At 39.0% G+C, this 72,089-nt stretch overlaps 3 protein-coding genes across 3 annotated transcripts; 2 read left to right on the top strand and 1 right to left on the bottom strand.

Annotated features, from left to right (window-relative positions):
• Positions 1 to 38,908: 38,908 nt before the first annotated feature.
• Positions 38,909 to 44,207, top strand: LOC149818147 (inactive leucine-rich repeat receptor-like serine/threonine-protein kinase At1g60630). Its single transcript, XM_089984042.1, has 3 exons — positions 38,909 to 39,016; positions 39,922 to 42,059; positions 43,325 to 44,207. The coding sequence occupies exons 2-3, from the start codon at positions 40,715 to 40,717 to the stop codon at positions 43,999 to 44,001; spliced, it is 2,022 nt and encodes a 673-aa protein (XP_089840168.1). The 5' UTR covers positions 38,909 to 39,016; positions 39,922 to 40,714; the 3' UTR covers positions 44,002 to 44,207.
• Positions 44,208 to 44,743: 536 nt separating this feature from the next.
• Positions 44,744 to 50,248, bottom strand: LOC149818146 (uncharacterized). The gene is made up of 5 exons (XM_089986158.1): positions 49,835 to 50,248; positions 46,868 to 46,990; positions 46,514 to 46,592; positions 46,199 to 46,320; positions 44,744 to 44,950 (listed from the first exon to the last, which is right to left on the bottom strand). The coding sequence occupies exons 1-5, from the start codon at positions 50,246 to 50,248 to the stop codon at positions 44,744 to 44,746; spliced, it is 945 nt and encodes a 314-aa protein (XP_089842284.1).
• A 6,129-nt stretch (positions 50,249 to 56,377) lies between these two features.
• On the top strand, positions 56,378 to 60,162 carry LOC149818145 (Pentatricopeptide repeat (PPR) superfamily protein). The gene is made up of 6 exons (XM_089985432.1): positions 56,378 to 58,253; positions 58,866 to 59,095; positions 59,187 to 59,329; positions 59,443 to 59,478; positions 59,606 to 59,957; positions 59,994 to 60,162. Exons 1-2 carry the CDS (start codon positions 56,461 to 56,463, stop codon positions 58,990 to 58,992), a joined length of 1,920 nt encoding a protein of 639 aa, XP_089841558.1. The 5' UTR covers positions 56,378 to 56,460; the 3' UTR covers positions 58,993 to 59,095; positions 59,187 to 59,329; positions 59,443 to 59,478; positions 59,606 to 59,957; positions 59,994 to 60,162.
• Positions 60,163 to 72,089: the final 11,927 nt, after the last annotated feature.

The following is a 72,089-nucleotide window of genomic DNA, read 5'->3' as shown; positions in this document are numbered from 1 at the left end:
TTGACGTTGCCCTGCCAAAAAAAAGATAATATATAACTAGCTACTCTTGATGTTTTGTATACATTGTCTTATGCATACTGGGTTCCTCATATACATCTTTCTTAATGCTATGCTCTCATATGTATTTCTGCACAGAAGTTATGCTTTTCTGCAAAACTCATGGCTATAGTATATCCAAATATTGGACAGAGGTCAAACCAGATTTTTGTCACCAGTGGCTGGTCACCAATGACAGTTTCTCATTGACATTAATGCATCATCCACTATATGCCTACTGCACCGCATCTCATCAGTGATCATTATTCATTGCATTTGCCTACAGTGTTCTGTCAGATATATCCCTTTGTCCATATTAGCATCTATGTATTCATCATACATATCTCCATTTGCTGACACCACTGTCCTGGCACCTATACATTCTGTACTGGCAGCAACACATAGGTATTTGGCATACCTTAGATTTCAGTAAGAGTTTGCAGAAACTGATCCATAGTCGTCAAAAAGTCATTCCCCAACTTGGTATGTTATGATCAATTCATTGGTTCATCATTGCCAAAATAACCCATTGATGCTGTCTTTTACAAACCACTATATGAATGCCATTTGCTAGGTTTGGTAGTTGATATGAAAGTAGTCTGTTGTTACTGTATATGTGTTGCTTGACATACACAATAGGATCGGCCTGTTACTTTGCAGTTGTCTTCAGTTTCACCATCTCACTACTATAGCTCCTTAGGCACTTACTATCCCCTGCACTATTCACTCAGCATTGCATAATATCCCCTGCACCATTCACTACCCACAACTACGTTGTGCACAACACCTCACCATCAGCATTTGTGCTCCTGTATCTTTCCACCATACCATGCTACCTTCTTCATAGACATCCTTCATCTGCATAAAACATAATGCCTTAGGCAAGTACATATAGATTTGCATTCAGCCCAAGGCATAGCTTGTGCCTCCATTACATATGCATTATCTCATTAATACATGTATTATGCTTAGGTGCACATATACATGCAATTTCCATATTAGTATAAGGGTAGTAATTTGCATATATATGTCTCTTATTAATGTAGATATTTCATCTAGCCATAAAAACATAACATTTTCTCACTATTCTACATTTTTGTTTATGCTAACCTTGTTTTGCAGGAAATATTCACAAATTGTTGAATTTCTTTAGATTTAGGATTTTATCATTTCTTTTTTATTCGGAACTTGTAATAGCTAGATATAATGAGAATATTTACATTTTCAGTACTAGATTAGAATGTATGAGCATGTGCATCCTCTAGAATTGCTTTTTTCATAATATTTTCCTTTTTTTCCAAAATGTCACAAATGGGAACACGAATGGCACGTGCACCATTTTATAAAAGGTAAATAAATCCTAAGTTGATGATTTGCATCAATAGCCATAGTTAGGGTGTGAACAAAACTTAGGATTTTCAACTTTTATGGAATAACATTGGATCCACACTGGGTCGCTTTTCAAAAATCATCACATTTTCAAATATTTTCTTCCTTTATTAGAGTTTAACTTAAAATTAACTCAAAATATATATCAATGGCCATAGTCAGGATATATTGAGAGTTAATTTCATTTTAAACTCTATAAAGGCACCAAAATGTTTTTTATTCTCCATTTGAATTTAAATACGATTACTATATAATACATTCAATGACCATAGTTAGGGATGTATTATATCTTCAATCTTATCTCAATTCATTTAAAGAATGAAATATGCTTTTCAAAATCCAATTTCAAATTCTTCAATTCATTTCATCATTTAGGATAGAATTACATCATATTTTTGAAAATTCTTTTGATTTCAAAATCCAAGTGATTTTTGAGATAATTCTTCAAGTATCTTCTTCACTTCTCAAATTAATCTTCAATTTCTATTTCAATTCATCTTTCTATCTCACTTCAAAATTCAAAATTCAATTTCAAAGTCCAATTTGACTTTGAAATTTCGAAATTCTCTTCTAGTATTCAAAATTCAATTTTCAATTCAAGATTTCAAATTTCAATTCAACTTTAGAATTCCAAATTCATCTTCAGGATTCAAATTCAAAATTCAATTTAACATTTCAAATCAAAAATTCAAAATTCAATTTAGCTTTAAAATTCTTGATTAATCTTCTGATTTCAAAAACTCAAGCTTTAAATCAAGTTTCCCCCTTAATTTCATTGAGCCTTGATTCTCAAAATTCAAAAATCAAAGTTTTGAGATTGATTCTGAATCTCGAAATTCGATTTTTCTTAAGTTGTAAATTCAAATCTGGATTTCCAAAATCCAGATTCATCCTCAAAATCCCATTTTGGATCTTCAAAAATCCAAATTCCATCTCGGGTTCTAAATTTAGAACCCAATTCCACTTTGGATTCAGATTTTCAAAACCAATCTCATCTAGGATTCCGGATCCAACTCCATTTTTGGATTCCAGACTTCGAATCCAACTCCATTTTTGGATTCCAGACTTCGGATCCAACTCCATTTTTGGATTCCAGACTTCTGATCCAATTCTATTTAGGATTCCAGATTTCGGACCCAACTCCATTTTTCAGATCCAATTCCATTTAGGATTCCAGATTTCGGATCCAACTTCATTTTGGATTCCAAACTTCGGATCCAATTCCATTTAGGATTTCATATTTCGGATCCAACTCCATTTTAAATTTCAGACTTCAAATCCAATTCTATTTAGGATTCCAGATTTCAAGTTCAACTTCATCTTGGATTCCAGACTTCGGATCCAATCCCATTTAGGATTCCAGATTTCGAATTCAACTCTATCTTGGATCCCAGACTTCGGATCCAATTCCATTTAGGATTCAGATTTCGGATTCAAATTCCATCTTGGATTTCAGATTTCAAATCCAATTCTATTCTCAATCCCAGATTTCAAAACCAAATCCATTTTCAGATCCCATCTAGACTTCTTAAATCCAATTTCCAAATTTCATTTGGATTTCTTAAATCCAAAACTCCATCCTGACTTCAAACTTTAAAATCTGGAATTTAATTCCATTTCAAAATTCCATCTCTACTTCGAAATCCATATTCAAAATTCGAATTCAAAGTCCATTTTTTTTTTGAAACTTCATTTTTTTCTATCTCAGCTTCAAATTCTCCTTTCTCTTCATTCTTTTCAAATCTAGACTTATTTTCCCAACTCTGATTATTTCAAGACTTAGAACTTCAAATATCCTTCCAGATCTATCTCAAGTTCTAAGTTAGATTCAACTTTCAAAAACCATCTTTTCACTCGATTATCAAGTTCATCTTAGAAACACTTGGAAATTTCCAAATCATTTTTTTTTCTCAAAAAAAGCATACATCCTTGCATTGCACAAGCATGATTTTTTGTGCATTTTAGACTTAGGATAAATTTTTAGATGATATTTTAGCAAAGAAAAAGGGCATAAATTCGATCCTTGGTTCGATTACCTCTGGTAAAAGCGACAGAAACGGTCGAATCTCGTACCGACGAGTGAATTCCGTCTCTTCATTTTTCCGCAAATTTTCAAAATAGAGGCGAGTAATTTTAAAACATTTTCAAATTTTTGGTCAGATGAGACCTTGTAAAAGAGTTCATCTTTTTTTCTTTCTTTTTTATTCTCTTTTCTTTTCTGTCTTTTATTTTTCCCTCAAAAAAGAGAAATAAAGGTTAGAAAGGAAAAGAGAAGGAAGAGAGAGAAACCAATAAGAAAAAATTTGCATGATCACAGGGGGGTGACCTTCGTCGGGGGTCGCCGATTCACTGACAGCCTAGCGTTTTGACGGAGAGAGGGAGGGGGCGGTAGGTGGAGAGAGGGAGAGGGCAGTCAATAGAGAGCGGCGCGGGTGTGTGTGTGTGTGAGAGAGAGAGAGAGAGCGGCGCGGGTGAGAGCAAAAAAAAAATGAATTCGTGCCCTAGGGCGTTTTATATCGACATTTAGCGATGAATTGTTTCTTTCGCTAACTAGCGACGAAAAACAATCTGTCGCTATATCCGTCGCTAAGTGCGTCGGGTTTTGCGACATAAAACTTCGGTCGCGAATTTGTTGTCACTTAGCGACGGATTTGGCGACAAAATATTTTTTGTCGCTAATTTCATAAATGTTTATGCAATTAGTGACAGATGGTTTGCTCTCGCTAATCCGTCGGAACGTTGCGATGGAAAAAATTCGTCGCAAAGTTCCGTCGCTAATTAGCATTTTTGTTGTAGTGGGAGCCATTCAACCATAATTCTCTCTCTCTCTCTCTCTCTCTCTCTCTCTCTCTCTCTCTCTCTCTCTCTCTCTCTCTCTAGCTAGGGCTGGTGGACGAGCTGAGCAAACCGAATGGCTGATTTTGGGGCTCGGCTTGTTTACATTCAGTTAGTTTTTTGGTTCGGCTTGTCTGGCTCTTGCAAGCCAAACCAAGCTCAGCTCGTGTGGGCCTAAACCAATTGAGCCCAGCATGGGCTGGCTCATTCAAGTGGAAAAAAAAAGTTTAATGGAACCCCCAAGTTGGTGGTTGCAACTTGCAAGTATGTCCGTCCAATCAGTTGAGTTATCATGCTTCTTTTAAGATGTGTGATGCAGAAATACTATATAAGCTATCTAAACAAGGCTATACAAGCTGAGCCAAGGCAAGGGTCCCCTGTTCGTGCTCGAGTCGGCTTAAGCTTGCACTCATCTCACTGTCTAAATAAACCGAACATAAACGAGCATGGACAAGCAGCTTGTCTTGGACCGAGCCTTCGGAATGGGTTTGGTTCATTTTTATTAATCTCCATATACAACTCTTAGATTTTGTTCTTGCTTCAAGGTCAGAGGAAGAGAGCTATTCAACATAAACTTTTGTAATGCACGTGCACACACACACACACACACACGGAATTAGGGGTGTCAACTGGTCGAGTTTACCTGGACCCGACTCAGACCAAACCTTATAGGGTTCGAGTATGGTGACAAATAAGAAGACCCGATTAAGACCCGGGTCCAAACCCAAAAGTCTGATTAATACATGGACCCGGGTATAGTTTGTGAATTTTATACTAGACCCGAGTTTCAATTAAGACCTTCAAATTTTCAATGTAAAAATGATAAAAAATATTATTTTATCGGGTATAGTCCGGGTCTAGTTCATGTAGTTCTTATCGGGTCCAGATATGATTTCTCTTATAGTAGACCCGATTAGACTCAGGTTAGGACCCAATACCATACCCAAAAATCTGGTCGAAGTCTGGGTCCGAACCAAGCCCGACCCGTTGACACCCCTACACAGAATAAAGGACCACAAAGATTGCATTGATATATTTGTTCCCGTTGTTTTCAAACCATAGCCTTTTGAATCATGGGTGCTCTGAGGGAGAATGGAGGTCATTTTCAAGCCATAAAGACAAACGGGTTACAGAGGAATTTTGACTCTAGGGAGGACCATCACCAAAAGCCTGCCTGACTTTCGGCTTTTGGCATGTCAATCCAGAGTGAAAGTTTTTTTTTTCTTTTGTTTCTAGTTAATTGGCATAAAATTTTTTGCAATGGAATGTTTGATCGTAAGGGGGTGGTGATATGTCACAATCATTACTAAAATTAATTTTCTCCCTTTTGTTTCTTTTATAGATCTTTAAAAGGTGGCATATTGTGGCTCTTTATATATGATTTTATTAATACTTTAAACAAGGTGGATCAAATGCCACTCTAACCATGCATGCTTGGTTTTATAAGAACCTGCTCTTGAATCATCCGATTTTGATGCACAAATGAGATATTTTAAGGCTTTAAAATCAATGGCTCATAATCTTCATAAATATTCAAGCATTAAAAAATGACATTTTTTTCATTGAAATTACATAATCCAATGGTTGATTCCTAACAAATTCACCATGCCGAGCACATCCAGATGGTTATTTGCAAAAAAAGTGCTGAAAATGTCCATATTTATGGTTCTCATATTCTAGTGACTATATATAGAAACCTCAGGATCATAAACCTAGTCACTGTGGCTCGGCCGCTGTCCTGGCAGTGTAAAACTCCAAGGGCTTGCCCCTCTCCCCCAAGGAGTCACCACACTTGGGCTTGCTTGCTCAAGGGGTGATGCTCATGAATCTAAATTAAATATTTGCTTTGGAACTTTTTTGTTTTTTTAAGGCTAAGGGGAAAACCCCTCATGTCAGACCGCACATTAGCAGGTCTCCTCTTGGTAAAACCCTTGAGGTCTCCCCACCCACCTAAGAGTATACTCAGCTTAGTCTTTTCGGCATGGGATGCCTCCTGTTGGTTTGAACCTTACATGGTTATTGCATGTGGTGACAAACTACAGTTGCCCCTAGCCACGAAGGCGGAACCCTGCTTGTCCAACAATATTTACAGTGGAACTCATGCATTTGGATTGAATCAGACTTCTATACCTGATGGATTCATAATTGCTAAAAAGAGATTTGGATTCCTTGACATTTGGATCTGGATTGGTAAAATAGTAGCATCGTGCATTTTGTGGGCAGTGTCACTTTGTATGTCGAATATATAGCTCATGTCTTGTAGTCTAGAGCCTGATCGAGTTGGACTCATATGGATCCAGGTGCAAAATCATCCTTGACCTGGATCTGTCTCACTCTAGTAAGGATGCCTAGAGGTTGGATTTGGGTTGATAATAAGTGGAAAATCTACCAATGGGGGCTTTGCTTGTCTGGCAGGAGCAGTTAGTGCAGGTCACCTTGTGTTGGGACGTTGCAAGTTGGAATCCCAATGGTATGGTTGTATAACTGGTAGGGGTCTGCCTAACCCCAGCTTTCTCTGTTGAAAAAAATGGAAAATCTTTTACAAAACCTAGACAATTAGATCCTTAGCATTGCCAGATGCTTTACACAGTTGGGTTTCAGTGGGTGATCAGATTTGGAGGTGAAAAGCCAAAACCAGATCAGAGCCATTTAGCTAATCAAATTTGGAATGCCTCTCTAATCCTAATTCATGAAACAAATCTCTATGAACTTTATTTGTGGTTGTATATTCACAGCAGAATCATATTATGGGGCTGATAGAGTTTGTTTTCAGTACTCTTATGTTCACATGATGACATTACAATTCAGCAATTAATTCTTGGTGCACTTAAAACTCGTCTACTGTCTTTCTTCTAATATGGTTGAGAATAAATTCTGATGTTAATCTTTCTATGATTTATAGGCAACAGTATTAGTGGGATTTACAAATTCTCTAGAGTAATTTACAGGAAGCCACCTGAATTATAATCTATTTAAAAAAGCGAACTTAACCTTTTGATAATTGCAAATACCTTCCTATTTTATATTTTTTGTTCCAAATACATGCTTTGTCTTTTTTTTTTTACAATGATGAACCCTCGCCAAGAACTGGGTTACTTAATAGGTCAGACCTCTTGCCACGTAAACCCCACATAGGTTCACCGACACCCAAGCCCTTATGGAGCCTGCCAGTGAAAGGCACCTACACTCAGTGAGAGTCAAACCTGAGACAAAGGGATCAGCACCTTTGTCTTAAAATGATTCATTTGAACTTTATTCAGTCAAACAGATTGAATAAACACCTCATATTTTGATTTGTTTAACAAAAGACGGGAAGATAACATACGATGGTTGTTCTACAAAAACAGGACAAAAATGTCATTTTATATCTCAGGTAGGTATTTGAAATGAATTAAGATAAAGTAGGTGCTTGAATGTAATAGCCAAAACGTCGGGTGGCTTTTGTAAATTACTCCTCCCTTGATCTTTTTGCTTGTTTTGTTGTAAAACCACATCACTTTTCCATCTTCTTTTAGTTTTACTCCTAGAAACCGCCTCATGCGCATAGACTAAGCCGCGCTGGCTCAGCCTGCCATACTTACGGTCTCTATCTATGTCAGAGTAAAACTCAAAACTCCGACGCTTACCCCTCTGCCCCAGGGAGTCTCCAAGCTTCGGCTTAGGCAGGGGGTGATACCCATGGGATTTGAACCTAGACCACCCATCAAACCGTCTAGGCCCATCCCACTGGGCCAAACCCCTTGGGTCCTCACTTGTCCATCTTTTGCCGACCATACAACAACAACAACTACGCCTTCATCCCAAAACAATTGGGGTCGACGATATGAACCAAAAGAGAAAAACTTTTGCCGACCATGATCATGAAGCAGTTATTTTCTTGTTGTTATTCAAACCTTCATCTACTTAGCCACCTAGACCATATCTCATCTAACTTACATTTATCTAAGAGAAGTCATTCTTATACAAGATAATTTGAAAAAAGAAGACAATTCATGGACTTCATCAGCTTTTTTTTTAAAGGCAAGCTGGGGTTAGGCAGACCCCTACCTTTTATACAATGATACCATTGGGATTCGAACTTGCAACATCCCAACACAAGGTGTGACGTGCACAAGCTGCTCTGTTGTTATGGACTTCATTAGCTTGATGCATGACATTTCTTGACAAATTTCAAATTAAAGGTAAGCTAAGCTTGTGATATTTTTTTTAGATTTGTAGTCTTTGTTGCTTTTGGGCCTATATATATATATATATATATATATATATATATATATATATATATATATATATATATATATATATATATATATATATATAAGAACTGAACATATTAGGCTTCATTTCTCATTTTGTCCCATAGTTTTAAAGTATTTTTAGCAAGCTCAATTTAGTGAGAATTCACTCTTGGATCATGTTTTTCTGACAAAAAAACATATTTTTATGAGCTGAGAAAAATTAGTACCTACCTTCATAGCCATTGATTTTGGATCACCGAAAAACCTGTATATAGGTCAAATTCCCATGATCCAAAAGCCGGTTCCTACTAAACAAAACATATAGATCACATTTATGGTGTTAAATGTGAGAAAAATACAAAAAATGTGATATTGAGGGAGTCGAACGAGAAAGTGAGCAGAACCAGCACATTACTCTCTCTCCCTCTACCGTCATTGATTCAGTGTGTAGTTCTTGGAGGTGTGTGGCTCTCCCTTCCGCTCCACCCGTTCTTCGACAGTCCCCCCTCTGTCGCCTTTGGGTGTTGAGGTTGAAGAGGCAGCCCGAATGCTTGATATCTCTCCCTCCTCGCCGCAGCTGTTTCATATATCTGTCAATATGGTATCTACCATTTCAGTAGTCTCTACTATCCTAGGTGGCTCCTTAGGTCCTTCACTTGATGTTGTCTTTGGTCTAAGAGGTGATATTCCGGTTCTTCGAGGGTTATTGAGCGTACGGGGGTTGTTTGGAACCGGCACGTTAGCAATGTTAGTTGAAGAAAGAGGAACAACCCACTCAATGTTAAGACTTTCGATGGCAGGTCTCCACGAAGGTCGGCGAGGCCACACACTCCTGAAATTTTTCCAGATTGTGTGTCATGAAGTCTCTTTGTTGAAATATTAGGGGCTTGAATTGCCCCTCTAAGCATAGGTTTCTGGCTAATTGTGTTAGACAGGAGAAGCCTGACCTGATTGCTATTTGTAAAACTAAGATGTATGAAGTTTCTCGTTCTGTTGTCTCTAGTATATGGAGGGGTGTTGACTATTTTTTTAAGCATGCGGTCAGCCATGCCGGTGGTATCCTTATTTTGGGGAAGAAATCTTTAAATATTTCTCAACTGGACATGGGTCTGTTTTCATTGTCTTTTGCCTTCACTTTGCAAGACAGTGACACGAGGGTTGTGGTCACTGTTGTGTATGATCCTAATCACGTTGTCATGAGGCCTGCTTTCTGAAACGACTTAAATAGGATCGTTGTCTCAAACGGGGAGTACCATTTTCTTATGGTTGACTTTAATTGCCTTTTCTCTATTTAGAATTCTAATAACCTCATTCTTCCCAATCCATCTATGCGAGGTTTTCAAGATTGTGTTCATCAGCATCACCTTTACCCAATTCTTTTTATTGGGGAGTGTTACTCTTGGTTGAATAGGCGAATTTGCCCATGTTGCAGAGTTCTTGAGAGGGTTTTTGTCACTCCAAATTTGTTGGATCTCATTCCCAATGTCAAGTGTGTCTTGTTGGCTCCTTCTATCTCGGATCATGGTGAGTTAATCACTATTTGGGGGGATGGTTTTAAATACGCCAGAAGTTTTGTGTTTGAACAATGGTGGCTCCAGGAGCCAGACTTTCACTATATTATTTCAGACTCTTGAAACAAGCCCTTCAATGAGCAGTGGGCAGCTATCCGATGTCATGAGAAGTTGTCTTGTCTCACTAAGGATATCAAAGCTTGGCTCCATAATCGAGATGTGGTTAAATTTCAGCAAATGGCTACTTGGGAGAAAGAGATTTCAGCATTGTATCAAACTATGTCTTCCCCGAAGTCTCTATCTAATTCACATCTGCAGAGTTTGCAGGCCAGATCTATTGAGTTATCAACGCTTTTGAAGAACTGGAGGGTCAAAGAGGAAATTAGATGGAAGCAACGGGCAATTGTGAAATGGCTTGCGGCCGGAGACGGTAATACTAAATTTTTTCACTCACATGCTTCTCATCATCATAGGAGGAATGTCGTCCCATCAATCACCATTGAGAGTGTGTCGTACCTTAATCAACACGTTATTTCAGTTGTCACTCAGTATTTTAAATGTTTATATTTTGTTTCACTTACTGCGAAGGGTGTCATTGGTTTTGTTTCTGTTGATTCGATTCAGCAAGATCAAGCCAGAATTATGCAATTATGAAGTTTTCTGAAGATGAGATTTTTAGGGCCATCAAAGGTTTGTCGGGGTGGAAAGCTCCAGGTTCTGATGGGTTTCATGTAGATTTCTTCAAAATTTTTTGGTCTTGTGTGAAGCTTGATGTTATTAACATGTTTGATGAGTTCTATCGCAACTCCAGATTGCCTATTCAAACCCACTTGGCAATTATTTCTTTAATTCCGAAAGATGATGTTGCCACTGATATCTCTAGGTTTCGCCTGATTTCTGTTACGAGTGCCTTTTATCAGAAAATTGTCAAGGTATTGGCTAATAGGTTGAAGGTCGTGGCTCACCATTTTTTTTCGAACTCTCAGTTCGCCTTTATCCACAATAAGAGGATTCACCATTCATTCATCTTGGCCTCTAAAGTCATTCACTCCTTACATCTTAGTAGCCAACCCTATTTTTCTCTTAAATTAGATTTTCATAAAGCCTTTGATTTTGTGCATTGGCTCTTCTTATTTCAAATGTTATCCAATTTTGGCATTAGTCATCGTTTTTCTGGGCGGGTGAGGGAATTAGTCTCTAATGCTCATGCCATGATTAAAATTAACAGCACTAGAGGTGGCCAGATCAAGTTGGGGCATGGATTAAGGCAAGGCTGCCCTCTCTCACCTTTGTTGTTTAATGTCATTGCTGAGGGTCTCGTGGTGTTGCTCAAGCGGGCTGCGGAGAAGTGCCTGATAGATCTTCTAGATGTTTCAGATGTTTCAGATTTTTCAGACCATATTCTTATTTATGCTAATGATATGATTATTTTTGGGCGAGCAAACGTGCAACAAATGCTTAGATTCAAGCTTATTCTCTAGTTCTTTCTTTCTTTTTCTTGGTTTTCTCTAAATGATAGCAAATGCTCTCTTACTATGTCAACATATTTTTAATTATGCAATCTCTGAGTTGTCGATTATGTATTTGGGTCTGCCGTTATAAGTAAAGTGCCTCTCTTCCACTGCTTGGGCTCCAACTATTCAAAAAGTGAAAACAAGCTTTTTCGTGGCAGGCGTCTTATCTCTCCATTGCTGGCCGTTTGACTTTAATCAGACATGTTCTTTCTTCTATCCTTGAATTCTTCATGTCAATGTTCGTGATGCCTGTGGGCATGGAGAAGCAGATTTGTCATTTAATGATGAATTTTCTTTGGTCTATGTGTCAACTTAAGAGTAAGCGCCATTTGGTTGGTTGGCAAACGGTGGTGTTACCTAGGCGTATAGCTGACTTAGGTGTTTTTGCTTCAAAACAGAGGAGTATTGCTCTTGTGGCCAAGCAATGTTAGATGGCCCATCAACCAGGTTTTCCATGTGCTCGTTTGCTTCATGCTAAATATGGTGCTCCTGATTTATCTCATTTTCGTCATGGAACCTGGGGGTTGGCAATCTCGCACTTGAGAAGCATGTGGCTGAGAGCCTTATTGTCCTTCAGAGATCAAAATAGGGATGCAAGAAATTATAATCAGTGGTTGCAATGGAAGATTGCACCAAATGGTGCGTTCTACACCCACAAAGTGTATAGATCGTTGCTCTTCCCAGGGGCAGATTGGTTCCTTGAGTATACGTTATGGGGTAAGGGCCCTTCCTCAAGATCTCGAGTCTTGGCTTGGTTAATTTTGCATGATAGGGTTCAGACTCACAATTATTTAAAGAAGTTGGGCTTTCAGTTTTCAAGTTCGTGTGTGTTGTGTCAAGCTGCTGAAGAAACTATTTTTCATTTATTCTGGTCCTGCCCAATCTTTGCAGCCATATTTAATAGGACGTGGAGATTTCCAAACGTAATTGTCAAAGAGGAGTCTTTTGCGCTTGATCTGCTCCAGGGCCCTATTGAAATTAGACGATGCAAGCGATGGAGACTGATATGGAAGACATGGTTGCTTACTACTTGGTGGTTTGTTTGGATGGCACACGATGATGCTACTTTCTGTCAAATTTCGGTCATCCTTAATAATCTTGTCCATAAAATCCTGGTTGATGTATATGGGATTCTACGTATGCATCTTAGAGACCTCTCTTTCCATCTGAACAATGTTCACTCATCGGTGGTTTCTTCTAATCCAGCGGGTCCTGGTTAAGCTTGGCTTTGTTGTTTGCTGCTAGTTGTTAGTTTCTTTTTCTTTAGCTTTTGTTTTTCTATATTTTAGTTTTGTTTTCTATTTTGTTCGGTTCATGGGTTCAACATTTTGTTGATCTTCATGAGTGATAATGTTGATCTTTTTTCGTCTCTCTCTCTCTCTCTCTCTCTCTCTCTCTCTCTCTCTATATATATATATATATATATATATATATATATATATATATATATATATATATATATATATATATATATATATATGTCACAACCTAATACAACTAAACTGCTCCAAATATATTTCATGATATTCTTGTTACTAAGCTCTCATATATTCAGACCCAAGGGGTTTGGCATAGTGGGATGAGGCCTAGGATGTTTCACAGGCAGCCTAAGTTCAAATCTCTTGGGTATCACCCCCTGCGTAAGCTGAAGCTTGGCTACTCTAGGGTGGTTTCTCCTTGTAAAAATAAATAAAAAGTTTCCATATGTTCACTCTGGACACAAAAGTTCATTTTTTTCCTAACCCCCTTTCACAATGTCAATGTATATGTCTAGCCCACTCAGGATGTGGGTCCAATCTAGGATGCTTCCACTTATTTGAGCTAATTTAGAATTTGGCTCCTCTCATATTAGGGATGTAAATGGTTCAGATTTGGGTTGGATCTAAGCATTACCAGGAAGGTCTGACTAAATTGGGTGCGGAGTCGAATTCAGATTTGGATAGAAAAAAAACTGGATCCGACTAAATTAAAACCCGGTATTTACAATTAATCGGGTTGGGTTTTAGTCAGATTTTTGTTCGGGTTTGAATGCAAAACATAATACCAAACCAGATCTGATTATTAATTGGATCCATATTTGTTAAACAAACCCGCTTAATGTACTTGGATTCGGGTCTGGTATCGCCTTGCACATGTACCATTTACATCCCTATCTCAAATCCAATTCAACTCTAAATGCACAAGTTATCAACTGAATTTAATATGTGAAATAAAGCATAATCCAGCCCAAATCTTGATTTTTCACTAACTAAATTTCACAGAATCTTGATTTTTTAGAACAAACTCAAAATATGTTTCTTAGAATCCAATGTTGAGTCCCCAAATTTTAAGGGTAATGGAGTTCTAGAGTCTTGATTCTACATATTTGGTTTGATCTCAGCGTTCTCTAGCTGTAAAATTGTTTATGTGAAAGTGATTTATGTGATTCACATTCTCAAGCATTAACTTTCTATTGTTTTCTTTGAGGCTGTGAATTTGAGTTGTGTGAAAATCTATCATTTAAGAATGTGTCATGTCACTATAACACATTCATAGCTAATTAGCATTAACGCTTGTGAAAGTTTTATACACATTCAGACTTGTGTAAAACTTTCACAAGTTTTGAAGCTTTAACATTCACAGATGGGAATCACATTCACGGGTTGCATTTTTTTGCATGTTTGCAATGCCCTGTGAAAGTTCTAAAATATGATTTAGAATCTCAAGAAACCTGTGAAAGTTACAAAATTACAGGGGTTACAAACATGTAAATGCATGGGCGGTGAATTGTTTATCATATGTATGTAAATTTTGGATTTTTTAAGAACTTTTTGAAATTAATATGATCATCAACTCAACAAATCTTATTTAATGGGCCATGGTCAACTGATCTAGGATTAGTCCAAACATTGTGGTTTATGTCGTTTCAAGCCTAACAAGCCTTCTGCATGCCAAAGTAAAGCAGGTGTAATTTTTTTTTTTAAGGCATGATGGGGTTGGGCAGTGCACTACCTGCTCCTTGGGATGGCAGTAGATCATGGAAAACGGATTCATGCTCTGCCTTGCTCCGTTTGGACCGGGGATGGAGGACATGAAACAGGGATGAGGTTAAAATCAAAACCATTGCGGGATGGAGGTAGGGATGGACTTACGCTTTCCCCGTTAGTAAAATGCCAAAATACTCTTTAGGGATAAACCCTAATGCCCGCAAGAAAACCAAGGAAAACCCAGTAGTAACGTAAGCGGGTCTTTGTTTCACCACATAACCTGGGAAAGAGGCCCTCTTTCATATGAAAAAGGGTCTGTTTCCATGAGCGTGAACATCCATGCCTTGAAAAAATGCTAGTGGGGCGCACGTGCATCCACTAAAAAATAGGGCTTTCTTACAAAAGACATGTCATACCTCCCTCAGGAAGCACTTTCCCTCAAGGGGTTGCTTTCATGTGAAACCTGCATCCCAGGGGGGATATGGGTCTAAAAACCTTGCCCTAATGCCCTGTGGTTCTTGGATTTTCTCAGTTTTTGTGAGTCTGTGACACTGTAAATCACAATCACCACACTTTCTCAGGGGTAGTGAAACTTGAGAAAAGTACAAGTTATGATTGTGATTGTCAGCTGTGATTTTTTTCCTTGAATCTTGTGAAAATTGGTACTAGATAGGCCTTAGTATCAATAATCACATCTACTTTCTCAGCAGTGATTGTTCATCCCTACCTGTGACCAAAGCAAACATGAAAACTCCATTTGAGAACATTCCTAAAAATTGTTGCCAGATTTTTCAGTAGGATCTACAATTAAGAACTCAAGCAGGCGAGGGAACTTTTGAGTTCGACACTTTTGTTTGGGTGAAGTGAGAGAAAATTCCACTAAAATCAACTTCATTAGTTTTCCGAAAATTTAAGATGACCATAACCCATTTTTTAGGGAACACTGACTACTAGGGGTGTCAACGGGTTGGGTTTACCCGGACGCAACCCCTACCAAACCCTATTCGGTACAGGTATGGTGATAAATAAGAAGACCCGATTGAGACCTGGGTCTGGACCCGAAAATCCAATTAATACATGGACCGGGGTACAGTTTGTGAAAATTCATAACAAACCCGGACCCAACCTGAGTTTCGATTAAGACCTGCAATTTTTCAATGGAAAAATAATAAAAATAGTATTTAACCCGGTATGGCTTAGGTCTTGTTCCTGTAGTTCTTATCGGGTCTGGGTATCATTTTCTTATGGTGGGTCCTATTAGACACTAGTCTGGACCCGATACCATACCCAAAGATCGGGGCCAGGTCTGGCTCCACCTGGGTCCAAACCAAACCCAATCGGTTGATACCCTACTCACTATCATTGCCTAGATAGTAATGAGAATTAAGAGAGTTCCAAAGAATAATTGAGGCCCATTAAACCATATGGGTTTCAATGTTTTCTATTGTCTACAAATCGAAAGTAAAGATTAATGATTCCAATTTATGATCAAATTTCCATGGTCAACCCCTTAACAAAGCACACCCATAAAGAAAATTTTCAAGTGGAATAATTTGGACATGTGTTTTCCACTAGTTTCTCAACCTTAAGATATTCCTAAGGGCACGTTTGAAAGCAAGAAAAACACTCACAAGAAAAGAAAATTTTGTTTATGAGAAGTTTTAATATGATAATTTTTCTAAATGAAAATTTTTCATTTGTTTGGGTAACATGAGAAAAATAAAATGGAGAATCTTAAAAATATATGAAAGAGGATGAGAATTTGGTGGGGAGCTTTTCAAAAATTGAGGTGGAGCTTCTCTGACATGGTTTTTTGGGAGGTGGGTGATCATGGGTGATACCGGTGTTGGTGAGATGAATGGTGAAAAATCATTGTGAAGAGGGCAGTTTTTTGAGAGGTGAGTGCTGGCGATGGATGGTGAAAAATCATTGTAAGAAGGGTGTTTTTTTCGGGAGGTGGGTAGTGGTAGTGGTTGTGAGATGAATCATGATTGTAGTGGTGGTGATGGTAGTAGTGGTGGTGATGAAGTTGGACGGTGGGTGGTGATGGTAGTGAGAATAAGAGAGACTACAATTTTTTTCTTGAAACATTTCTCCACTCCCCCCATAGGAGAATCTTTCCTATAAAAAAAGTGTACTTTTAGAAAAAACACTATTGAAAAAAAAACTTATGGTCCAAAAAATCACAAGAATTTTTCATTTTATATCAATTTCTTGTTGGCGCCTATGCAAAAGGAGAGACAAAAAATACCTGAGTGGCCATGTTCATTTGATAATGGCCTATTAGTGAACCCAATGCATATATTCTCTGAGATGCTCGACTCTCCAGCTGATCGCTACCCTCAATGAGTGCAGATCCTTCAACGATGGTGAGCAGAATCCAATCCCAGAGCAATCAACTGTGTTGATTGTTTTATTGTTTTCTACATCGTATGGGGTCTCTCATCAATCCCCCTTTTATAACTTTAATTTGGAAACAATTAAGATAATTGTTCCCTTTAAATGGTAGGGCTTATCGGATAGGGACACCTCTAGAGAAGTCCTTGCATGTGGGTCGCTCCTACATTACGTGGGTGACTCCAACATTCTCCCACTTGTCCCAGCGATAAACCCTTAACTAAAAACCTTATGAGAATGACTTGAAGAATATATTGGCTTTTATAAATCTATTCTACAGATCCTTAGTTGAATCTCTAATCCTTATAAGATTAACAAAAACAACCATAATGAGAATCAAAACTGTATGTGATCACTTTATTCATATGCATATGTCAAAAAGAGTTTAACAAGCTCATTCTCAATACATGTTCGGAATACAATCCCGGTGCTAGCCCTTTAGTAAGAGGATCAACAATCATCTCTTTGGTACCAATATTAACAATATGCACTAGATAATTCTCTGGCATTTATTTAACAATAAAGTACTTTAATTTCACATGCTTACATGACGTAGTACTTTTATTGTTATTTGAAAAGGGCACCGCAGCTTCATTATCACAATAGACCTTTAGTGACTTCTCGATGGAATCAATCACTTTTAACTGTGATATGAAGTTCTTCAACCATATGGCCTGCGAAGTAGTCTCGTATAATGCTATAAACTTTGCCTCCATGGTATAAGCAGTAGTGGTCGTCTGTTTTCCACTCCTCCAAGAGATCGTGCCCCCAGCAAGAAGGAAGACATGCCTAGTAGTAGACTTTCTACTATCAAGGCACCCTCCTAAATTCGCATATGAGTAGCCAATAACCTCAAGGTGATCAACCTTATGATATATCAACATATAATCTTTTGTCTCTTGCAAATACTGTATAACTTTCTTAGTAACTTTCTAATGAGATATGCCTGGGTTAGATTGAAATCTACCAAGCATCCCTACTACGAAGAAAATATCTGGACGTGAACAAGTCTGCGTGTATTGCAAGCTGCCAACAATTGATGCATATGGATAAGCACTCTTTTGTACTTTGTCAATATCGTTCTGTGGACAATCCTTTAGGCTCAGTTTATCACCTTTTGATATGGGTGATATACCAGAAGAACAATTGTTCATCCTATATCACTTTAATATCTTATTTATGTAGGATCTTTGAGAGAGACCTAAAAAACATTTTGCTCTTTCTTGGCGGATCTCTATGTTAAGTACATAAGCAACCTCACTCATATCTTTCATGTCAAAATATGATGTAAGAAACTGTTTTGTCTCTGCAAGTAACTTTATATCATTGACTGCAAGTAGTATATCATCTACATACAACATCAATATGATGAACTTACTCCCACTTTCCTTAAGGTATATACATCAATCAATGATATTTTCTGTAAACCCGAAAGTCACGATGACAAGGGAAAATTTAATATACCACGGCTGGGAGGTATGTTTAAGTTCATATATTGATTTGTTAAGCTTGCAAACCAAACGATTATCTTCAAAGAAACCAAGAGGTTGTTCTATGTGTCCCACTTCATTCAGATCCCAATTGAGGAACGCTATTTTCACATCCATCTGATGTAGCTCTAAGTCATAATGAGCTACGAGGGCGAAAATTATCCTCATATATGAATATAAGATAGTGATGGTTTCCTACCTGTCCACAACTCGTAAGGAGTTTTAGGTACAGATTTCGTAGGAACCTTATTTAAAATATGCACACAACAGTACTTAAGGCTTCACCCCACAACTTAATGGAAAGTGTTGAATAATTCAATATGGTTCTAACCATTTCTTTAAATGTACAATTTCTTCTCTCAGCTACATCATTTTGGTAGGCACAACCAGGCATGGTATACTGAGGCACAAAGCCTTCATCTTTGAGAAATTGCGTTAATAGTCATGTTTTGTGCCCCATCTCAGTAAACCTATCATAATATTCGCCACCTCTATCAGACATGACTATTTTAATAACTTTAGCGGTTTATTTCTCTACTTCTTTTTTAATTTTTTTAAACATTTAAAAAATATTATATTTTTCATAAATCAAGTAGAGATACATATACCGAGAATAGTCATCAATAAAGGTGTCAAAATATCTTTTGCCTATGTAACAAGAGGTAAATTGTCCACATGCATCCGTATGAACTATTTCTAATATCTCACTACTATGTTTGGCACCCTCTTTATATGTGTTTGTTTGCTTAGCCTTTATGCAATCAACACACGGGTCATTGTCAGTAAAATCTGGGAATTTCAAGATTCCTTCCTTTACGAGTCTCTTTATTCTCTTTTCAGAGATATGACCCAACCTTTGATGCCAAAGCATGTAGGACTTATCATTAATCATGATACGTTTGTTCCCAACCAACGTGCATTCAAAAGTCAAAGACTCTTAAGTTTGGATCTTCATGTTTAATTTGTACAAACCATCATAAACAAAAGCAGAACCAATTTCAATTGAATTTTTGTATATGAATAACTTGGAGTTTTCAAATTTAAAACAATATCCAAATTTATCTAACTTTGAAATTGAAATCAAATTTCTACTATATGATGAAACATAAAAAACATCATGAAGATCCAAATCTTTATCGGTATATAAAGTGATTATGCAGGTCCCAATACCCTTAACATGTGAACGCATTTTATTCCCTAAATAGATGCTCTTTTCATGCATTATTGGTTTCCTTCTGTTCAGGAACGATTGTAAACAGTTGACAATATGAACAGTAGCACCAGAATCAATCCACCAGCTATTTTCAGAAATATGTAATAAATTACATTCATGAGAAACAAATGACAAATTACTTTTCTTTTCTAACTATTTCTTATACTTTATGCAATTTGCCTTCATATGTCCCTTCTTCTTGCAAAAGAAGTACTTTATGGGAGCAGAATCAGGTTGCTTGCTCTGAGATGACTTTTCTCCTGCTGACTTTTTCCTAGCATTTTTCTTAAATGCATTTTTCTTTGATCCTACCTTAGATCCATGAGAAGCCATATGTGCAGTTTGCACCTTCTCTCATTTCAATCTCTTTTCTTCCTCAACACACTTGGACATAAGTTCATTAAACGTTCATTCATCATTATGTGTGTTGTAAAAGATCTTAAAATGACTATATTCTATAGATAGGGATGCCAAAATTAAATGCACTAGGAATGAGTAAAAAATGGTCAGCTTCATGTCATTCAGCTAAGACGTTATGTTTCTTATTTTCAAAATATGTTGGCGAATATTACCCCCTCCAGAATACTTCATAGATATGAGTTTTGACATTAGGGTACTGACTCTGCCTTATTCAAAGTGACAAATTGTGCTTCAATGGCACTAAGGAATTCTTTCACTATTCTGCATTGCGGGATAGCACTACGAATATTCTTAGCTACCTTAGATTACAAAAGCAACAAGCTAAGTCTATTCGAGCGCTCCCACTTCTCAAAAGCACTCTTTTGTTCAACAGTGCTTTGATCTGTCAGGGCAGTAGGCTCATCATTTCCTAAGGTCAAATCCAAATCCATATATCCTAATGTGAAAAGGATAATTTCTTTCCAATCACTAAAATTAGATTCATCAAGAAAAGATATAGTATTCGAGCCATCTAAAATCATAGAACCAGAAACTACATAACAAAAGACATGTATAAAAAAGAAGCATATACGGGACAAACCTGATGGAAAAAGTAATAAATAAAAGGCCCTTGATATGCTTATTTTAGGACGAGTGTAGGGGGTCATCAAAGTCCTACTTTGGTAAGAGCTTTGACACGCGTAATCACTACGCCTACCGACCATAGCTGGTAAAACTAAAGCTCATGTGAAGCTAGATCATCAACATATGGCACCTTTGGATGCACATGCGTAATGTATCTCAAAACACTTGCTTTATTTTACCTTACTTAAATTTCAAACACAATGAAATTCCCTTTGGATCGCTTCATCATTTCATGAATTTAAGTACAATATTAATATTGGATAAAACTGCATGATAGAACACCATTGACAACATACATGCATCCAGTTACTTTGGTAACATGAATCCACTAAATTATCTAACTATTCTTGATTCCAATATCAATCATACATAATGCATGCATAATCACAAATAAAATGCATGAAAATAACAAAACAAGCTCAAATGGGTAAAACCCGAGGTCCTAAAGCAAGAACCGGTCTGAAATAGCCATGGATCGATCATCTATGGGTCTAAATTGGTTCTGAACTGGTTCTAAGTATGAATAAAAGTTCATAAAACCCTATAACTGTATGCAAAAGTCTATGTATATTCATATATTTATGAAAATAGGGTCTTAGCATCTCGAAACCAGTGAAAACTAGAAGGAACCGGTCAAAAATAGCTCTGAACTAGTCCTAGAAAAGACCGTATCGGTTCCTGATCTGGTTCAGGCTAAAAAGTGTCTGGACCCTGCAGAAGCATGGGTTTGACCTAGTTCGAAATATATCCGATCGGATCTGATCCGAACAGAACCTAGGTTGAACCTGGTCTGAACTAGACCAGGTCTAACTCATTCTGAATTGGACCTGAATCTTCCTGGATCAGACCCAGACCCGAAACCATTATGGGTTCAAGTCTGATCCAAAGAAAATGACAGACCTGATCCACCCAAAATGGGTTTGGATCGGGCCGCCACTGGGTTGGTATACTGGATCCGACCCGATACCCAAATTATCAAAAAATTAAAAGGCCATTCAGTTTCTGTGAAAACCAAAATTTTCAGTTTTCTCATAAACTGAATGCCCTTTTCCACCAAGTTTCACGGCAACCTACATCACTGATCATCGACACATCATCTGTCGACGACCCACACCGGCGACTGGCCAAAAGATTGCCAGCAGCAGCAACCCCTATGGCCACAGATGGTCTCCGACGACGACTACAGTCTCTGAAACCCCAACCTGATGGTTGGGAAGGGGGTGGATGCTGACGATCTGGCGAAACCCAGTAGTGTCTGTCATCGCCAGTAATCGCCAATAATCTGGCGACCTCACCCCCCATCGGCAATGTTCTATGATGACCTTGGCGCAGGCAGATCCCCTTGCAGCTCGACGACCATAGGGGAAACTACAGAGAAAGGGGGGGGCAAGACTAACGCCGGATGCCGTTTATTTTTCTTGACGCCCCGATGGCACGGGTGAATCAGCCAGTGAGAGGGCATTTGCCCGACGATGCATCCCGGCGACACCTCCATGGCCAAAAACCCTTTGACAGAAAATCATCTAATGAGGATTTTTGACAAAAGTTTATGTCAGTCAGCGGCATCGACGAGGCCACTAGCTTGCAACAACCCCTCTCAGCCCGACGATGATCCAACGGTAGAAGCGCCTGTAGCGCGACGACCATAGGTAAAAAACCCACAACTTATCCTTATGTGATTTTTTTTAGAAAGCGTTGCCGAAAATGCTGTCGCCCCATGACGACAGTCGCCGACGACAGCGAGTATGAACTGGTTACCCCTTTCATCCTTATGAAAGTCGTTTATGCGAGGAGGAACTCGGATTAGTAAAACGGGAGCATGAACAGGATGCTCTCAATGCACCCACACCTGCAGCCAACCTACGACCTGCAGTGCCCCATGCCGACAGTTGTAGAAAAATGCCAACAGGCCCGTGCAGCAAAAAAGCATGGTGCGGGCCCATAACCCAATGTTGGCGTTTCCGCAAAAGGAGAGACAAAAATTACCTGAAGTGGCCATGTTCGTCTGATAATGGTCGATTAGTGAACCCAATGCATATCATCTCTGAGATGCTCGACTCTTCTGCTGATCGCTACCCTTAATGAGTGCAGGTCCTTCAGCGATGGTGAGCAGGATCCAATCTCAATTGATTGTTTTGTTGTTTTATACACCGTATGGGTCTCTCATCAATACTTTTTTTATAACTTTAATTAGGGAACTGTTAAGATAATTGTTCCCTCTAAATGGTAGGGCTTATCGGATAGGGACACCTCTAGAGGAGTCCTTGCATGTAGGTCACTCCCATAGTGACAAATATCACGATATTTATTAAAATCTCACAAAAAAATGCGAGAATTACTCTAAATGTTTTAAACGGCTTAATCTCGCGAGATTTACAAAATCTCATGAGAAAATTTTTTTTGTGACATTTTCTCACGATAATAGCGCGAGATTTACTAAATCTCATGATATTATCGCGATATGTTTGTCATCCTTTTTTTTTACACAGTTCTTTTAAAACTCTTAAAACCCTAAGTTTGTAAAAACCACAAAACACATACTCTATTCTGTTGCAAGGGACGACAGTCGTCGACTGCAACCGGTTCATCTCTCCCTCTCTCTCTTATTGTTTGAGTTTTTTATGATCTGGGTCTTCCTTGTTTAGCCTTGTTTGCCCTTCGAAGTGACAATTTAGGCATTTCTTGTTGTTGATTGGGGTTTCAATTTTTTTATTTTTCCTTCTGTTTCTCGTGCATATTTTCTATATGGGTTTGCATTTGTGAGCACGTAATGAGAATGTAATGGATCTCTTGAATTCAAAATCAGATCCTCTTCGCCTATTGGATGATCCGGAGGTACTGATCCTGTAAAAATCATTTAGCATATCAGTTCTCATATTAAGCAAATTTTACCATTTTGTTTTTGATAAACTTGCAGAAGGGAACTGTTGTTTAGAAATTAGTGGAAGAAACAATTACTGACAGTCAGCATCTGAGACACCTGATAGGCATTTGTGAAGGTAATTTAGCATAATGTTATCTTCTTCATCTTCCTTTTTATTTTTTCTTTCTCCACCGCCACTTTTGTTGGACGTGCCTTTTGTTTGCTCCTCAACAACAGAGTGAGGAACTTTGTCAGTCAAAGCCTCCAACCCAAATACAAAGTCAACCCCTATTGGACTATCAAAGAAAAACATCAAACCAATTCACTGTCATGTTTTCATAGACACTTCACTCCCTGCCTGTTCTCAACCTCACCAATTTGATGAATTGTAGCTCGCTTCTATCCAATCTATGATGAGTACTTTCAGATTGTTGCATTAGATTTTGGCACAAATCCTTGAGATCCAATGTTTACCAATTATTTGGGTAGTGCAGAAATGTGATTGTTTTATGGATTTCTTATGAGTAAATGTGATTTACAGTCAATGTGTCTGTATACCCTGAAGTGAGTCCTATTGCATAACCGGGTTTGCACTGAACATCAGTCTGTTAGAACAACCAAGTTAACCAACATGCTTGGTCATGTCGTGGTGACTTAAACAAGTCTACATGATAATGGAGTGATAAGGGCACATTTTTTCTTCTTTTTGGAGCTTCTACGTTGGTGATTTTGGCCATGGTTGATTGTTTTTTCTTGTAATAATGTTGCCAATTTACTTTAAACCTCAAAACTTTGCAGCTCAAAGGCAAGTGGGTGAAATTGCTCTAAATGATGTAAGCTCTAAATCTCATCAAATAATCAGGTTGGTCGGGTTGCCTTCTTCAATTGTGTGTTAAAGATTAAAATGGTGTTGTTGACTCCAGACTCTGTGAACTTTCTTTCATGTGGTCTGCAGACTATTGAGAGTAGCCTCTCTGCAAACTCAGGTTGTGTTAAATCTTTTTTTGCAAATCTTGTAAGCTCATCCCCTTAAGTTGTAAATTTTATGTAAATGAAAACTTCTATGGCACTCGGTAACTAACCTGTGTGTATAAAATTTTGTTGACCTAGAAGGCAATGAATGAGCTTCACAGACACATGCTCTAGAAAGGCTCCCACATTAACCGCAGCTTGCTAACCCTTACTACTGTGATAAAAAAGCTCATGTTACATTTGATTGTTACTATTTGTTGTTATTTCTAGCCTTTAGACATTCATACAAATTGTTGAGTATAAGTTTTATAACTTAGTAACTGCCTAGAACTTGTATAGATCCTTTGACCTTTGGTTCAAGATTCTCTTGGGCTTGACTTATCTTCAAGCTGATTATTTAAGTCAAACTTTTCAAGTTGTAAAAAGGATTATGTGTGCATGAACATGTACATGCAAAAGACTTCAATTGAAAAAAAAGCAAAAGATTCTCGGCCCATTGTATATGACGACATTGATGCATTTGCATATGGCTCAATTAAAGAAAAGAACGAAAAAGAGGAAATAGAAGATGTGAAAGAGGAGGATGAAAGCAATGACGACGACCAAGGAATTGATGAAGACACTTTTGATTTCTTAGTTAATAGCAAGTGAATAATTTTTTTCGTATAAACTTGAATCATTATGATGTTTGTTTTTTCATGAACTTATGATCATTTTGTTTTTGTTTTTGTTTTTGTTTTTGTTTTTTATACTTGATTATTGACACTTAATGTATGATGATTTAGTTGATGCTCTATAGTTATTTGAATGGAAGTACATTTATATACATGCTTGATACTTATTTGATGCTTGATAGTTTTTAAATATGGTTAGTGAGATTGAAAATAGATTTTATATTTTTTTCGTTAGTTTATTTTATTTGTTTTTTTATTTTTTAAGAATTTATTTGAGTTTTTAAATTTGTTACCGAGATTTTGTCAAAAAAAACTCAAGAAATATGCAAAAAGTTGAAAATCTCCCGAAAAATTCACTGCCAAGAAATTGGCGTTTTAAACTTTTGTCATAATGGTCTCACTCCTACGTTAAGTGGCCGACTCCAACATTTCTCACTTCCAAACTTACCCCAAAACTTTCAGTTTTTGCCTTTGTTAAGCCTTATACAAACACTAATTGACATCTAAAATTGGGAAAAATTCCCATAAATACATCTTCTGTGCCCGTTAAAAAATGATAATAACAAAACCCAGTGTGAGCTTAAAAAGGACACATTATAATAAGAAAATTATGCCCGTACCAAGCCGGCCATGTGAATGCCTACGCAGCCATGTGGGGGTGTGAGTAGGCCTGGCAACTGCTCAGGTTTCTTTACGACAAACCCAATTCAGTCCATCCAAGCTGGGTTTGTACTCTGCTACCAAGATGGGTCCAGGTTCAAGTTCCAACTTGGTTTCTGTCACCCATATCCAGTTAACCCAAATTTTGGTGTTTCTATGCCTCACATGAAACAACCCCTATGTCTGATTAGAATCCAAACTTTTTTCTTTGTCATTGAATGCGCATCATTTGATGGGATATTGAGCTCCCATTAAGGGAAGTAGATAAAGGTTTTGGATCCAAATGACCAATCTGAATTTGATAAGATTGCCCTATGGTTGTAGGAGACAGAGATTTGGACATCCGTTGATCCCATCTTGAGCTGGCCCATTTACAGTGTGGCTTGGAGTAAGTCCCTCCTTGTGTACTTGGCTGAGTGAAATTGGAAGTTAGCAAGTGTAGGAAGACTAGGGGTGTCAACGGGTTGGGTTTGGTTCGGACCCAGTTGAAACCAGACTTGGACCAGATTTTTGGGTATGGTATCAGGTCCAGACTTGAATCTAATCGGATCTACTATAAGAAAAACTATACCCGGACTCTATATGAACTGCATGAATCAGACACGGTAAAGTAATATTTTTTATCATTTTTACATTGAAAAATTGTGGGTCTTAATCGAAACTTGGGTCGGGCGCCTGGAATAAAATTTTACAAACTATACCCTGGTCCATGTATTAATCAGACCGGGGTCTTAATCGGGTTTTCTTATTTGTCACCGTACTCGGACCCTATAGGTTTGGTAAACCAGACCCATTAACAGCCGTAAGGAAAACCAAGAATTTTGGCTAAGAGACCCCAAGGACTCACACAATTTGTGGTTTTGGATGAGTCATGGTGGGTCTAGCTTGTGGGTCCAACCTAATTAGCTCATAGAGCTAGGGAAATGGTAGTGATGTAAACTTTAGACAGATGCACCAGGTGGGCACTAGATCTTAACCTGCAGGCGCCAGGTAAGGACTAAGGACAGACCCCACCGGTTGTAGGATAAAGTGGACAACATCCCATTACATAAAAAACTTTGGGTAAATATTTGTTGGACCCACACCTAGGCACATGAGATCCAATTTCTGATAACATAAAAAGGTTTGGTCTGACATGGAGTTCAAGATGATATATACATCATAATAACTAGTTGGATCTGGATTTTAGTCTCTAGTAATTAATCGACTAATTTAGAGTCTTATAGCTGAAAAGGGAAGCCTGTTTTCCGGTTGGGGGTGGACCTTCTGAAATTTCTCTGGTAAAACAAAAGAAAATAAGGCCTGTGAGGAGGGCTGTAAATGGGTTAGATCCAGAAAATATATACAGGTCTCCTTAATTTTTTTGAAAGAGAAATACTGGTCTCCTTGACTAGGCTACTTAAAACTTGGGGCTGTCTAGAGAGAGAAACAAGAGGCAGGTATTTTTGCCCCCAAAATGAAAATTGTACATTAAAAACTTCACCAACCAGCACACATTTTACTATAGGGCATGCCAGCTCTTTCATCAATTTGATACGAACCTGTGTGATAAGGTTGCTGACACTAGTCAACTTCTGGTCACCAAATTATTCAAGCGATGGCACCAATTAAATAGGCAGCATTATTGAGAGAGAGAGAGAGAGAGAGAGTTCATCTTTGTTATTTATTTCTATGTAAGGCACCAACCTCAAAGGTTAGATCTGACTAGTACCGCAGAGAGAGAGAGAGAGAGAGAGAGAGAGAGAGTTCATCTTTTTTATTTATTTCTATGTAAGGCACCAACCTCACAGGTTAGATCTGACTAGTACCGCAGAGAGAGAGTGAGAGAGAGAGAGGTGGAAGACAAGATAACCAGATCATCTTTGCTGTTTATTTCTTTAAGAAAATTCCATCTATGGGCCAAACCTTTGCCCCTAATCTCAGAAAAGGGCCTCATATTTCTTGAATTCCCTAATAAAAGCCTTCATTTTTCAGGAAACTGCCAAACAGCGATGTACTCTTAACATTGACCATTAACATCTCAGTTCAATTGAGTCAAATGACCAATATACTTAAACCTTCTCTTTTCTATCAGCGTAAATAAGTATTTTTCAAATCCAAAGGTCAAATTATAAAAAACTTGCCTAGCCTTGGAGTTTTACACTGCCGGCATGACGACCGTAGGTATGGCAGGCTGAGCCAGTGTGACCAGGTCTTCGTGCCGGGTGCAGTTTTTTTAGGATTATTAATCCAAAAAAAATTTATTAAAAAACTCGAAAAGAATCACATTTCCCAAGATGATGGAGGTTAACAGAGATCTCTGTCTGGCAGTTTTCAGAAAATAGAGGCTTGTATCAGGAAATTCAGAAATGTTAGGCTCTTTTATGAGGTTAGGGAAAAATGTTGGCCCCTAAATAGAATTTTCCTTTATTTCTTTTACTAAAGACACCAACCTCACACAAATTGGTTCAGTCCATCTGAATAAGCTGTACAAATTTCTACTTGTAGTTCTAACCACCAAGAAGCTTGCCATGTATACCTCCCTCAGTCTCTACCATCCAATTGACAAAAAACTAATGGATATTGAGGTGGAAATACTCTTTATAGATATTTTATTACTCCAGCTATCCTTTTCTATTTCATTCACTAGGAAGCATCCTGGCATGCAAAAACAACTGAAACAATTCTTTAGCAAGACTTTTAGTTGCATTGAGTACCAACTGATTAAAATAAATAAATAAAAGAAGGTATTTAAGTTTTCCACAATTTTTAGAAAATATTCACTATAATGATCTGTACTCTGTTGTCCAAGAATAATTGAATAGTTAATGAATAATTGAATAATGCAAATAATCCGAGAAATAACGAAACCCCATGCACCAAATAATTGTTCAAGGACATGGATTCCTAGAATGGGCTGGCAAATTTGACCATTTATAGACCCTTGCCATAACAGAACAGGAATTCTTTTCACTTTTCCCAAAAATAAAATGCAACCCTGTTCCTATCTTCAGATCAATTATGGAGTTGTATAGATCAACTTGGCAAGAACAGCCATGAAATTTGTTTTTCTCTTTCTTGAATCTTAGATTGGTATATTTAAATTTTAAAATAATTAAAAGTCTGCAATATGATACTGTTCTGCATGATGATTCCGAATGATCTTGGTATGCTTAAATTGGAGAGAGTATGAGCTTTAAGTCCATTTTTTTGAAAATGTTGAAAGTTAATAGTCCAATTTGAGAGGACACTTTGCCTATTCTTAAGGAATATTTTGGGCTTCTTAAAGAATAGTTGTCTGTTCTCGATTTGTTAAAAGATCCCGTGTGTGCTGAATTTCTAAAACAAAGAGAATTTTGAATTGTTGCGAATTTGGACAAGTTTAATTTTCCAGTTTGTTCTTCTTTACTAATATCAATGGCCAATATTTGTTGATTATGAAATCTGAGGAATTGTTGATGATAAATACCCTTAAATGGGTTACCTTCTGTTGGAGTTGGAATCATGTCACATTAAGGCAGTAATGTTAGGCAATTTAATGGAGATTGGAGGTTTTAGCCTTTGATGGCAAAGCAAGGTATTCAAGGCTAATCAAGTGTCATTAATATGTTGCAATGCAGCCCTCTTCCAAAGTACATGTTAAACATAAAGTGAACCACTTATTCCTATTAAAATCGCCTTAATTAGCATAACGCAAAATTAATAAATATGCATGTAGTTGTCAATATATATATATATATATATATATATATATATATATGTATATATATATATATATATATATATACATATATATATATATATATATATATATATATAAGCTAAGAAAAAAAAAACCTTATCATTGGCCACACACTAGCCGACCTTGGGATTGGTAAAACTATTGAGGTCCCCTTACCCACCAGGAATTTCACCCAGCTTCAGTCTTGCAACAAAGGAACAATGGTCATCCCATGTTAGGTGACAAACTACGGACGCCCTTAATCATGCAGGCAGAGCCCTTGTGGGCGGTATAGTGATTTCTATCAATGTCATAACTTATAAGGGCACACTTTTTTCATGTGTCTAGATCACATGTACGTACAATATCTTATTATTTTTAATAATTTTTATAGTAGTATTTTTATTAATATATAAATTAATAAATATATTGTTATGTAGTAATATATCAAAATTTATTTTAAAATCAATAAAATCATTAAAAAAATAGTGTCCTCGTGTAACTCATACCACGAACCCAGTTGGGAAAGCGACCTTAAGTACGATAGAATAGCTAGCGTGAATAGGTTTATCCTGAGGGTGGGCTTTTTTTTCAATAAAAAAAATAAAACTTTTATGAGAGGTGACCATACCTTAACCCTAACCTAAAATCTTGAGCCTGAGCCTTTGGGACTTGATGATGACTATCCCAAACCATTGACAATATACCTGACTCATACCTAGGGGTGGCAATCCGGTCGGGTCGGCCGGTTGAGTTAACGGGTTGGCGGGTCATAATACCTCAACACGAACACAACCCGTTTATTAAACGGGTCGGATGTGACAAACATGAACACAACCCATTTATTAAACCGATAACCCGACACGACACGATTAACTTGTTTAATAAATGGGTCGGGTCGACATAACACGATTACACGACATGGCGACCCGTTTATTAAACGGGTCAACCCGATAACATAGACACGATAACCGACCCGAGTAACCCGAATAACCTGTCTAACCTGAATAACACAATTAGAAACACAAAAAAAAAATACATATTGTACTTTTTTCTGCAAATCTCAATATGAAATTGTACTACCAACATTAACATAAAACTTCAACATAAAGTCATAAACATATATATGTTAATATATATATATATATATAAAGGGGTTGCGGGTTGACGGGTTCGTGTAAATGGGTTGACCCGCCCGCCTAACCCGTTTATTAAATGGGTCAAACGGATTGGCAGGTTGGCATACCCCTAACACGAACATGACCTGTGTACGACACGAACCCGTTTAAGCCAAACCCCAACACAACTAAGAAGCGGGTTGGGGGGTCGGGTCAGATTTTGCCACCCCTACTCACACCCCCCAACCTAAAAGTGTTTTAGGGTCAAATGGAGCCCACTGGTTCAACTGATGCCATATTGTCGTGTTATGGATCTTCAGCCACCTATTTGTTCGGCATGATTTAAACGAGAAAAGAAAGATAGTAAAAGGGTCATGGCCTCCTTTGGCCCTATCCCAAGTAGGGTGTCAACGGACCCAATCCATACCAAACCATATAGAGTCAGGGTCTGGTGATAAATAAGAAGGCCCGATTAGAATCCAGGTCTGACTTGAAGGGTATGATTTATATATAGATTTGGGTATGGTTTATAAAATTTTATACCGAACCTGGCCCAAGTTTCAATTAAGATCTATAATTTTTCAATGTAAAAATAATTAAAAAAATATTATTTTAGCAGATATGGTTCATGTAGTTCTTATAGGATTTGGGTAGGGTTTCACTTATGATGGGTTTGATTAGACCTAGATCTAGACCTGAAACCATAATCTCAAATCAGGTTTGGGTCTGGTTTTACATGGATCCAAACCAAACCTGACCCTTTGACACCCCCTGGTCCCAAGGCCTAGGTTTCATATCTTGGTTGTTGGTGTCACAAGCTTACTTCTTCAATAGGCCTGTGCAGCGCAATGGTCCTTCCTTACCATCGCAAGCCTTCTGATTGCTCGCTTGCAGCAACAGAAACTTTGATAACTGAGAGTGCAAGAAAGCGAGAATATAGAGAGGGACATAAATCGCAATCACTCAAAAATATTTACAATAAGGGTAAACAAAAGAAAGCTCTTCGCATTTACATTCATTCACATTTTTGCCCGATGGCTCGTTACAGTTCAGATCTATGAGCTGATCCTTTATTATATTTATCAACATGAACCAAAGTACATGGGTGGCCTAGAGAAAGTTGCAAGTGACTCAACACTTTACATCAAAACTCAGTTAAAGCAAAACAAACTCTAGACACAACTGTATAAAGTAGGTCTCAGGGGAATAGGCTCTCCACTTCAAGTCATGTGCCGCCCTCGATGCCATCTACTTTTTTGTAGGCCCTCACTTTGGTCGGATAGTAGCTCTTCATCTGGAATGTTGGCTCCCACGCCGTCTTCATTGTCTCCTCCCACTGTACTAGATACTTCTTCGTTTTACCCAAGTAATTGACCTTGTGGCAAAGGATCTTGCTGGGACACTTTTCATCCCATTGTACTGTTGGGGCCCTCTACAAGATAGGAGTGCATTGTGGCACAGTACATTCTGGATCTCTCTCGTCTGCATAAAACGGTTTCATGTTGCACATGTGGAACACTAGGCGCACCTTGAAGTTTGGGGGTAGGTTCAGCTTGTACGCTAGGTTGCCCATTTTCTTGATGATGGTGAATGATCTATCATACCTCCTGATCAGTCTGTGGTGCCATCCACGGAAGATGCATGAGCAATCTGGGTAGAGTTTCACTAACACCTAGCCCCCAACACAAAACCCAGCATAATAACTGTGCTTGTTTGCCCACTTCTTCATCCACTTGGTTGCTTTGTGCAAAAATGACTTCGCCAGCTCAGTTTGCTCGTGCCAATCTCGAACAAATTGATAGACAAGGGATGACCTTCCCTTCTCGTCCAGTTGCCTGCAGAGCTCTTTCAATTCAACCTGGCCCATGCGATAAAGGACCATGGCAGGAAACTTTGCTTTAGGGGTCAACTCTAACTTGTAATCGACCTTGCGTCGCGACGACAAATGCTTTGGTAGTTTCAGGAGCATTATTCTCCGAAACTCAGTCAATAGTGAGACAAGGGTCGGTGGCACTGTTGTTTTCACCTTCCCTTCTTTGATGCGCACAATGACTAGGGATGTCTGATCTCTCTGCTTGATACCCTTCTTCAATTGCATAGTAGATAGCATTGAACACTTACCTCCAAGAGTAAGACACTACACTGTGTGTGAAGAGTTTGAACCCATGATTGTCAACGAGTTGAACTTTGGCAGCAACATCTCATTTTGGCTACGAAAAAAACTCTATACCCAAAATCATTTTGAAGTCGTCCAAGGATACCACATGAGAAGTTGGCTTTGCTGGCGTAACTCTCAATTTGGATACCCACATCCCTTGCTTCACTAAGGATTGGCTTGGCCTCGAAGTTCACTGTCCTGATGGTCCTCTGTTTTGGTCCAGGCTTCAAGTCCAATCGCTCTGCCTCTTTCTGTCAAACAAAGTTATGCATGGCCCTAGAGTCGACCATTGTCATAATAGACTTTTCATTCGCAATGATTTTCATATACATGAGTTCTTTGCTAACTGGGATGCTCTCGATTGTACAACTTCTAGCTGTGTTGATCGTATGCATGACTCCCACCCTTGGTTGTAAAGCCTCAATGTCACTACTCTTCACTTGCATTGTATTGGTCTGCTTTGGACATTGTTTGGCAATATGTCTCTCACCACATAACCAACAAGTCACAATCGGCCCTTTATTACCATTATAGTTATACTTTTTATAATTTTACTTCTAGTCATAATGGTGTTGGGTCAACGACTCACCTTTATTGTCGTGTCGGTCCTCCTTCTTGCATTCGTGGTCTAGCTTCTTTTCAGCCTTAATCGGTGGAGTTAAGGACTTGCACTGTGTATCTGCTAATTGCTCGATTGTTACATATGCATATTCCAAAGTCAGGAGATTGCTTATTTTCACTTTGAAGTGTGCCCAAGGTTATAGTCTCATAATAAATCAGTTGAGTTTGTCTTCATTTGGCATATTGGGTATATCTAGCATGAGCTTTTGGAACGTCCTGATGTAGTCTATCAAGGTTTCAATGTGCTTGAATTCTACCACCATCCGATAAACTTGTCATTGTATATTCTTTGGCATAAAGTAGTTTCGTAGCTCACGTTTGAAGGCTTCAAAGGTATCAATTACACAACGGCCCCTTTCCATGTCGCTACGCTTTCATTTTTACCAGGCTATAGCATCTTCGTTGAGTAGAGTTGTTGCCTCATTCACCTTGAGGTCTTCGACAAATACATTCTGAATGTCCAAATAGTCTTCTACCTGAAACATGAAGTTTTTTATAGCCTTGCTATCTCTGGAACTATTGAATTTAGATGACCTCAATGCATCTATCTTTGATGGCCTATCATCACTTTTGCCATTGAGGATAATTGTTCGTTGCAGAGTGTAGTTCTTCAACTGAAGCTCCTCAACTTCAATCTGTAGGTTGTTCACTGTCGTAGTCATTCAAATAACTAGTCCCAATAGCAAGTTTACCTGCTCTTCCAAGCTTGTCACCTCGTCGTTCAATCCTCCAAATGACTCAATTGTGCGTGAAATCGCTTCCTCGTGCAAAGTCACATCAACCACCAGTTTGTTAACACTCGCGGCTATCTCCTCATGGCTCTGAGGTGAACTCATCTTCTTGGCCTTGGCAACTGTTTTTCTTTGGTACTCTACAAGTAATAACGGTGTGCCACGATGTCTTGCTCACAAATCGTGGCTTGTCAGCACGTCTCTCAACATTGACTCCTGAGTCCCTTCTCTAGCTCGAGAACAGGCTCTGGTACCACTTGTCATGGACCTACTTCTTCAATAAGTCAGTGTGGCATGATGATCCTTCCTTACTGTCATAAGCCTTTTAATCGCTCGCTTGCGACAGCAAAAACTTTGATAACGGAAAGTCCAATAAAACAAAAATATAGAGAAGAAGATAAATCACAATTACTCGAAAGCAATCACAATGAAGGTGAACAAAAGAAAGCTCTTCACATTTACATTCATTCATATTTTTACTCGAGAGCTCGTTACAATTTAGATCTATGGGCTGACCCTTCAGGGTATTTAATATCAACCTTAACCAAAGTACATGGGTGGCCCGGAGAAAGTTGCACTTGACACTTACATCAAGACTCAACCAAAACAAAATAGACTCTAGACACAACTGTACAAAGTCGGTCTGAGGAGAACACTTGGATCCTTTCAAATTAAAGGGTTGGACAACATGAGCTCTTGAATAGTATGGTACATTATTGCTTACTTTTGTTTTTAGAGTAATACTTATTTACTAAAGGTTGTACTCGACACAAAGACCTAGTTGTGTTGTTCACACCTACGGTCGTCTTGTTGCGAGTATAAAACTTTGAGGTTATGACCTCTGCCCTGAGGCCTAAGCTACGTGCTGGCTTGCGCAGAGGGACGACACCCATGAGAATTGAACCTTGATCTAGCAGTGAAGCCCCCACCCCACTACGCCAACCCTGCCTGGGGCTAAAGCTCTATTTTTAACAAGCAAAATATAAACAACTTAAACCTTCACAACTGGACTCATTTATGCGCTGACGTATTATGCAAGAACTGATCGGAACCTAAGGATGCAAAACGGTTCGGATCCGAAATAGTTAAATACATGGAGATTCAGATGGGAATCGAATCCGGAACAGCAAAAAATTGTACTAGATCTGACCCATTTTCATCCCTACTAGAACCCAGATGAGCACTTCACCATTTCATCAAAAGATGGCCCTCAGACCCCTACTCGGAGATGCCTATCTACATAGATCTCATAGCACTCATGAAAAAGGTCAGATTCGAACCAGATCATGCATGTTAAAACCCAAATCAGGCCTGACGTTGATAGAATAACTGGATCTGGATATGGTATTTATATAATACAGTTTCTGGTGAATAGGTTTTTTCATATGAAAAGAATAGAATGAGTTACACGTTATCTGAATCCAAACATTAATCTAACAATGTTTTTTTCTGCATATGGATCAAAATCTGAAAAGATGCAATCTGATAAATCTGAGTCTAGTTTAAAATGTTGAATGGATCTTATTTCGGACTCAAATCTGAAAAAAAAAGTGCTAGATCCAAGTGAGGTCAGATGAACCAGATCCGTTTTCACCCCTATCGTAGCAAATTCTCTTACTAAATCGCAAGGAAGTCGGACTTCTTTCAAATGGAATTGGAACCTTTATGAAGTCGCAAATTGAGACTGAAAACAACAACAAAGTAATAATAATAATCGTCGTCATAATCATAATAATAATTGTTCAAGAAATTACTAGTGGTTAAATATAATAACCAAAGTTGTGCTTTTTCTAAATAGCTAATAAGTTGGGTAGCTTTCGCAATAAGAAATTATTGATTACACTTGAATAAACCATAATCAAATTAGTGGCCACTTTTTAAAATATTGTGATTTTATCCTAAATTTTTAAAAATTTGATATAATCCCCAAAAAACATGATATTTTTCATATAGTTATTTTCCAAATATTGAGCTTTCATCACATTATTAACGCGATATTTATAATTTTTACTATTTTTATGCTCTTATATATTTCAAAATTTAAACATACTGATATTTTTTTGAGAAAACCAATATTTTAATTTGTCACAGGATTTTTCATTGCTAAGAAAATCCCGACTGCATGATTTCTCACATTTTCTTAACTTTCCTGTTTTTTATGGATCAAGGCTGATCAAGCCTTACAGTTATGATCTATATGATTTGTTTAGTCAAAAATATGTTTTGGATAATTTGAGTGTATTGCTTAAGCATGTTTTTTAAGAGATTCAAAAAGTAATGGCACACAATTCTACCACTATATTTTTTAATTTATAACCCGAAGAAATCACACCTGGCATGAAGACATGATCGCGCTGGCTTAGCCTGCCATACTGATATTTTGAAAATCTTTGAGAGAAATTATCGTTTTATACTTTCAGGCAATTTCTCGTGATATTATCGCGAGATTTATGAAAAATCTCACAAGATTTGTCACTATGCCAGTACAGGACACGGTGCTCAGCTGCCCAAAATGTGTTTGTAGGGGTGGGCAATGGGTCAGGTAGCCCAAACCATGGGCTGGGTTTGGGTCAAGGTTCTAGGCCCTAACCTCTCAGTAATTTTGCTGAAACCCGGCCCGTTATATAAATGGGCCGGGCCCAAGTCAGACTACGGGCACCCTATGAGCCTAATCTACCTAATTAATTAATTGCTTTAGTAATATAAAAACTAAAGTTAATGGTTTCATTAATTGTATTCAAAACAAATATAGAATTGTAAATTTTATTACTTTTCAGTATTTTTTTCTTTTTAGAATTAATTTGTTAACTTAATTTTCAAAATAACTTACAAATGGGTTTGGGTGGGTCGAACTGGCCTGCTAAACATTTTCCCATTGGGCCGGGTCATGGGTTGTCTCTCAAATCCGAGGCCATTAAAAACCAGGCTAAAACATGTCCCGTTAACAAATTGGCCCATCAGTTTCTGGGTCCGGTTATGCTCAAAGCCCGAAGGCCTGAGATCCAAATGGGACTAAGCTAGGCCAAGCCGGGCCGGGATGATGCCCACCCCTACTCATCCTTCCATCACTCCAATCCACATGTTCTTTCTTAATGTCATTTACTAAAAAAATCACTAAACAATTTCAAGATAAAAGTCGCTTAAATGGAAAAATGATTTCTTACAAGTAACGAATTTATTTTTTATTGCTTTCTTTAAAAAGAAAATGATTATTAAATAATAAAAAAGTCACCAAATATATGAATTTGATGGTTATTCGAATACTTTTACATGTAAAAAAGCCAATCTGATATGAGCTTTTCACCATCCAAACCCGAAACTGAATTTGAATCCATTTAGCCAACATCCGGTTAGTCAAATATAGTATCTGGCTACATTGGATCCGATTTTGATCCATTTACATTGTTATCCCTTAATCATAGTCAATGTCACAAGGAGACACCCCATTTTTGTTACATTTTTTATTAAAAATTATATACAAAAAGACACGACACAAGGGCAAGTTGAAGAATCCCTGTGACATGGATCATAGTCCATCAGTTGTGAATTTGACAGGGAAGGTTTGGAAGCTAAGTCCCAATTTACCCCGGGAAAAAAGGGTTGGAGGGTGCCGTCCGATCATGAAGATCGGACGCTGATAAGAGAGGATCACCTAAGATACATGAGAAAGACATCCACGGAAGCAAAACTCTCGCGTGCGGGTCCCAACTTCCAACGCTCGCGTTAAAGAACGTCCAGGAATGCCTGCCGCCCTGGAGAACATGGAACCGCCACGCGTCGGTGATAAGCCGGTAACCTTCTGGTATTTAAAGAAAGGGGCAGGGCGCCTTGAATTCTGGCTCTGCAGTGCCAGATCACCTTGCTTCCCGGTAAAAAAAAATCATAAGGTTTTTTTCCTTTTTTCCCGTTGCTGCACAGTGAAATTAACGGGAATTTGACGTGGACAGTTCCAGAGGATCGATCGGAAATCTAGGTTTTCCGGCACAGATATTGCTGGATTTGAATCGAGATTTCTGTGGTTTTCCGGCACCGCATTGCTGCTTTCCGACTGGTTTGGATTGGAGAGGGAAGGTCCCCGGGGTTTTCCGGTTGGAATCGTGGGATTGGGTTCGTTTTCCCCTAAGAAAACAGAGATTTTAGAAGTTTTCCGGCGACGTAGTTGTAGTTTGTAGATCTTGAGCTTCGTTCCTGGCGGACAGGTGCGTTTGTGAGCGTTCATGAACTCGCTTCCGCTTGGGCGAAAAGGGAGTTTCTCGCGGTTTTCCCGGCTACGGAATTGTGGAATTGAGTTTGTTTCGTAGAGAGAACGTTGATCTTCTGTGGGTTTTCCGTCTGATCTCGCCGGATTTGAGCTTGTTTCCGGAGGAAGAGAGCAGGTCGTCAAAGGCTTCCCGGCGAGGGAATTGTAGATTCGAGCTCGTTTCCGGGCGAAAATCGAAGATCTTCTGGCTATTGCTTTCTGGATTTGAGATCATTTCCGACGAAAGAAGCTCTCTCTCTCTCTCTCTCTCTCTCTCTCTCTCTCCAGAAGTTCGCTTTCCGCGCAGCTTCCTTGTAACTTCATTTGAGAAATACGCTTGTCTTGATAATCTTTACAGCGTTCTATTAGAAGTCAAGAGTGAGGAGATCCTGCCAGAGAATTTAGTTTTCCGTCGCTGGAAGTAGCTTCCGATCCCATTCCGGCTAACGAAAGGCATCACTTCTGTCACCATTTGACTTCTTTCTTCCTAACCTCCAAAACTCACGTCAACTCCGGCAGTAAGATTTGGATTTTTACACAGGTTTTCCCGGCGACGACGCGTATGGGAGATCATTGTGGAACGGCCGACACCGGAGATATCGTCGGAAATTTGTTTTCAGGAACCGTTTCTGTTCCTAGAATAGTTCAGGTGACTCATCTGCCATAATTGCTACATTTAATGCGATTTATTCCATATATATAAATATTTTTCATTGATACATAAACGGGAGGTGATTATACATTTATTTGTTTTCAAAAGACGATTAGTTTCTCGTTTATTAAGCATATCAGTAATTTTATTGAGAAAGGAGCGTAATTTCTTGAATGCATGTATTCAAGTAATTGTTTTTTCAGATCTCTGTGGAATCCTTTTCAGTTATTAGTGCGGGGATTCCACTAGTAGAAAGTATAGTTTTGACGGAGGAAATGCATGCTCGGGCTGCGCCTGTTGAAAATGAAAATCTTTTTTTTTTTTTTCTTCTCTTGGTTGAAATTTGAATGCGGTTGATGAGGTCGGTTGGATTTCAGTAGCATGATCCCATTTGCTTGCTTTTCAAGTGATCTTTTTTCTATGATGAAAATGACGATCCTTGGCTCATTTTCCTCACTCAAGCGGTTGTGAAAAACAATGACGAGAGAGAGAGGGGATTCCCGCAATTATGAGTGAATGTACAATTATTGACTGTTAGACCCAAGACCTCTCTCTCTCTCTCTCTCTCAGAGACGATTGACTGGTGAGGCTCATAAGACGATTGATCCGTCATTTGTCTTTGTTTCTGTACCACTTCGATCCTCTCGATTTCAGATCCGAAACAATTGTCCCGAAAAACGAGAGAGGAGCATTTTGTATAGAATTTCTAAAATACCTTGGATTCGTGTCTTATTTCACAGAATTATAATAATTTGGAATTTCTTTAATCCTTCAATCTACAATTATTTTAATAAGAAGTTATTAGTTCTGATGATTTCTTTAATCTCTCATTCTTCGTTGTTTTTAGCAAGAACTTGCTGGTCACTAACTTTTGGTTATTACATACTCCCTCGTTTTTTTAGGGCGTTCAAACACAAGGAATTAAAGAAGCTCACTTGTTCTTCTCCACCTCGAGCTCACGTGAGAAGGGGCGATGTCTTCTTTCCTGACTGTCTTGTCTTTAATATAGTGAAAGAGTGGGTAGAAAGAGCGAGGGAGGGAAGGTCTCGAGTTTGGGAAAAGGACGAATTGAACGCCTCCGATTTTCAAAGGGGGAGAAGGAAAGACGAAGGCAGGAAAACCACAGAAAAGAATTCTGATGCCTTTTCCTGCTCGACATACAGAGTGAGTGAAAAAAATGGCAGACGGGAAGAGTCTTTTTGGGCCGAAAACGACCCTTAACTGCTCATCACTCCCCTCAAGAGATGGCGACGTCTCGCTGTGAGTAGAGTCGATAGAGGCGTCGTGTTTTCTTCGAGCTCGATAACGACGAGAAAGGCAGATCGCATGGCTATTGGATCCCGCTAGCGTCTGAGGGAATGAAAGCGTTTAGGGTCTAGAAGAAGAAGAAGTGGTTCTGTTTCAGAAGATGGCGGAGGGATGCAGGAAGTAGGCGAGCGGGGTTTCTTACCACCCGCCTGCAGAGGCACACAACTTCTGGAAAATCGCCTCCTATGAGCTTACCTCCCCAAAAAACGCCGATGGGATCGCCGATACTCACCCCCCAGAAGGCACATTCATCGTGATACTCGCTGGGAGGACACCCACCCAACCAATAACTCGCACCAAGACTCTGCTGCGTGCAAGAAGGGCTACCCATCTACCGTCTGCCACTCAATGTAGGAACAGTCCGTCGATAGGAGGGAAGCGAACCAAATGGGATCGAACTCGAGAAGGGTAGGAGAGCTCCCCCTGCTCTGCCTCCTCTTCCTCCTTCTCTGCCTTCGATTCTCCTCATCCGACGACTCGGAGTCCCTTCTGGCCCTGAAGAAATCCCTCGACCCCGGAAACGCTCTCAGGTGGCCGGCACGCGGCGGCTTCTGCCGGTGGCCGGGCGTGAAGGAATGCATTAACGGGCGGGTGACGAAGCTCGTGCTGGAGTCCCAGGGCCTCAACGGCACCCTGGACGGCACCTCACTGAACGCCCTGGACCAGCTGAGGGTCCTGAGTCTTAAGGGCAACGCCCTCGCTGGCACCCTCCCGGACTTCACCGGCCTCACCAACCTCAAGAGCCTCTTCCTCAACAGGAACCGATTCTCCGGTAGCTTTCACTTCTCCCTCACCGGCCTCCACCGCCTCAAGATCATCATCCTCTCCGAGAACCGCCTCTCTGGCGCCATCCCGCCGGAGCTCGCGCGCCTGCCCCGCCTCTACGCCCTCCTCCTAGACAGCAACCTCTTCACAGGCCCCGTCCCTGCACTGTCGCAACCCACTTTGCGCTTCCTCAATGTCTCCAACAACACCCTTACCGGCCAGATCCCTGCAACTGAGGCATTGCTTCGATTCAACGAGTCGTCGTTCGCCGGCAACCCAGGGCTCTGCGGCGAGCAACTGGGGCAACCCTGCGTCACTGCAAGGCCGCCGGCATCGCCTCCAGCGAGCTACTCGCCGTCGTCCAGAGCCGAGCCGGGCTCCAGACGGAGGCGGCTGACCAGGGCGGAGCTGGTGGCGTGCATCGTGGGGGGAATCTTGGTTTTGGTGGTCGCGGTTCTCTTGGGGTGGTGGGCTAAGAGCAGGCGCTCCCGTGCTTGCCCGTGCGACAAAGTGATCGAGGTGGTGGGGGTCAAGAGAGGGACCGAAGAAGGCGGCGGCGGCGGCGAGGGCGGAGGAGGGAGGAGCCGCGAGATCGGGGAGAGAGAGGGGGAGAAGAGCAGGGGGTTCCCGTGGGAGGAGGAAGGGATCGGCAGCCTGGCCTTCTGCGGAGGGGTGCAGGGGATGTACGGGCTGGACGACCTGCTGAAGGCGTCGGCGGAGATACTGGGGAGGGGGACGATGGGCAGCACCTACAAGGCGGTGATGGAGAGCGGGTTCATCGTGACGGTGAAGCGGCTCAAGAACTCGAGGAGCCCCGGGCCGGAGGAGTTCAGCAGGCAGATGGAGGCGTTGGGGCAGCTCAAGCACCCCAACGTGGTGCCGCTCAGGGCCTACTTCCAGGCCAAGGAAGAGAGGCTGCTCGTCTACGACTACTTCCCCAACGGCAGCCTCTTCTCTCTTATCCACGGTAAGGATGATCAAAGGATCCCTCCCTCTTTGCTCAATCTCTTTGCATGGTTCCTGTTAAACCCTTTTGAATTGATTGGTATCTCGTAAATTGAAAGTTGAAACCCCCTCTTGTCTAGGAAAAGGGGATATAATGGGATGTTGTTGCTTGATCTAACAAGCAATTTCCAGCTTTTTCTGGATAAATGGGCAGTGTTTACCTCTTAAACCCTTTGACTGGTATTCATGAAACTCCAATTAGCCAGAAGAAAAGGATATATCGAGTGTTGATTTACGATCTAACATGCAATTTCCAGGTTCTTTTTTTCTGGATAAATGGGTGTTTCCCTCTTAAACCCTTTGATCGGTTTGATGAAACCCCCCTTCTGTCCAAAAGAAGGGGATAAAACGGGATGTTGGTCTGTGATCTCGATTTTCAACTTTTTCTGGATCAATGGGCATGATTCGACTGCTTTTGGAGACTTGACGAGGTCCGGCCACCGTAAAAGCTGGACAGCCTTGGACTTGCTCGGGTTTGCATTACAGGCCTTTTTAATTTGGGGTGTCAATGGGGATCTGTTTGAGATGGATCTCTGAAGTTGAGTTTTGCATTACCTAGTCATGCCCTATTATACTTATATTTGACTCTGGGAAGAGGTTTTGGAGCTCCAACTTATAAGGATCGAAATCTGATTTGAGATGTGAAATCTATGAGACCTTTTTCTCACAGTGAAAAATTTAGATCCTATGAGGGCAGGAAATGATTGGATTTAGATTCGGTTGGGAGCCTGGTACCCCATGTGCCCATGTAAAAATTCTGGGCATGGTTTGGTTGGACCCAGTTGTATATAGATCGACATGCTTATCCCCTATACTTTAGAAACAAGCCAGTTGACGGTTCCTCTATTCCATGATCATGTATTTGGTTCATGAAATGTTAGGGATGGCTTGGTTGCTTATGCCGCCTAGAACAGTCTAGGACCTGTTTGTTAGTTTTGGAGCTTGGTCTCTGGATGGTCATTCTAAGTTGTTTTCAGGTCGAGGGTGAAGTTTACCTATTAGAATTCGGTGTCAACCAAGTTGACTTGCTTTCACTAGCATGACTTTTAGTCTATATTTGCGGGTTGCAACTTCATGTTTTAGAAAGATGAACTCTTTCCAGTTTCATTGATCAGTTTCTCAAGATCCAATTGGACTTTCTAGGTTGATGCAAAGCCTCTAAATCTTAGGTACATCCATCAGTTTCTGGTTTAATGAATTATCCTCAACTAAATCTGTGATCTGCAGGAACCAGGCCCACTGGTGGGAAGCCTCTACACTGGACATCCTGCCTGAAAATATCTGAAGACTTGGCAACTGCACTTGTCTACCTCCATCAAGTTGCCGGAATAGTCCATGGCAACCTCAAGTCGTCCAACATCCTACTCGGCCCCGATTTTGAGTCGTGCGTTACTGATTGTGGACTCACGCCCTTCAGACCCGAGGCACTTGATGAAGGTTCCTCCATCTTCTACAAGCCCCCCGAATGCCGTGGCTCCACAAAAAACTTCACCACAAAAACCGACATCTACAGTTTTGGCGTCCTCCTCTTGGAACTCCTCACCGGAAAAACTCCCTTCCAAGACATGGTCCAAAATCCTGGAGTGGATATTCCCAACTGGGTCAGGTCAGTCCGTGAGGAGGAAACAGATTCCGGTGGTGCCTCGGAGGATCCAGCGTCGGGGGCCGAGGGCTCTGAGGATAAACTGGTGGTCCTCCTCAACATAGCAATGGCGTGTGTCGGCCCAATACCAGAGAACCGCCCAGCCATGAGGGAAGTCCTGAAGATGATCCACGAGGTGAGGTCGGATCCGCATGCTTCATCAAACAGCAGTGACCACTCACCTGGGAGATGGTCTGATACGGTTCAGAGTTTACCGAGGGAGCAAGGGTCTGAGCATCTGAACTTTACAGAGAGGGATTAAGGTCTTGGGGTTTTAGAGAAAGGGCTTTGTGTTGGGCAAACTAGCCATTGGAGATCCTTTAGGATTTGGAATTTTGTATTTGTGGATTTGGAGGGGATTGTGGTTTATGGTAGTGAATGGGTGTGGAAGGATTTTGGGGGATCAAATAAATGTATAAAGACAATACAGGCCGTGTTGTTTGAAAGGGGTGAGCCATTCATGTGCAATTTTTTTTTTTTATCAACAGAGTGTTGAGCAATTCTCTTCTTGATTGTTGAAGACATTCTCCCAAGTAATCGCAGTCAGTGCAGTGTAACACCTTGCTCTTCTTTTCTTCAATGTAGATTTTTCAATGAAAGAATAGTTTGCCCTCTCACAAGTATCAAGTTTTCTCCAAACTCCCCTTGTTTTCTCTACCACCCGTCTTTTTAGCTTAAAACTTATGTTGGTAAGCCTGAATTTGGATCAGGTGCAATCACGTTGCACAAAGTGCATGTGCTGCTGCATTTAACCACCTACCCATTTGCTGTTGGGCCCCACAGCTCAGGGCTGTGTCAGAAAAATTGATGGTGGTCAGGTGAAGGCTGTATCAATCTCATATAACTGATATTCATCTTAAAGTTTCACTTTTCTTAGAATTTCTGATTCCCAAAATGCACACACGTACAAATTCCACCTGTTCAAGCATTTTTTGCTTTCTACTGCAAAAGAGGGACAAAAAAAGGAAAACTACCAAAGAAAGAAGAGGAAAACAATGAAACAATTAGGAAGACTGTAAAGCTTGGGATCTAGCAGCAGCTTTCTCTAAGGCCTTAAGTAGATTAGCCTCCATTCGAGCCTTCTGCTTTTCTGTTATCTGCATTTTGGTTTTTGGGTTGATTGTTTCACTTTCTACTGTGGGCTCTGGTAACTTCTCTGTAGCTGGGTTACTGTTGGTAGGTTCTTCGTGGTTGGAAGTAGCAGCTGTGTCCTGCAATGCACAGGTAACTCTCATCAGGAATCATGGCTGAGACAATATTGACATATGCCCATCACTTTTAAATGGCTATCAAGCTGCTTTAACACAATGGTTGGAACAATTCAGATTGATTGCATGGATTTGAAACGGTATAAGAAACAAGGGGCTGAGACGGTGCACAGGTATTTAGTTCAAGCTGCCCATGGACTTGATAAACAACCCCATACAGTTGACAAAAGGCCTGAGATATTGAAACAATTAAACAGCATTCGGTTACCAGTAGAATTATGAATCTTCATTTAGACTTAATCCTTACCAGGTCATGTCTAACCTCTGGTCAACTCACTGCCCTAACTCATTAAGATCAAAAGAAGCAAATCATGGGTTTTAAGTTTACAGATTTAGCAATTATATCAAGGAAACATCATATCTAAAAATCAATACACTACTCAAAATTTAAACCATATATAATAGTTCAGCCCTGAGGAACAGGAAATTGAATTAAGAAGTTTAATAGATCTACAGATTAAATTTTAAATTATTATCAACTATGACATCAGGACTAGTATTTGCAGGATCATTAAGCCTCGCGGCCAAGTGAGACCATAGCTAAAAGCCCCTTGAAAATGCATTCTGAAAAGAGGGATTTCTCTGACTCCCTGACTTGGCCCTCATTACCGGTCCATTGGGCAGGGATTTTTTTTATCTAAAAAAAGCCACCTGGCCATCAAACTGACAGAGCTTTTGAAGAAGTTAAGGGCTAGAAACTATGTTAGCCAAAAGCTCCTAGGTTTGCATCCCAAAACAGGAAATATCTCACGTTTCTCGCACCAATGGGGGCTCTGCTTGTCTGGTAGGAGCAGCTAGTGCACGTTACCTTGTGTTGGGATGTTGCAAGTTCGAATCCCAATGGTATCATTGTATAACTGGTAGGGGTCTGCCTAATCCCAGCTTGCCCTTGAAAAAAAAAAATTAGTTACTAACCATGTGATGCCTATCTGAAGGTTTTTTCTATCCTCATGGATTTGAATGGTGCATAAAGGATATTTTTACTGCTTTCTTCATTAATGAGAACTAATGTCCTTAATGAAACTTTCAAATTTATTGCCGCACTTAAGTATTGAGGATCAGACTATCTGTATTAATCTTCCTATTAATGAATATTAACCTTGGTTTATGATAAAAAAACAAAAAATTCAGGCTCCATGGCCATAACAGCAAGCATGAATCATGTAAGTGAAGAGAGATTATGTAAGGTACCTCTGTTGCCTGTCGATAAATCTCATCAAACATGTCTTCATGCATTTCATCAGCACCAGCATTCTCAACAGGTGGATCTTCCATGCCATGAACCTCCTCCACATCCATGCCTCCCTCTTCACCTATAAGCCTCACAGTAGAACTATCAACCAGATGTGCCATGTTATTTTAATTAAGACTTAAAGGAAACCTAATCATAACCTCTCATATCCTGTCCTATAAACTTTCTACTGAAGACAGTATCTTTCAAGGATATCAACGAACATTGCTCAACCAACAATGTTCTCTACAAGATGTCATGTATAATAGTTATACCTTTTTCAACAGGGGGTTCATGCAACTTTGTGGGATCACCGCCCTTATCTACCCTCTCTCTCAATTCTCTGACAGCCATCTGTTTCAGCAAAAGGACCACTCAAACTGCTAGATGAGCAGAAAAGAAGTATGGCACAGCAGAAAAAGGAAAGACTTCTCTTGGAAAGCAAAGAATGGTAATTGGTAAAAAGGAGCACTCAAATCAACTTATCAAGTGAATAGCTTCCATATAATACCAATTTACTTATGCTAGCAAAAATGGGTTGATTAACATGATTACATATAAAAGTAAGCCATTGCTTTTTTGCATGAACTTTTGTAATACAAGATCAGAAAGAATTTTATTAGGCATACCCTGACACGCTTTGTTGTACCAATTTTTTCCACCTTTTGTACAAACTGTTCAAACGAAAAGTAAGGGAGCAAATGGGCATGCCATTGAGCGTACAATCCAATCAAGTTCCCAAGGTCTTCAACCTGAAAAAACAAATAAGATATATATAAGTTTCTATGCCACAGATATGGTAAGAATATAACTCAGGCTCTCAATCTCTTCATCCTGAACAACCAATAAGATTAATATGTCAGACATGGTAATTTACTGGAACACCACCCCCACATACTTGATCACAAAGCCAGCATAAATAGAGTTTGCTTTCACACACAGTCAGAAGCAAAAGAACATCAAACCAAATTACTGTTGGGGCACGTAAGGCTGGGTGGTCGTGTCCTCAACCAAGAGTTTTACCTCGCAGGGAAGTGGGCCCATTAAGTGACCTGGTTCTTGGTGAGGGTTCCTTCATCATCAAAAAACATCAAACCAAATTACTCACATTGTCATGACAAGAGTGACAAGTGCACGTCTAGGTAGCTTCATCATATCAAATGTTCAAATGTACTTCTATTGACATCACATTATGCACCTTCATGCTACCAGTTTCATTCTTCTCTGTCCAACAAATGGCAAGTCACAGCATTTCAAGGTCCCCAGGCTTGCTGTTATGGCTTTAAGTGGGAGCCCATGCCAGTAAGCTCACTTATTATGGAAAAAAACTATATAGCTTCAGTAACATCATAAGCTCATACTATGACACCTCAAGGTCGGCAACATATTGCATTAAACAAGACGGGACATTAGGAGGAAGAAGTTCAGTGCTTACACAGTAATACCTAATCTAAAAAGCTTATTCTCTACAAGTCATGCACCTCTTTATGGAAATCTTGGTAAAGCCAAATGACATACAAACAGGTTACACACACCATGTCAGGCAAGCTCCATGGAAACACATTGAGAGTTCTTACTCAAAAAGTTGCTCTTACTTGCCCCATTGATCACCCAACAAATGGAATATGAACATGAATGGGTGAAAAAGTTGCAGTAGTGGACACCATTTAAAAACTCTATGTGAATCTAAACTTGAATTTGAATACAAGGAAATTAATTGTGACAAAAAAATTATGTATACAACGAATTGCACGATAACAGGCATCATGTATGCAATAAGCAAGTTTGTATTTGAGTATAAATTTTAATATAAAAATTACCCTCCAATATTAAAAATATAATAATAATAATAACTAAAATAGATATATATTTGTCCAAAGTAATTAAAATGTCGTTTGGTGTTTCAAAAAACAAATGTACTAACTTGCTCCACAATGGAGGAAGAGTTTAATGTTTTAACTATTGCAAGGACATAAGTTACATGACTTTACAATGACAGTTGAATACCTTTGAAAAGGAAGCCATCACCTATTGTCCTAATTCATTTGTGATAATGAAGTATATATCAAGAAAAAAGTAAGATGCCTGATGAGAAATTCAAATATATTAGTTCAAAGTACAAAAAAACTCGACAAGATGCCTTCTATCATTGGGTTTTCTATTTAAGATATGAGGTATCATGGCTTTTAGAAATCAAGATAAGTGATGCAACTACTAGCCGGGTGCTCTAGAGAAGACGTGGGTCTTCATTTAAAAGGTTGCAACTTGTAAGCCCTCTTCCCCCTCATCCATTCAAGTGCGCCAAAAGAAAAAGGTGGAATTATGAGAATAATGACAACAAAGTGGGTCTGGAATATTGTGTGTTGGACATTCAACTTCAAAGTTGGTTTGTTTCAGCTAAGATTGGGCCATCTTATTACTGAAGCATTTGGTACATCAACGCTTAGCCTAGGTTCCAACATAAAGTAATTCGCTTCCTATTGGGCATGTCTGACTATATATTTAGAATCATTTGTTTAGAGTCAGTTTGGTTCGTTTTATAAAGTCAACTAGGCAATATTGGATTCAACCTACTGGGCTTGAGCCAAATTTGTTGTCTTCTGAGCAAGTCAGTTTGTCTTGAAGACAAGATTTGGAGTGCAATTTAGTTTGGCACAGTGATTAGGCTATGCCTGGTTCAATCCTAGAAACAACATTACTTTAAACCCTTTCAATCCTAGAAACAACATTACTTTAAACCCTTTACATCGTCGACTCGAGTGAGCACAAATGGCATCAATAATCTTAAATACATCCAAAGTAATTTCTAATTTCTTTGAGATCTCACATCTGTCTTTAACAATCATACTAAATCAAGAACCTCTGAGAACTTAAACATTTAGATAACTATTTAATATCATGTTGCTTTACTTTTAGACCCAATAAGCAAGACCAACTTGCCCAACTATCTGAAGGAACACCAGAGTGCAAATTCAGTGATTCACAGAAACCAAGGGAAAAGAACACTGGCTCGCTCCACAAATCTGATTATTTTCCCATTCGTACCATAGCATAAACAATATATAAATACACACAAAACTGAATCAATCAACCGCATACAAAAAAACTCGACATAAGCAACATATAAAAGCACAACCATCTCAGAAAAGAATCAGACAATTGGAGCAATCCAAAATCTGAATCTCCCATCAAATGCAACTTAGATTAGAAGCAAAAGAACAGGATCTATTTGCCCTATACCGTCCAATTTTGGCCAAATCACGGTTTAGGTCGCAAAAACTTCATCTGATTCCTCTGAAAATTCATGCGCCTAAACCACCTAAACTTGCAAACAAGCAAGTGCTATCGCTTCTAAGATTTCTATAACTACCACACCAACATGGCCACTTTCGCTTCCAGATACACGCAAAACCAAAAGCGATACTATCAACACCCACATCAAAATCTTCAAAAGAATTAGATCAACAATCAATTCAAAGACTAGTGAGATTCACTATACCGCAATAATGGCAATACACACAAACAAAAAACCCTTTATTTCGCAAAACTAGCAAAGGGCTTCCCCAAATTTTACGGTACATTCCTAAGACACATACCTCATGGCCGTGGCCGCGGGCCTTAAAGACACGGGGACAATGGCGGAGAACATAACCGAGACCGTCGTCGGAACAAAGGAGCTGAGGCGTTAGCTTTGGCCTCTCCCTGGGGAGCTTCTTGGATGGCTTGCCGGGCTTTCCGACCAGCCGGAAATCAGATTTTTGGGCTGGGTTGGGAAGGGGGCGGTCGGATGCGAATGCAGGGCAGTCTCTTGACCAGTGGCCGGGGCGGCCACACTTGAAGCAGCCGGTGGGTGCCGCCTCCGGCCGGGATGCACGGCTCGCCAGTTCGGGAAGGGGGCGATCTGGTCCGGAGGCCGCCGGGCAGTCGCTGGACCAGTGGCCTGGGAGGCCACATTTGTAGCACCCGGTCGGTGCCGCCTCCGCCGAAGCTCCGCCCTTCTTCTCTGCCATTCTCTCTCTCTCTCTCTCTCTCTCTCTGGATCTAATAAACAAGAAAAGGAAGGAAGGAAAGTGAGAGTTTCGTGGGAACGATTTGGCGGGAAGGCTTTTGAGCAATTTACATAAAACTGATAACGTATCAGATGTTTATAGAAAGCACCCAAAATTTTGATGATTACAATTAGGCTTGCTTTTCCATTTATGCTTCAAAAGACACTTTTTGGTACTAAAATCAAATCATTTTGTCTAGTCAAACAAAAGGTTTAAAATGCCCTCGTTTTGGATTTCTTCAGTGTGAAAGAACCAACAGTGGTGTTATTCCATTAGCACATACCAATAATGTCATTTTTTCACTTCATGCAGGCATTTGACATTCACTTACTATGTAAATCACATCTAGAGTATCGTATGTAGGGCTAGTAAACAAATCGAGAGCAGTTCGTGACTCGGCACAGTCAAACTCATTCCTGATCAGTTCATATAGTTTGTGAGCCGAGCCATAAGCAGCTCATGTAGCTTAAATGAGAGAGCTTGTTTTAATATATATACATATAGATAATATATATTAACTACAATATATAAAAAGAATAATTCATAAAATAAATATGAAAGAAGGATGAATGAAAAATATATACATAAAATATGAACTATTAAGTGTAATAATATATATATATATATATATATATATATATATATATATATTCTATATTAAATAACATGAAATGTTTTTACATGACCCAGTTCGTGTTCGGCTCGTTTCATTCAGGAACTAGATAAGTTCAAGCTCAGCTCCGCTAAACACAAACACAAGCTGAGCCACAAACTCAACCTCCTTCTAAATGTTTGTGGTCCTCTATGAGTGTTCTGTTTTGTGTTATTGGTGTTCTCATGTTATGCTGTTGTGTTTGTGCTTGTGGGTCTCAACCCTTTGTTGAGTTTCACTTTTAAGTAACGTTGATCGCTTTTCGGCTCAACCTCCTTCTAAATGAGCCAAGCCTGAACATGGCATGTTTGGTTGGTTCAACTCTCTTACCAGCCCTAATCATATGTGCAAAAAAAAAACTAAAAAAAAAAAGATAAAGATATTAGATTTTTTGTACTAGGGATTCCTTACCCAGAGGGTAGCAAACATTACCCCCATTTTAAGCATGGTAACTAGATTTAAAACTCTCTCTCTCTCTCTAAATAAATGGATGAGGTTTGGGTTAATCTTTTCTGTTTTTTTCTTTAAGTCCGAGTAAAATGAACTCAAAGGGGCTTTGCATAGTGGGAGGGGACCCTGGCTGCTAGACTGGTGGAATAGGGTTTCATTCTCACTGTCGTCAGTTCCTTGGATTTAAGAAAGGGCAAGGGTACCCACCCAGGTGGTATCCCATGTGATTAGCAGGGGTCCTGTGCCAAGCTGAAGGCCCAAGTTCGAATCCCTCTGCCACATAGGGCTTAAGAGTTATCTGGTGCGCCACCGCAGAAAAAACTAACATAAGTATGGAAGGCATAATCAACGCGACTAAGTCTCTATTCTGCAGGGTGGTTTCCCATTCCTCATGGAAAAAAAAAAAACTACACGTGAAATGAAAAAGGTATTTATTTGTCTAAATTTTTGACGTGAACCCATCTCCAAAATTATGAAGAAATCTATTAATTAAACTACCAATTACTAAACTACGAATATCTAGATTTACATAGGAAAGCAAGGGAAAAAATAAATAACAAGAAATTCAAAATGAACTGGATTTGTCTCATCCATTGTCACAAATATCGTTGATGTTTTAAAAAATACCGTGATATTATCGCTGTAATTTTAGCAAATGTTAATACAAGTAAAATATCATGATATTTTAAAATATCACCATTTTGATAATATCATAATATTATCAATTGTTTTATTGTTTTTATTTATTTATTACATCTTAAATATGTTTTTCTTCTTTCATTTACATTTTTTACTTATTTGTTTTATTGTATATGTATTTTTAGTCTAAACATGAAATTTTCTTACTTATTTTTTATATTTTATATGTTTTTAAGCCCCAAGATTTATCACCAAAACTATAAATATAGTGAGAAATAGCCTCGCCGAGATATAGACAATACCAATATTTGTAATTATGATCTCATCTTAATAATTGAAAAAACTCTACAATTTCTCTTATTTTTATAAATGAGAATTCATATATAATCACAATCAAAACAAACTACCTAAAAACAAACTGTCTAATTGATCAACTCTAATTAAGGTATTATAAGTTCCTATAAAGATTAACTTTCTAATTAGATATGAGCCTATCATTTGAACATGATATCTAAATATATGCTAAAAAAATATACAAAACATAAAGTGAATCCAAATTGACCCTTATGAATCTAGTTATTTTGCTTCACTCTTGCATCGTTCTCCGAGTAAGATAAGACTTTGCCCTTAGGTTTGGATATTGCTTAAGTTTTCTCTAATTTCACACTTTGTGGGCTATGGGCCCACATTATGGAGCTAGATAGCTTCTCTGCTCTAGAAAAATGCATGGACCCAAACAAAGCCTGCTCCAATATATGCCTGGAAGATTGGGATGTTCTTCTCGAAGAATCCATAGTCTGTTGGATTTCTATACTAATTTGAATCAAATCAATCCAATGTAGGTTTGATCCATGGTGGAAAAGTCGATAAGCCCATAACCTAGATCTCCCAATCTATCATCCCATAATCTGCATACTGGTGGTGACCCACTCCAAACAAGCTTAGGCGCTAGGACAGACTCAGTTTAAGTAAGTCAGGTCTATATGAGTTTTGGATCTGGATATGAGGTAAGGTATACGAAGGTTCTTTTTGGATTGTATCCAATCAGCTCGGGTTTAAGTCCAATTTAAGTTTTTTCGATAGCAGGATGTGAGGCTCCCAAATGGGTTTAGGATGATCCAATATCAGGGATTTGAATTCAAAACATGGTTTTCAATCCAAATATTCTTTAATTGGATATAGACATTTTGTTAGGTTTTTATTGGATTTTAAGAAGATTTTAAATATTTTAATTGGGTTAGGTTTTGTATTAAAGTCCGGGCCATATCATGATTCTTTTTCAGAATTTACATTTTAGAGGCCCATAAAAATTGAAATGAATTCAATCGGTACCATAAACTACAGATCAATGATAAGAGAACCACAACAAACACATTGCCAATATATAGGGAAAAAGACGATATGTTATATATAGCATTAATGTTGAAAACCTAGCCTACCCAAGTGTCGCGGGTTAATTTTTATCGAGCTTGTGCAACACCAAGCAAACCAACCTGGTCAGCACAACCGCCATAGACCTTGCACATCACCCCATGTGTGATTGTCGACTCAGCCCGAGATCATTTAGAACATTGAGCCTAGAGTCATGTCCAAGTGCGACTCATTTACTATGCTAGACGAGCTTCGAGCCAGGCTTAGACAAGTCGATCTGGGGTCGAGCCCGAGCTAGCTCGGTTCATTGGGCATGTCTACCTAAGACATTATAAAAGCTTATCAATAAGAGAAGGCTTTTAGGTGGCTTTTAAGAATATAAGAATCTAGGAGTGTGGATGGAGATTCTAGAGGCTTCTTATAAATTCGATATAGGAATTTCAGATCTTCATGTTTAAAATTAAATTGTACTTTAAATCCATTATAATAGGCTAAATGACCATGACTTTCTAGTGTCGGATGCATTGAAAACTAACATTTTTTTATTTTAATTCATCTTTTAAATTTAAAATCAAATTTCATAGTTTTTGTAATAAAATATGCACTCAAATTAGAACTTACATAAAAAAACAACATTTTGGTGAGATAAGTTACATTGTTTTTGTCACAACTCTTTAATCCAATGTTGAATCAAGCTCTAATTTTTTGTCACTTTTGAAAGCTAAAACTCTCTTAATATAGTTTTGAAGGTAAAAAAAATGCATTTTAACTTTGAAACACCTTATTTTCAAAGTAAGATTTGTCATAAAAACTAATTGGTAAAAAATTTAGGTGTCTACAACCACCCAACCATGCGCCAGGCCTTTAGCTTGACAAAGGACCACGCATACCACGTGAATAACTATGGTGATGTTCTATCTTTAATCTATATCACAGGTAGGGGTGGCAAAACCTGACACGACCCGCCAACCCGCCTCTTAGGCGGGTTTGGGTTTGGAAAAAACGAACCCATTTAATAAACGGGTCGACCCGCCTAACCCATTTATTAAACGGGTTGGGTTCGTGTTAGGGGTATGCCAACCCGCCTGACCCGTTTAATAAACGGGTTAGGCGGGTGGGTCGACCCGTCAACCCGCCAACCTGACCCGCGAACATGAGAACCCGTTTACCCGACCCAACCCCATTTATTAAATGGGTTGGCGGGTCGTGTCGGGTTACCCGTTTATTAAACAGGCTGGGTTCGTGTTTGCCACAGCCGACCCGTTTAATAAACGGGTCGGGTTCGGGTTGAGGTATGCTGACCCGCCAAACCGTCGGGTCGACCCGCCAACCCGTCGGGTTGACCTGCCCGACACGATTGCCACCCCTGGTCACAGGGACATGTCCGTAGGGACACATGCATGCATGCATGCATGCTCGAAGGCAATGATGCATACACTAACACGTATGCCAATACTTATTACATTTTAAATTTATTTTAATAAAATTCTATTTTTATTATTCTAAAATATCTGAAAATAGTTCTTTATTGATTATAAATTAAAACATTATGTGTTTTCATGTCCCATTTTTTTTTGAAAAAAAATGAACTTTCAAGTGGAATATGAATCTAGTACACGAATCATTGTAAGAAGGTTCATCATCATCAAACTTTATCCCAACTTCATGGGGTCGGCTTTAAGAGTCATTTTTTTCCTTTTCTGTTCATTTGGAGGTACAACTTTGGTTACCTTGCAATCTTTAATGTCACCTCTAACTGCCTCCTTTCTTTGTCATAGGCGTTGTAAGAGGTTTTCGTGCAACTTGTTAAAACCATTTTAAATCACTTTCATTTATTTTATCGACTCTTAGGCATATTCTAACATATTCATTTATAATTTTATTATTTTTTATAACGCAAGACATCCATCTTAACATACACATCTATTCAACATGCAACATTTTTTTAGTATCGTTTTTTTTTTTTGACGCCCAACAAACTCATCCCTGCAACATGCACTCTCTCTGTCCATAGTTTTTTATGTTATTCTGATATATTTATACATTTTAAAAATGTTAAACATTACATCTTTTCCCAGACCTGGAGAAAAACAAATTTCACTAGATTTTCATTGGACCAGAAAATCCCCGCTGATGTCCGTCCTAGCATCCAACGGCCGCTTTTCAAACCCACTTTTTCTTCCCGCGGCTTCAAAATCATCGTATTCACTGTTTCTCATCTCTCTTCTGCAAAGAAACGAAATATCGATTGTTGGGAAGGAAGAGATTAAGAAGAAGAAGAGTAGGGGCGAGCGGGAGCGACACCACCATGGTGAAACCTCCGCCATACCTCGCCAAAACTCTCGTCACCAATACCCACAACCCCAATTTCGCATGGCACCTCTTCAAGTTCCTCTTCGACAAGAAGAACCCACCGCCTCCGCCCCTCCCGGCCATCTCCGCTATCACCCACATCCTCTCTCTCTCTAGAATGCTCCCCCAACTTTACCACCTCAGCCAAATCCTCGCCCGCCTCCCGCCCGATTCCGCCACCCCTGCCCTCTCAGCCCTCATCACCCAAATTGCCACCACCGCCACCACCTCCACCACCACGTTGGCTACGTCTCTCCTCGATGCTGCCCTTGCCACCTTCCACTCCCTCCGTGCCGAATTCCCTGGATCTCCGCCACCTTGCCGCACTTACACTTCCCTTCTCCGCGCCCTCTTCCACCACTGTTGGCCGGAGCCCATCCCTGCTATCTATTCCGACATGCTCCATGCTGGGTTCCGCCCGGACACCTCCACCCTCAATCTTCTTCTCTCGGCGCTTGCTGATTCAGGGCACGTCGATGATGCTCGCCAACTGTTTGAGAAAATGTCCATTAAAGGGTTAGCTCCCAATTCCTTCACTTTCGGCCTCCTGGCACGCGCCTACTGCAGGTCCGGGCGCACCCATCTTGCTTTTTCCCTCCTCGAGGATATGGGCAGGCACCGATGCCAGCCCAATCAGGTAATTTACAACACCTTGATTTCTGGGTTCTGTAGAGAGAATAAATTGGATGAAGCTGAAAAGGTATTGGAAATGATGTGTTCCGATGGTTTTAATCCCGATGTTGTTACTTTTAACTCTAGAATCTCTGCGCTCTGTAGAGTAGGTAAGCTCATGGAAGCGTCTAGAATATTCATTGATATGCAATTGGAAGAAGGTTTGCCCATGCCCAATCATGTCACCTTCAACATAATGCTAGATGGGTTCTGTAAGGCTGGGGATTTGACTAAAGCTGGGAAGATTGTTGGGTCGATGAGGAAACGTGGGCTTTTGAAGACTGTGGAGAGTTATAGTATATGGGTGTATGGTCTTATGAGAAAAGGGAGAATGTATGAATCTCAGATTGTTTTGGAAGAAATGACGGAAAATGGGATTATGCCTAACGTGTACACATACAACATTCTTATTGATGGGTTGTGTAAGGCAGGTATGTTTCTGGATGCACGAGTTCTGGTGGATATGATGAGAAACAGTGGAATTTCGCCAGATAGTATTTCATATAGCACATTGCTTAATGGGTATTGCAGTAAAGGGAAGGTCTCGCAGGCCTATGAAGTGCTGAAAGAGATGCAGAGAAACGGATTCTTTCCGACAACTTATACTTGCAATATATTACTGAAGAGTCTGTGGAAAGAAGGGAGGATCTCAGAGGCAGAGGCATTGTTGAAGCAGATGAACGAGAAGGGTTGTTGTCCAGATACAGTCACTTGCAATATAATGATCGATGGTCTGTGTAAAACTTGCAAATTGGACAAGGCCATGAATATTGTCAGTGGAATGTGGGATCACGGGACTGCTGCTCTTGGTGACCTCGAGAATGCAGTTCTTGGGTTAGTGGACAGTAACTATGGTGATAAATGTTATCCGGATGTAGTGACATATTCTATCTTGATCGATGGTTTGATGAAAGCTGGAAGGTTGGGTGAAGCCAAGAAGAAATTCGTCGAGATGATGGGTAAAAATATTGTTCCTGATTCTGTTGTCTATGATTCATTTATTGATGGTTTTGTTAAGCATGGTAAGCTATCAGCCGCATTTCGGGTTTTCAATGATATGGAAGAAAATGGTTGTAGTCCTAGTGTTAGAAGTTACAATTCATTGATCTTGGGTCTAGGTGATGAAGGCAAGGTTGCAGAGGTTCGTAGCTTGATAGATAAAATGAAAAATGCCAAAATTCTCCCTGATGCTTTTAGCTATAATGGTCTCGTTAACTCTTTGTGCAAAGCGGGGAGGGTGAAGGAAGCTGTATCGGTCTTAGATGAAATGTTACTGGGGGGAGTTATTCCTAATGTTATGTCATTTAGAATTCTGATTGAGGCCTTCTGCAATGCTCAGGATTTTGGAACAGCTGGGGAGGTTTTTGAAATGGCACAAGATTTCTGTTACCAGAAGGAAACTCTTTATGAATTGATGTTTGAAAAGTTATGCGCTGCAGGTAGGTTTGTGGATGCAAAAGGCCTTTTTGAAAAGGTTTTGCAGGGAGGTTATAGCCTTGAAGGATTCTCATACACTTGCCTGATCAAGGGATTATGTGAGGCAAACAGGTTAGATGATTCACGTTTGACAATAAAAAATATGGTTGATAGAGGTTATGCTTTTGATCCGGCAGCTTTTATACCACTAATTGATGCATTGGGTAAGGAAGGAAACAAACAAGAGGCTGATAAACTTGCAGACACAATGATGGAGATGGCTGCCCAATATGAGGATTTCAATGCAAGGATTGGAAGTTCCATCCATCACATTAGATCGAATATAGAACTGCAAAACAAGCAGAAAAAGGAAGATAGCTTCAACACTAGCGATTGGCATACTTTATTGCATCGGTATTCACAAATTTGCTAATTTTCTTTTCAATTAAATTTCTGAACTTATTGTTATCAATCTAGCTCTTAGATTTCTTTATGTTTGTCATTGTTTTCAGTAACCAGATTAAACTATCTAATTTCTATTTGAACTTATACCTCAGGTTAGTAATCATGCTGCAGACCTCAGCTAGTAAACACAGTCAAACTTCAGTTACAGTGATCCTTTACCAGCTTGTGATGTGGTTGACTAGAGATCAACCCTTTTGGCACCGTTGGCTATCAGTTTGTTATCATTTTGCTCATGTATGATGTGGTTGACTAGAGATAAACCCTTTTGGCACCATTAGCTGTTAGTTTGTTATCATTTTGCTCATGTATGATGTGGTTGACTAGAGATCAGCCCTTTTGGCACCGTTAGCTATTAGCTTGTTATCATTTTATTCTCCTTATGTTAGGAGTTGGTGGATTTCCTACAATTGGTTTTTATCCAACAATAGATAGAAAGTGGCATGTTCTATACTATTTGTTTTTAGAACCTTTCTAGCAGTCCAATGCTATCTATTTATGTTTTTTAGTTAAGATAGTTTCCTCAACTGGTTTGGAGTCTCAGCTTAATCTTTCACTGTGCAGGGATGATGGAAGTCCAATTGCACTGAAGGTGTTCAAACGGGTACAAAAAGGTTGGGGTCAAGGAACCATAACAAACTTTCTGTCAGAGAAGAATGATGACCTCGATAACTGGGAAGATGTTGGATAGTCTACTTCATTTTCCATCTGGAGAATTTTGTCACAAGGGTGGAAAAAATTAAAATGCCTCTTTACCTTCTCAATAAGTCTATTCTTTCAAGATTTAGCGGAAGGTGAGGACTCCCTTCTCCATGGAGCCGTGCTTTTCACTAGGGTTATATGTGATCTATCAGACAATAAAATTCTGTATTAATTTTTTGTCAGTGTAAAAGTGAGCAAAATGGTTTTGGTGGAAGGAAACCATCAGTTGGCTAGATGTTGAAGGGAAGAGTAACCGGAGCATGTAGTTACTTTGGTATCTAAGATCATCAATGCCATTCCTCATTTTTTATGATGTCCATTCCTGGGTATGTGTCTCGTTTTGATTTTCGTAATCTTTGTCAATTTATTTCGTCGTGTTACCCCTTAAAATTTCTAACCTATTTATTTGATTTTTTTTTTGCATGGAACTTGTCAATAGATGGTATCAGGTCACTAGAACGAGGCTCTTTGTTGTGTAAGTCCACAACTTTTTGTTTAGTACACCTAACCTCAGTTTATATGATACATCTTAATACTTCCATGCCTTAATGTATACTTCAGTGTTTTTTTCCCATGGGTTTATTTTGTGATTTTTACTTCAGGTACAGGAAACTGCTGCCCAGAGTTTCTAAATCTGGTTGAAGTCCTATCCTTTTGAAGAAAATGCCAATAAACCAACAGAGTACCACATTGAAAGTAGAAAATACCAATAAATGATGTATATCATCATGATTGCATATAAAATGTATATACATATTTGCAATTGAAAACACTAACAGTAACAGGCGGTAAGCTATAAAGATTTATCAGATTTATTACATATTCATGCAAATAAGAGATATAGAGAAACCATTCTATAAAAATAGCAAATCGGATTATACCCTAAGCTTTCCTCGGTACATAAGGGGATGCTACTGTATTAGATTGTAACTTTTTCACAAAAATAAAAAATGGGTTTTGGTCTAATAAAAGTTCCGGTGATGCATACAGGTAGTGAGTCTGTTAGCATTAAGGAGTCAAAGATATGATTTGTCCTGCACTTCAATGAGCCTATTACAATAAATCCAAAATGTGGATGGTGCAAGTGTATTTTTAAGTAGTTAAATTCATTAGTCCTTAGCAATGTTATCAGTATCGGTGTGGATGCATTGTATCGACAGAATTTCGATACACTGCAGGCCTGAATTGGCTATTTTATAATAAATGTAAAAAATTCCAAAAAATATGTTTTTAAAATTATTTTAATAGTTTTAACATGTGTCTCATTATGACACATAATAATTTATTATCATTTTTGGGCCGATACAGAATGATTCAGCTGAGTATCGGTATCGGAAACAGCTGAATTGGTGGCCCAACTATTCAGGGCTGATACCGATACTGACAACATTCCTTAGTATATAGTACTATGCCATCATATTTTTCAGCATCTCCAACGACCATGCATGATGAAGATCTTCAGCATGTCATTAATATAATTCGAATGTTTGTTGCATTCACTTTGTCACTTTAATTTAAATTAGGAAACCATTGAAGCTCCTGGAAGCATTCTTAAACTGAAGGTTTATCAGTTGAATCTGGCATTTGCTTTGTTTGATGACTAGACTCCGAAGCAACTGGATTTCCTATATCTGCAACCCTTTGTAGTCCACGAATTCGATGATGCACTGTCCTTGTTGGTTGCCCATACCCAGAATTAAATTTATGTTCATCCTTTCTTCTTGTTCCAAGCTTGTTGCAAAGTGTGCATTGTGGCTGTACGTAATTCAGCTCTTTGCTTATATGTTATCATTGTTGATCATTTTCAGTTATTGATCAAATGCATAAACCAAAAAAGGAAAAAAAAACTAATTATCACCAGATAGTTTTGTTCATTTATCAGAAGCTTTAGCCTATGTTCTTCACGAAAGTATTTGCCTGCATATCGAAACTTTATGAAGTATGGAAGATCGATCAATCCAACTATTTCTACAAGTGAGACATCAATCGTCAAGCACTTGGAAGAAAACTGGTTTTGTATTCATCACCTTAGGGGATGTTTGATAACCCTGCATTTCAGATTATGCTCAGAGATCCAGGATCTTAAAACGTGGGAGCTGTGGTGGGGGGTCAGTTCTCGAATCAGGGATCTTGGCGTGGGGCCCATGCCATATCAACACTTCCCATGCCCATCTTCCGTCCAAGATTTGAGACCCCCGGCTATTGTCCACCCATAGGGTACTTTTGGAAGCAAGAAAAACTCTCATAGGAAAAATAAATTTGCCTATGAGAAGTTTTGATATATAATTTTTCTAAAATGAAAAGTTTTCACTTGTTTGGATAGCGTGAGAAAAATAAAATGAGAAATCATAAAAAATCAGAGAGAAGAGCAGGGGTGGTGGTGGAGCTTTTCCGGCATGGTTTTTTGGGAGGGGTGATGGTAGGCGGTGAAAAATCATTGTGGGGGTGGGGGTGGCGTTTCTCCACACCATTTTCCCGGAGGTGGGTGATGGATGGTGGGGAAGGCTGTTTTTTGGGAGGTGGGTGATGGTAATTAGTGGTGAGATGGATGATGGTGGTGGTGAAGTTTTTTTGGTGCTATTTTTTTGGAAGGTGAGTGGTAGTGGCAGTGGTGAGATGGATGGTGGTGATGGATAGTAGAAAATCATCATGGGGATGGTGGTTTTCCGAGAGGTGGTGGTGGTGAGATGGGTGGTGGCTTTTAGACAGAATTTTTTCTTGTTGGAAAAAACCGTACCAATTTTCATTTGGTATCACTTTTCCTACATCTTTCCCAATTTCAAACTTTCCCTTAGGGTGTGTTTGCATTGTGGAGTACCCTTCTGCTATAAACGAGTCTGATCCACCCACCCACCCACCCCACGGAAAATGTTAACGTGGAAAGAAGGGACACAGCGTTATTTTGGGGGCCTCCTGTGCAGAAGTAGGTTCCCCTATTTGCATCACCATGGTGGCCCTGTGGAAACGCATGGAATATCGTGTGTTTCTGCAGAAACTCTCAGCTTTTTGTGCTATGCAAACGGGCTCTTTGGGTGCGCTTGATTACCATGGATCTCTGAAGAGATCCTGATCCCAACCTTGGTGCAAAAGGAGAATCTCAGAACTGAGGATCTCGTTTTAGGCCAGAACCCCCAAAATCCACGGATTTTAAGTTCTGATTATGGGAATTCGGACTAGAGATCCTCGGATATCTAATCCAAGGATCTTTAGTAAAAAAAATCAGATCCGAGGGATTCAAACTCACCCGTAGTGAGTCTAACACGTAAAAGCAACCATTTAGGATATTAATTGTCTTCCCAAATTGTCTAGCAGTGAAAAAGGGCGACTGCATGTATCACTATCAATATCGCAACTTCCCATGTGCCAAAAATGAAAGCCTATCCAGTCTCTTTTTGGTCTAAAAAAATGTTTGCATTTTCTGTAATAAGTAGAGGAATTTAAATATGCTGTTTTTCACGGTTCTTTTTTTCCTCGCTTCTTTATTTGGGCCAAAACATAGAACTTTAAATATTGAGGTTAACATCATTCAACTGATTGAAATGTGACTAGAGTGGTGAAGAAGGCCTGCCCTTGTTAGAACGAAAGCAAAACAGGAAAAATGCTTGAAAAACAGGAAATTAAAAAACTGAATAAAAGCAGGAAATTACAAAGAAGAATGAAATCAAATGATGAACAACAGTAGATGAGATAAAAAAATAAGAAATACGATGCTGTAAAAAAAAAAACACAGAAAATTAAAGAAAGATCAAGAAATCAGAAAATGAACAAAACAGGAATTTACTCTGTGCGATGAATGAAAACAGGAATTAACAAACAGCTAATGAACGAAACTTATGAAACTTAAATGCTAACAAACAAATTAAACAAAATTACAAATGAATCAAAGAAATCTAAATAAAGAATCAACGAAACAGAAGATCGAACGAATGAATGTGAAAGAACATAAGATCGGACAATGAACAGAAAAAAAAAATCTGGAATAGCAACTATCTATATATTTTTTTTCTCGTTTTCGTTTTTCACACATAATCAATTGAAGAAGAAGAAGATGAAGATGAAGAATCTGAAGAAGAAGAAGAAGAAGATAAAGAAATTGCAAAACTTACTGTAGCTTCAGAGGGGGTAGAAAAGAGGTGGACTCCACCCGTACGCCGTCGCCGAACTGAAGAACCTCCACCGGAAAAGAGAAGAAGAGGGAAATAGGGAGAAGGGGAAGGAAGGGCAAGAAGAGGTGGAGGGGAAGGGTTAGGAAAGAGGGAGAAGGCGCACAAGGGGGAGACGGCTTGCGAAATTCCCCTTTCTTTGATTTTTAAAGCCATCAGTATGTGTTTACCGATTTTTTTTCTTTTCAATTAAAGTCCTAAAATTTATTAAAAATTCCAGAAAACTAATTCTACAAAATATATTTATAACATGTCGCCTTTTAACGATGTTTTAAAAAAAAATCAATACTAATACTATTCTAGTTCTAATAAAAAAATTTATTTATTTATTTTTTTTATTTTGATATTTTTTCAAAAACTAAACTAATACAAATTTATCAAAAACTAAAATATGCATTAAAATGTAAAACAACACAATTTTTCATGCATTTCCAACTTTTAAATCATTTTAGCTCATTTACTCAAAACTAGCATAAAATAAGGTTTTTAAATCATTTTCTCATGAAATCATGCATATTTTTGTCTGAAATATCCCTAAAATATATGCATGATCAAATACCCCCATGCTTATGTTTTGTTAGTCCTTGAGCAAACTAGACAAATGCAAGAAATCAATCTATCAACTAACTCACTTTTGTAGGAATCACGGTTGCATTTAGCTCATGCAACAAGCTCTTTCAACCCCTGGGTTACCCTAGTGGACGAGTAAGGTCTCGTGAGGGTTTGAAGTGATGCTACCCACAAACATCTCTGTCATGTATGCATAATATTACACATCCTCATAAGCAGTAGGTAATTAAAGACTTTGTTTTCACAAATATTTCGTGTTACAAAAAAAATCAAAACATAATTAGAGTTTTTATATACCACCACAGAAAAAGAATTTCTTTCACTTTTCTAAATATCACAATTATTTATATTTTATTATTAGAAAATCCAATAAAAACAAGTTATTATTTACTTATCCTCACTCATATGTTTTCTGCACAGGTTTTCTCAATCACACTTCTAAGCATTGAACTTCTGCATTTTTTTCCTGTCATTCATTCATTATATCTCCTGTTTGCTTTCATTTCAACGTGTTTTCCTGTTTTACTATTTTTTTCTACTAACTGCATTTCCATTCATTTCATTCTCAGTTTTCTGCATCATCATTCATTAGCTGTCCTGTAGTATAGATCTCAGCTCATTTGTTATTTTCTGTTGTGTTTTGCAATTTTCTGCTTGTTTTTAAAATTAGTTTTACTGTTTTCTTTACCTTCCGATTTCTTCTTTCCTTATGTTTTGAATTCCTCAATTTCCTGTTTCTTTCACTCATTCTCGGTTTTGTCATTCCTGTTTTCTGTTTTACATTCATGTTTTAATTTTTTGTTTACTAATTCATCACAATTTCTGTTTTATATTCCTTGATTTCTGGTTTTCTTTTCAATTAATTTCCTGTTTTTTTCAAGCAAGTCATTTCTTGTTTTTTTAATACTGAATTCATGTTGGTTCAATTTGTGTTTTTAATAACTCATTTCCTGTTTGATAAGTGTTAGTTGTTAATTGAAATTACTATTAGTTAATTAAATAATTAGTTAGTTGTTTAGTGACTAGTTAGATGTTAGTTTACCAAATTGTTAGGGATCAGGAGAATAAGTTTGTTTGAATTAGTTAAGTGAGTAATTGTTAGATTTCATTTAGTTAAGTAAGATAATTAGCATTTGTACTTAGTTTGTAATTAGTAATTAGTAATTAGTAATTAGTAATTAGTAATTAGTAATTAGTTAGTTAGATTTAATTAGAAATCAATGTTATTTTGTCATTTAAGATTTCTTGCATAATTTCCTTCGTACTTTTAGCATTTAGTCAGTTTAGTATAGTTTTTATTTCTATCTCGTGTACTGCTTGTGTTCGTTTGATTTGTGCAGAATAGCACAAGATTGGAGCTGAAGCGCATATGCGACACAAAAGCACAAGAATAGAAGACTTTTTACTATTCAGTTTAGAATTAGAAATTTAATTCTGGGTTTGTAAATATCGTTTTTTACGCCCTCTGCGAAGGGTATTCATTTATTGTAATAGTTAGTTGTTTTTACTTTTCTCGTACATTTTACATTTTATAATTCGGCAATAAAGAAATAGTTTAGATTTGTGTGCCTGAATACGAAATATTCTCGTTCCCTGAGTTCGACCCGGTCTCATCCACTAGTGAGAACCGGTTTTTATTATTTGATGTCTGATTTTCACATGTTTTACATATAAAAATCTTTTCAAAAATTACAACGATTGCAAAATAGACATCAGTAGGAGTGGCAGAGGAGAGGTGGTTATCCCCTCTCAGCACAAGGGCATGACTTCAGAGATCATGAAGAGGCTGTTGACGTACCTGCCTTGATACCATGAAAGAAAATGCTTAGAATGAAAGAAGCATGCAGATGAAGGAAAATTGTTGTCTTAATTTCTTTTTTTCTTTTTTTTCTTCTTTTTCACTCTTTTTCTTTTTGCGCATTCATTCTTCTATTGTATAGCTTGCGTGTGGTATGTTTTTATGCCCTGCGCAATGTCAATATCTTTTATACTTTTTCAATGTATATCAAAAGATATCAACTAAGACATAAAAGTGACTTCATTCATTTGCCTTTGCAACGTTAGAGTCAAACACTTCAACTTGTATATGTTCTCAGCTACTAAGGATCACAAAGTTTTCCACTCGCCTTTTCAAAATGGAATCCAAAAGTTTCAACTTACATCTAAGTCTCATCTACTAAGGATTGTGGAATTATCCAAACAACCTAATGCATGCTCTTTTTTTTTCACTTTTTGAGCTTATTTTTGCGCTTTTGTTCATTTGCTTAGTTTTTCAAAAATAGAACTGTGCATATTCATATTTGTGATTCAAAATAAACTCTAACATATATCTATCATCATTTCTTCAAAATCTGCATAAACAACCATAATTTTTAGATCTATGTCAGAAAATTTTTTTTGGGGCTTAAAAATCCTCTAAAAACATCAGATTTGAAATAACATTCATATAAGTTCAATCTCTTTCTTTAAAAACCTACTTTTCATGAGAGATGTGTAAACATGTGCAAAAATGTAAACAAAAATATCAATATGTGCAAACTACACCCTCCCCCATGCTTGAATGATACTGTCCCAGTGGCACTCCCCCATGCTTATATGAAACTACGTGAATGCACATGAGAGGAAATAAATGAGGGAAAAGAGTAGAATCAACTTTACATGAATTAAAAATGCATGTTCTATGAATGTAATGAATGCAATGTATACATGACAAAACATGAAACTCATGAATAAAACGAAAAAGGAAGAACAAAATAAAATCTACAAATTCTAAGCCAAATCCAATAATATACAAGATATGGGTTACCTCCCATAAAGCGCTAAGTTTGACGTCCCCAGCCAGACGGATCCCTGAAAAAACCTTCATCGTCCATGAGATCAATGGACATGAAGTAAAGCTCAATCGGGCTCTATGAAAAAAAGAGTGTCATCTGTGACACTGCGCACTGTGTTACCATCCCGTCTACCTTTAAATGTGATATCATGACTCTCTCGACAAGAAGAACGGAGATTAGTCTCATCTGAAAGACTAGTCAAGAAATGAGAATCTAGGACCGACCGACTATAAATGAATGCAACTTCAGACAAGTGGTGAATATGATCTGGCTTGACTTGGTCAAGCACCTTCTGCATCTGTACATCTTGCTTACTAAAAGCAATCGGTGATCCTAAAGGTTGAGAAAATGGGGCTTTATGTGAAGACTGTAACAATTGAGGGCATTGCCCCTTCTGTTGAGGTATAATGGAAATTGACTCGTCAGTAGAAATGATATGGGGCTCATGAGTGGATTCCTGAATGGGATGATATGCCTTCCCGTATTGAAGGGATGTAATAGATTTAACCTACTTATGATGTGAATCGTTGGGATGCAGGTCAAATGACATGGAATCCTCTTCCTTTGAGATGACAACAGGCCTACTAGATGGGTTCCCCTCGCTTTGCCTACTGAAGGTCCCAACCAACTGTCCCATTTGAGTCTCTAGCTTGGCTATTGAGTGTGTATGGGAGCTCAAAACTTGTAATATCTTGTCCTGAAAGGATTGACTAGGCAAAGGCTCATGAGAATGGGGTTGAGTATAAGCAGGTTGGGCTGGGGGATAACTCGATTGCTAAAATCTAGGCGCATAACCACCTTGCCTAGGTTGACTCTGGGAAGGGTTAGGGGGTAGACCGATGAGGTGGTTTCGCCATCCCGAGTTATATGAAGGTGCAAATGAATCATGCTCGGACCTAGCGAAACCTTGGGCAGCATTCACCTGCTCCTGAACGAATTCATGATATAGTAGTTGTAAGATCTCGTGTTTTCAGACCTTAGTCACTTCATGAAAAACTTTGAAATTTGGCTAAGTCTGGTAAGAAAATCGTTTGAGGCTCGAGTTTAGACCAAGGTCTTAGAGTTTGGGTTTGACCCAAGTCTCATCAACAGGGTCTAGACAAGCCAATCGATGTGTGGCAAAGAGTTTTAAATTCAACCTTTAAATTCAAGCGAAATTCAAGCGACATTCGGGTTATTTTTGGGCGAAATTCGGAATTTGATATTCATGTAATATATCATTGGATGCGTCTCGAAATTCTGAGTGCAATGGTATTTTACTTTTTCAAATCTGAGTTCCGGTTGGCCCAGAATTCACGTTTTTCTAAAATTTTAGCAGTTTGTTGGAACGGATCCGAAATTGGATCGGATTGAATCCAAGGTATAGGATCCAAATTTTTATGGATTTGGGTCCTAGTTAGGTCCTACAAAAATCTGGAATGGATATAAGTCTTAATCCAAATCTTGTATGAGTATGGGTTTGGATCTTGGATCCGGATCCAATCCAAAATCCAAGCATAACATTTTTATGACTTTAAATTCAGCTGGGAGTTTTAAATTGGGGTTATTATTATATAAAAAGTCGCCAGGGTCAACATGACCAATTTTGGGAACTTTTGAATACCTATTAATAAGTAAATTCAAAAAAATATATTTATTAAATTAATGATTTTTATTAATTTCGGGAATAAGTTAAGAGGGTCTAGGGTTAGCCCTCTTCCCTAATTAAAAAGGGTATAGAGGATTCCATACCTTTTAGGATTAGGAGGTCAAATAGTCAACCAAATGTACATTAGTGAAGGAGTCTAGAATTTGGAAACTCCCTAATGTGGGAGACCCAAATCTGGAAACTCACTAATGAGTTTCCAGCTTTATATAGGAGAAGGAAGGGGGGGGTGGCAGCCCTTTCCCTTTCTTTTGGCTGGAGAAAAAAAAAAACAGGAAGAAGAAGAAGAGAGAGAGAGAGAGAGAGAGAGAGAGAGAGAGAGAGAGAGAGAGAGGAGAAAGCAAGGAAGAGTGAAGGAGGTAGAAGAGGAGGTTGGAAACAGCGGAGCTCAGCCACACGCCCTCCACAGCCTCTATTCTCCTTTGTTTTCCAAAAAGGTACGGGTACTTCTTCTTGAAACACATGAGAAATAGGGTAAAGATTGGATTTTCCATGCTTTTTTTGATGGAAATCCATAGAGGAACAGTGGACCCTCGATTTCCACAGTGATCCTGTTTCGTATAGGCAGTATTTTTGTTGTTTCAGAAAAAAAAAAAATATATATATATATATATATATATATATATACATACTAGGGGGCAGATGTTACAAAATAGGTGTTTTGCTGTTGTTTTTGACAGCATGCACAGGTCCAATCTGGACCTGTGTACATGTCTTGGACCCAGCCAACAGGGTCGGCTGGGCTGGATATCTTTTTTTAAAAAAAAGGAAAATTTCAGTTTTGCAAAATAAGTGGTGCTGCTGTTGTTGACAGCATACACATGTCCAAACTGGACCTGTGTACATGCTGTTGGACCCAGCCGACAGGGTCGGCTGGGGCAGGTGTGTGTTTTCAAAAAAAAAAAACACATGATATTTATAACAGGCAGTTGTGCGTAAATAAAAATTTTTATGCTGTTGATTGTTGACAGCATACACAGGCCCACACTGGGCCTGTGTATATGCTGTTAAGCCCAGCCAACAAGGTCGGCTGGGCTGGGCAGGGTTGTAACAAAAACATTTATAAAAAAAATCAGTTTTCTTGTAACAGGTATGCTGTTCTTTTTGACAGCATACACAGGCCCAAACTGGGCCTGTGCACATGCTGATGGACCCAGCCAACAGGGTCGGCAGGGCTGGGCATTGTCCTTTCAAAAAAATAAATAAATAAATATAATAAATAAATAAAACAACTCAAACTTTGAAATCTGTTTTAGTGAAGTGTCGGCTGTTGGATTGGCTGGCTGGTAGCCAGCCAAGTGGCTCTCGGCTGACTGTCAGCTGCTGGCCGAGCCGACAGGCCCAGCCAAGTGATTGGCTGGGTGCGGTACTAATTTTTTGGCAGGACCAGGGCAGGCCCAGTCGACCCAGTCGATTGGGAGCTGACTTGGAGCCTTGGGCATTGAGAATAAATTTTTATATATGTATTTTGCTGCATAGTTGGGGGTTCTTGACAGCTTACACAGGCCCAACTGGGCCTGTGAATGTGCTGTAAGGCCCAGCCGACAAGGTCGGCTGGGCTGGGCTGTGAAATACATAAATTTTTCTTTTCTTATATGGATATTGTAGCATGCTAGTGACATAAGTGTGTTAAATTATGAAAACAGGGCTGGTTGCGATTAGTAAAGTTAGGATTTTTAAATCTCTTACTGCATGTTAAACCTTGGGAATAAGTCATGTACCTGAAATTTTAATTTCCACATATGTCAGGCGTTGATGTGGTGCATATGTGTGTTGGAGCATGTTTACACATTACTCCATGACAAAGTTGTTTGAGTGCTTAATTATTTATGGACTTAACAGGTGTGGTTGCATATACATAAACACATGAATGCTCTTTTGTTCATCTCATTACAATTCATGATTAGAACCATATGTGGTGATAATTGCATAAAGATGCATGCATGTGCATACCATGTATATGCACAAAAAAATGGGGTATAACATGGGTTGTGTAATTTGCATATGGGAATGTCATATTTCATGTTTATTGTCAATGGGTTAATTTGGTACGTATATGACTATCCCTTGCAGGCATGTTAATACCACTGCATACTTATGATTATGATTCTTGCATCAGTGCTTCGGTGATCATGATGAATCATCGAGGGTTTGGTAAACCCGAGTTGTGGAATTGTTTTCCCTCATTCATTTCAATGCATTGCAAAGATCATGCCTTATTAATATTTCAGTTTTATTGCACTGTTCTATATGTTTCCACAGGCCGGAGTCCTGTGATGGCTCTTGCGAGGTAGATGCGAGTTTTTATCTTTCTTTTTGCATATGATGTTGCAAAACTTAAGAAATAAAATTTTAAATAAAAGAAATAATAAAGCACAGTGTAATATACCTTCTGGGATCACCCATCTGGAGAATGGGGATCTTAGAAATCCGGTCTTGGGGAGACTGTGAGGATACAAAACTCCGTGTGCTTAATTTTGGTCCCCTGAACCCGATATTGAGGTTCCTTCTCCTGGCCATGGTTTTAGGGAGAGTCCACCACTTTACCCGGGAGTGGTGTGTTTGACACAGCTGTTGTTTTTGGTACCAAGGAAGTGGCACTTGTGGGCGTGGGGTGTCCCTTGTGTCCCCGACATTAGATGTGGAGGTCTAATGTTCCGAAGGTGATTCGGTCGAGGGCTAAGTTGGAACCCAGTAATAAAATATAAATTGTGTGCTAAGCTACCCTGGGAACCTAACTTAACCTCGGGGTTTGTACCTGTTTGGTGTATCCGCGGGCAACGGTAATTAAAAAGAGAAACTTAAAGTTGTATGCATTTAATAGGGCATGCATAAGGAAACAAAAGACTTAATGGAAGATAATAAAATGATTCATGCATTGCACAAAAGACATGCATTTTTCCTGTTATGCATTAGATCATGCATACTTTAATGGTTTCCTTACTCAGTAGATGAGGGTAAGTGTTGAATGTTTAATTCTTGTTGCATGCTGAAATTTTAGTAGATGCTACTGCTTTACTGTCCGTGCATGCTTAGCAATTATGATTGTTGCATGAATAAATTCTCAATTGCTATAAACTGTCTTGTATGTATTTCCATTAATTGTTGCATGATATCTCATCTTGACTCTTTATCTCACTTGTTTCATTAAGAAGTAGCTGTGCTCAGGATTTCGATTCCGACACCCTACTTCATTGGTTTTTCGCAGGAACAGGTGATCAGTGAAGTCGACAGCTACTGCGAGGGCGCGAGAGTCACAACGAGTTTTGACAGTCTTCTTTGTGGACAGAGTGGCTCTTTGTTTTGGTTTTTCAGTCTAGTGTTCTTGTTATTTGCTTATTGTCATCAGTAGTTACTTGAGTCATACACTTTATTTTTGAGATTAGTTTTTAATTCATGAATAAAGGTAATGGTTAGTTTATGGATGTCAATTGCAAGTTCTTTTGTGGTTTATGGCTATCCAGTTGGAATTGGAACTGTGAGGACCCCGGGTCTCTGGGAAGTTTTCCGCACTGTTTAAAAAAAAAAAAATCTGCATTTTCAAAGGGAATGAGTTGGGGTCGTTACAGTAGTGTTGTCAGACACTCTAAAACACAGTGTGCAGGGCTAACACAAAGCTCACACACTCTTCCTAATGGACTTCTCGAAGAATTGGCTAGGAATTGATCTAACTTCTTATTCAACTGGTCAACCTTGGTATGCAATTCTAACTCGAACCCTACTTCGGAAATCCCTACTTTCCTAGGACCACTAGACACAGATGTAGTCCTATCGAGCCGTGAACACAAAGCATGATGCATCGTATTTTCACTCAAGGTCTCAAATAGAGACCACACCTCATCCTCACTTTTGAGCATAAAAGTGCCCCCACAAG

Source organism: Nuphar pumila, chromosome 13 (assembly GCF_984573655.1).
Source record: "Nuphar pumila chromosome 13, dmNupPumi1.hap1.1, whole genome shotgun sequence".
NCBI classification, from domain to species: Eukaryota; Viridiplantae; Streptophyta; class Magnoliopsida; order Nymphaeales; family Nymphaeaceae; genus Nuphar; species Nuphar pumila.
Note: the sequence above shows the minus strand (reverse complement) of the source record. Positions and strands in the feature narration are given on the sequence as shown.

What these genes read in the sequence shown, in the direction of transcription:
- LOC149818145 (XM_089985432.1), top strand. Translation starts at nt 56,461, where the DNA reads ATGATGTGTTCCGATGGTTTTAATCCCGATGTTGTTACTTTTAACTCT. An exon ending in TGGCATACTTTATTGCATCG is followed by an intron (nt 58,254 to 58,865) that starts GTATTCACAAAT and finishes TTCACTGTGCAG; the next exon opens with GGATGATGGAAGTCCAATTG.
- LOC149818146 (XM_089986158.1), bottom strand. Translation starts at nt 50,248, where the DNA reads ATGGCAGAGAAGAAGGGCGGAGCTTCGGCGGAGGCGGCACCGACCGGG. An exon ending in CCCGCGGCCACGGCCATGAG is followed by an intron (nt 46,991 to 49,834) that starts GTATGTGTCTTA and finishes TTGTTTTTTCAG; the next exon opens with GTTGAAGACCTTGGGAACTT. An exon ending in GTACAACAAAGCGTGTCAGG is followed by an intron (nt 46,593 to 46,867) that starts GTATGCCTAATA and finishes TTGCTGAAACAG; the next exon opens with ATGGCTGTCAGAGAATTGAG.
- LOC149818147 (XM_089984042.1), top strand. Translation starts at nt 40,715, where the DNA reads ATGGGATCGAACTCGAGAAGGGTAGGAGAGCTCCCCCTGCTCTGCCTC. An exon ending in CCTCTTCTCTCTTATCCACG is followed by an intron (nt 42,060 to 43,324) that starts GTAAGGATGATC and finishes TGTGATCTGCAG; the next exon opens with GAACCAGGCCCACTGGTGGG.